This window comes from Balaenoptera musculus, chromosome 21 (genome assembly GCF_009873245.2).
Source record: "Balaenoptera musculus isolate JJ_BM4_2016_0621 chromosome 21, mBalMus1.pri.v3, whole genome shotgun sequence".
Classification (NCBI taxonomy): Eukaryota; Metazoa; Chordata; class Mammalia; order Artiodactyla; family Balaenopteridae; genus Balaenoptera; species Balaenoptera musculus.
This window is the reverse complement of record NC_045805.1, coordinates 24,943,768-25,015,856: the sequence shown is the minus strand read 5'-3', so window position 1 is coordinate 25,015,856 and position 72,089 is coordinate 24,943,768.

Genomic DNA, 72,089 nt, shown 5'->3' with positions numbered 1-72,089 from the left:
ATCTCTTCCTAAAATTCCAACCTGTTCTAACCTCTGCCAGCTACTCTTGTTGCCTGATAAAGAGTTTTGATCTGGAGATTTCCATTTACTATCAAATGAATGGAGCTTGCTCCTCTCCTGAGTTGAATCGCCTGTTTCTTAGATACAATGTCTCTCTTTTTCTTGGTCCACGCCTTTCTTTTAATGGAATACATCCTTCAGCAGCCTCCCAAGAAAGGGAGTAAATGTTTTAAGATGGCCCTTATACTTCACTGGCAATTAATCTGTCCTTACACTTCATTGGCAGTTTGGCCGAGTATAGGTTTCTAGGTTGGAAGTGATTTTCCCCTAGAATGTAGAAGTTACTGCTCCATTGTTCTTTGTCAGCATTCTTTTCCTGAAATCTGCGGCCATTCTAATTCCTGTTCCTTTTTATAAGATTGGTTCCCCGCCCGCACCCGCCAAAGGCTTGTGGGATCTTCTCTTTATCCCCAGTGTTCTGAAATATTATGATGGACCTCGGTGGGGATCAATTTTTAACAACTTTGCAGATTCCTCCCTCTGACCCCTTGATCCTATATGCCTGCTCCCTCTCCCCACAGACATGATCCTGTAGGTTTATTCCTTGGAGAGGGTAATATAGGGGGTCTCTGGATTGGGGGACATCTTGGTAATACCTAGTATATGCCTATTCATCTTTTAATCTCAGCTCAAGGGTCTTCCCCTTTGAGAGCATCCCTGGTTCAACCAGCCTGAGTCAGTCACTCCCTTTTTTGTGCCACTGCTGTGTCTCATATTTACCTCTATTATGGACCTTATAACACTATATTGCATTGTCTGTTTCATTTACAAAAATCAAAGTCAAAGATCATGTTTTATTTCACTATGAAATATTCTTCTGATCCACAAAAGAAAGTACATTGATTTCTTATATTATGCTAAGTGCTTTATATACTCCCATTAAATCCTTAAAATCCAATGAGAAATGCATCATAATTTCTGTTTTACAGCTGAGGAAACCAAACCTTAGAGAGGTTAAATTACTTCTACAGGACACGCAGAGAAGCAGCAGAGCTGGGATTCAACCCCAGGCCGACTTGTTTCCAAAGTTAGCAGCCTTTCTTCTTTGCTCTTAAATGAATCAGCGTGTCCATCCTCCTTGCAGGTTCCTCCCCGTACCTCCTGTAGTGGTTTCTAGGGCTGCTGTAACAAATTACAACACATTTGGCGGCTGAAAACAACAGAAATTCATTCTCTCATAGTTCTGGATGCTAGAAGTCTGAAATCGGTGTCCTGCCATAGGCTCTAGGGACAATCTATCCCTTGCTTCTTCCAGCTTCTGGTGGCTGGCTGTCAGCATTGCTCATGGCTGCACTGCTCCAATCTCTGCTCTACTTTCACATGGCCTTCTCTTCTCCATCAGTATCTCCCTTATGTATCTCGTATAAGGACACTTGTTGTTGGGTTTAGGACCCCTCCAGATAACCCAGGATGATCTCATCTCGAAATTCTTAATTACATCTGCAAAGACCCTTTTTCCAAATAAGGTCACATTCACAGGTTCTATTATTGGGGGAACCGCCATTCACAGGTTCTATTATTGGGGGCACCACCATTCAATCCACCATACCTCCATCCTCTCTTACCCCTTTGAAAAGAAACAGCATTGTTTGGAAGAAAGACCTTGGCTTTGAAACAGATGGACTTGCATTCTAATTCTAGCTCTGCCTCCTACTGGCTGTGTGATGTTTGATCAGTAACTGAAAACCATGAGCCTTTCCCTCTTCTTTAAAATGGAAATATTTGTTTCACAGACTGATTTGAGGATTAAATGAAGTAAATCACCTAACACACAGTGGACAGGAGTAACTGTTCATTCTCTCACTACCTTTATACATAACCCCTCTCAAAGGCCAAATCACAAACTGAGTGATACATACTAGATTTTATTTAAAAATCACTGAAAATAAGTTCAGTTTTTAAACACAGCCATCGTTTGAACTCTGCGCTTTTTGCTCTTAGCTAGTTTCCGTTTTCAATTTCCTTGGATCTGGTTCTGATCTTAATATAGGTAAAAGTTGCATGGCTACGCAGTCAAGATATGAGTTTTAAAAGATTTTTGCATTTTTCTCAAAACTAACAAATATTTAAGGGATATGTATTATGTGCCAGTTTATAAGTCTCAAAAATGTCTTATTTTATGAGATATACCTCATCCTTTTAATCCAAAATAGCATTGTCTAACCAACTCTATTCACCACATTTAATACTAGACTACTTTTGGCTATTTCCAAAACCGGAATTTATCCTCAAGGAATGAATATTTGATACTCCTGAGTACATTTTTTTAAATGTGATAAGCAGCATAGTTGGGTGGAAAGAATAACAAAACATAAATCAGAAGAACTTGCTTCAAAATCCAATGTGTTGGGCTTCCCTGGTGGTGTAATGGTTAAGAACACCTGCCAATGCAGGGGACACGGGTTCGAGCCTTCATCCGGGAAGATCCCACATGCCACAGAGCAATGAAGCCCGTGCGCCACAACTACTGAGCCTGCGCTCTACAGCCCGCGAGCCACAACTGCTGAAGCCCGTGCGCCTAGAGCCCATGCTCCGCAACAAGAGAAGCCACCACAATGAGAAGCCTGCACACCGCAACTAGAGAAAGCCGTGCACAGCAACAAAGATACAACACAGCCAAAAAAAATTAAAAATTAAAATAAAATTTATAAAAAAAAAAAATTCAATGTGTTATTACCAACTATGTGACCTAAGGGAAGTCATGTAATCTCGCTGAACCCATTTTTTCTTCTACAAAGAATGATGCAGATACCTGCCTTGTTAACTTTTAGAGCTGTTGTTAATACATGCTCCACGGAAAAAATATACAAACCCTGGACTGGGCTAGAAATACGAAGTTGAATGTGAGGAACATAGACCCTGACCCTCCCTAGTGGACAGAATCAAAATAAAATTATATCTGTGAAAGCATCTAACAATTTTTTTAAAGTTATATGTGTTACTGGACCCCTCATGTTCCCAGTAATGATGGTCATCCTAGAATCATGGGATAATACAGAACCCAATCTTAAGCCTCTTTATTTATGATTAATCATGGGAGTAGGTAATACAACAGCACCTGCCCAGACTAAAGGGGTAAGCTCCTAAAAGTTAATAAGGGCTAAATCTCACAATCCATTGCAACAGCTTTCAAAATTCTCTTCCAGTTCTGCGGTTCGCTCCCCTATTATGTGCCCTGTATGACTCTTAAAAATTCTTATCATAGTTTGTAAGGGACCGTCTAGAGCATCAGACTGAAGATGTTGCGCTCCTACCAGACCCCAGAGTTATCTGGTGGTCTGGTGGGCCCCTGCAGCATGCAGTGCTGGCCCAAGAGCATGTGAAACCCTCCTCCAGGTCAGACTACAGCCTTGTGTATACTTATTAGCAGAGTGTCCTCTGTATCCTCCTGCATTAATACTATAAATAGATTACACAGTCTTACGTAGCAATTAAAGGAAAGATAAAGGAGTGTAACTATAACCTTTCCATTAGCACAAAGGCAAACTACAACACATGTTAAGAAATGCAGGACACTAAAAGAAAGTGGGATGCACCCAAATAAGACACTGCTCTGGAGTACTGAAAAGAAAGAAATGCAGACCAAACAATGAGGCAGCTTTGAGATTATGCCCTGCTAACCCTAAATATATTTGCTCCATTTTAAGATCTCGTCAATCCCATGAAAATATAAAGCACAGTCAGTGTATCATGAGCAAGACTCACTCAGCACACAGCTGACTCCACTTGCCAGCCTTCCTTGCGGTCAGGAGCAGCCCTTTGATGGGCTTCTGGTCAACGGAATGTGAGCAGAGAGGTAAGTGCCTCACTTCCAGGCCTGGCCCACGGGCATCCTTCTGGCTGGCTGGAGGGAAGACACCCTTGGATGCCTCGTGGGGAAGAAGGTAGAGTCTCCATCAGTCTGTCCGAGTTACCCAATGGAAGAGGGACACTCGACTCATTTGCTTACCCTTCCAGTACCATAGTGGGAACAGGAAAAAAGACTTCTACTACATGTGAGACTTCATAACATTTTGGAAATTAAGACACTCTAAATAATAGATTCCAACAGAAATTCCTTTAAAAAAAAACAGAGCATGTGTTTTGAAAAATATTGTGAGTCACACTACTGTCACTGAAGTTCTTGGGAGGACACAGAGTCGTAGTTACCAGCGTGGGCTCTGCAGTCAGACAGGCCTGACTTTGAGTCCACGTTTACCACTAGGTAGATTCATGGTATTGACTGGGTTACACTAAGCCTCAGTACTTTTTTTAATGTACAATATTTGGGATATTAATGGGGTCTATTTCATAGTACTGCTGTTTGTCACAGTGCCTGGCACATAATAAGTGTTAAGAAAAGTTGTCTCATTATTGACTGTATATCGTTCCAGGTAATTTAAAAAATTAAACCGTTAATAGTCATTAGGGCTGTTATGGAGTCATTCAGGTTCTCCTTCCAGACAAAGGGTAGATTATACTTCCCTTCCCGCCTCTCAGAGTTATATGTATTCATATGATAAATTTTGACCAGTGAAATATGAGTGGAATTGACATATATCACTTCTAGGTAGAAGGTTTTTTTAATACATTTATTTATTTATTTGGCTGCGTTGGGTCTTCATTGCTGCGTGCAGGCTTTCTCTAGTTGCAGCAAGCGGGGGCCACTGCTCGTCACGGTGCGCAGGCTTCTCATTGCGATAGCTTCTCTTGCTGTGGAGCACGGGCTCTAGGTGTGTGGGCCTCAGCAGTTGTGGCACGCGGCCTCACTAGTTGTGGCTCGCGGGCTCTAGAGTGCAGGCTCAGTAGTTGTGGCGCATGGGCTTTGTTGCTCCGCGGCATGTGGGATCTTCCTGGACCAGGGATCGAACCCGTGTCCCCTGCATTGGCAGGTGGATTCTTAACCACTGTGACACCAGGGAAGTCCCAGGTGGAAGCTTTAAGAGAGCATTTAAAATGCTACCTCTCTTTTCTGCCACACCACTGGCAATTACCCAGCTAGTGGCTGCTCTGTCAGCTTGGGTCCTAGAGCCAGCCCGTAATGTAGCATGGCCAAGAAATAAATCCTTGTTATTTTAAGCAACTAGAGTTGCTGGAGTTTTTTTATTACTAGCCCCTTCTGAGCTATATAGGAACAAATGTTCATATGGGTAAGTTAGTTTTAAAAATAGTTACATTGTTTTATAGCAACCTCTGATAATAATATCTGCCAATTGCAGAGTGTTCACAATATTCCAGGAACTTCTATATGCTTTACATGTGTTTACTCATCCATTTCCACAATAACCCAGTGAGATGTCTACACTGTTCTTACCCCCACTTAGTAGGGGCAGAATAAGTGCCTTGCCCAAGGTGACATATCCGGTATAGACTAGAAACCAGTTTCAAGCCAGCCCATCTGACTCTCGATACTCTGCTGTTCACCTTGCGTCCCGTTACCTCCTGCAGTGAATGCTGTGGTGACCTCCCAGGTCCCTGCTTCAGGACCAAGGCTCTGGTTTCATCAGTTGTCAGAAGCACTGACCGCTGGTGGGCTGGCTCCGAACACCCTGGAAATCTCCCTCAGGCAGAGAGCTGCCTCCCCCAAGTGGGCCCCTCCCTGAAGGACCGGCAGAAACTGCTGCCTCGGCATTGAAGTACAACTTCTCCCTTTGCCTTTTTCTACTTCCCTCACTTCTACTGTTCCCCAAAGCATTCCCAAATAAATTTCCTTCACATAAATCTCATCATCTCAGAGTATGTTTCCCAGGAAACCAGAACAACAGTACCTCCCTATTTAGCCCTACATGTGTCCTGAAACATACACAGACTACATTTTAACTCCATGCACAATGAATTGCCAAATGACTGTCACAGACCATGTGAGTTCAGGGAAAATAAAGACAATCAGGCTGTCTGGAGAGAACTGGAATGATGAAACTTCTCACAAGTTAACGGAGACAAAGACTCTTCAACTTTCTCCATTGAACTCAGTACACTGCATTTCTCAGAAATGTCACCTGTAGTTATTAGATCCAGAAAAATGTCAAAAAAAGGAACCACATATTTGTATATAACAAATGATAGTTGGTCTGTATTATGACATTTATTCGTACCTGTAAGCAGAAATGGGAAATTGTCTCAAGGTTACGTAACTCATGAGCTGGTGCTCTTCATCTCTTTCATGAAGACAGATGTCTCAGGAGACTAGAAGTCATGGATCTCTGTCGTACCAGGTATTACATATCGCTGTGGTTTACTTATACATAAGAATACTATTGAAAACTGATGTCTTAAATTGATTTTGATTTCTAAGAAATGATCAGTAGAACCTAAAATTTACTCCATACCCCATCAGTTCTCTCTTGCACATCTTATCTTACTTGACATCTAATTCCAATAAAATTTAAAGACAGACAAAGTATTACTTCTGGTGTATTTTTTTTACCATAATTGAGTATTTCTCACAATTTAAGCTCTATCCCATTATAAACTGTCTACATTTACATGTTGTAAAACTTGAAGTACACATGAAGTTCACAGGTGTAGTAACAAACAGGCCAAATTATAAAACCAAGAGTCTGAATGAATCTATGTAATTTAAGATAAACATTATTACCTATTTTACCTTGGTATAAGCATATCTTGTGCATTGTACATTCTGCTTATATATCTTCACTATATATTAATATAGTTCAACAGCTAATGTTATATAGAGTTCAGGAGAAGTTAGATTATTATATTTCCTTCTTTATGGATTGATTATCTTAGTCTGCTCAGGCTGCTGTAACAAATACCATAGACTGGGTGGCTTAAACAATAGAAATTTATTTCTCACAATTCTGGAGGCTGGAAGTCCAAGATCAGGGTGCCAACATGGTTGGATTCCTGGTTTGCAGACAGCCATCTTCTCCTTGGACCCTTACATGGTGGACAGAGAGAGAAAAAGAAAAAGCAAACTCTTTAGTGTCCCGTCTAAAAAAGTGTTAATCCCATCATGAGGGCTCTACCCGCATGACCTAACTTCTTCCCAAAGGCTCCATCTCCAAATACCATTACGTTGGTATTAGGGCTTCAACATAGGAATTTAGAGGGGGAAACAAATCTTCAATTCCTATTTTTCACCTAACCAAAGAACTATGATTTCAGCAATAAAAACTTAAAATTGAGAAGCTTATATTGCCCATAGAATTTTGAAAGCGTTTAAATCAATGTGGAGCTTGCATTTACAAAACAGGTAACAAAGCACTTTGTTACCATCATTTCGAAATGTAAATAAGAATTATATTCCTTACTGGCTGCTCTAATTTTACTGAATGTACATTAAATTATGTTAATGCTTCAAGGGGAAAAAAATTTTTCATTCTTATTACTACCCATTGAACAATTGCTTCATTTTCATAGAATTACAGATAGGAATACAAAATATGCACCCTGTAAATTAGGGTACTACTTGAGAGTAGCCTCTTGGAGTAACCAAGGAAAGAATAGCCAGAAAGGGTGGAAATGTTAAATTATAGGATATTTTCAGAGAAATACAATCTTTGAAAAAAATTGCAAGTGCCTGAGACCATTCAAACTAATCAAAGAACTACCATCATACTAGTGGTTCTCATGAGATTTGGTTTAATGCCTAGAAAAGAATTATCTAAAATTAGCATATCAATTATTTGCAGGTAAACAGTTGCTTTTTCTCCATCTTGAGGGTGTTCAAAACAATTCGTTTACTGAAATAATTTATAAATCTCCTCCCAGCAATTTTATTTTATAAATTATCTTGGACATATGATAGCAAAGTTTGCTATATACTCCCCTCCCAAGTGCCTTCCAATCAGCTAAGCCACAGTCCCATACATTTGTGGTATCAACTGCTAGCCTTCCACCTCATCTTGGTTATCTGAAAAACATATAGTACGCTTTTTCATTCAGTGAATGCTTCTTCCATCAAAATAAATTTTGGCGTTAAAATACCTAAACATCAATATCAAAATATTTAATTTAAAGCAAGGTCTGAAAAGGCCATGTGTCTAAATATAATAAGATATTTTCCTGACTATACATCTTATGAATAATTCTTTGACCCCATCTTGGCATTGATGGGATAGAGTCATTCAAATGCGGTGTGGACTCCTAAGAGGGAGAACATCTTAAAACTTGTCCTTGACTCTCAACCAGGCACATCCACCAACAACAATCCCTGAGACAGAACCAGTGAAAGAAAGAATAACCATCATGACTATAGAAAGTATTTTTGGTTAAGAGGATATATTAAACAGAAACATAATTTCTATTTTCAAAAGAGTTACAAAATAGTTTCCTCTCCAAATAGTTATTAATAGTATTAAACTTCATTAAATTTCTTTTCAAATGATTACAAATTCTCAATAAAAAATGGGCAAATCTTAAAGATTTTATTGAAGTACGTAGTTTAGAAAACAAGGCAATTATCAGCTAGGTATATATTACTTCATATGAATAAATGACCGAATAATTTTTTTTTCAGCCGCGCTGCGCAGCATGAGAGATCTTAGCTCCCCGACCAGGGATCAAACCCACGCCCCCTGCAGTGGAAGCGCGGAGTCCTAACCACTGGACCGCCAGGGAAGTCCCTACATAATCATTAAAGAGAATGATATGGCATACTGGTTCTGAACTTGGGCTCTGGAGCCAGAGTATCTGAGATCAAATCTTGACTTCAGCACTTCCTAGCTGTGTGACATTGCCATTAGGTAAACGAGCCATTAACCTAACTTCCTGTGCCTCAGTTGCCTCACCTAATAAATGGAGAGGATCATAATTATACCTACCTCATAGAATTATTATGAAGATTAAATGTATTAATACATATAAAGCAGTTAGAACAATGCTTAGCACATGGTAATTTCTCAAAAAGCATTAGCTACCCAGTGTTGCCAGTTAGTTTTTCCAGGCAGAAATTGACTTATAAATTCCCCCAACTTTGTGTCCTAATTTAGATACTCATGTAATCCATTATGTGTACGTATAATGTTTTGAAAGCTTCCTACCATTGAAAAATGTGTATATAACATCTGGACATCAAAAAAAATGAACTGACTTTGTTAAACGCTTGGTATTGTAAAGAATTGTGACCTACTTACTTCTGGTCTGTGAATAGCCCAGCCTTTCATACCTGAAGTTCAGAACATAAGAAACACCACACGGAGCTGCAGCCCCAGCTTTGGCTGCTCATCGTTCTCTCTTTGACAGTGGTACCCAGAAGAAGGCTCCAGGGATAATATGGCTGCCCTCCAATATAACCAAACGAAAGCATTCAGGAACGTACACCAACAACCTTGTATACCTTCCCTGGGACCCATCAAGAATCTGTCATTCCTGGGACTTCCCCGGTGGCACAGTGGTTAAGAATCCTCCTGCCAATGCAGGGGACACGGGTTTGAGCCCTGGTCCAGAAAGATCCCGCATGCCATGGAGCAACTGAGCCCGTGTGCCACAACTACTGAGCCTGCATGCCACAACTACTGAAGCCCATGCGCCTAGAGCCCATGCTCCGCAACAAGACAAGCCACCTCAATGAGAAGCCTGCGCACCGCAACCAAGAGTAGCCCCTGCTCGCCGCAACTAGAGAAAGCCTGTGCGCAGCAACGAAGACCCAACGCAGCCAAAACTAAAATAAATAAATAAATAAATAAAATTAAAAAAAAAAAATCCCCGTCATTCCTTAATTTATGCCAATCCTTCTTACATCATGTGCCATTTTTAATCTATTCCACTCTAGGAGGATGGCAAGCTAAATACATGTCTACTTTCTTTTTTATATTTATCCTGAAAACTACACTTTTAATCCTCACTAAAAGATTTTGTTCTAGAATTCCACAAATAAGTAAATAAATGTTAAAGTGATAAGAAGTGTCATATACCTAGCATATGAGTTGAAAGCCATTCTGGATATTCTGAACTTAATTTCTAGAGAACTTTATTAATCTGATAAAACCTGAGGGGTGTTTTGTTTTTGTTTTCATTTTTCTGAAAACCCAGTTATGCTCATGATTCTCTTTATTCAGATCAATGAATTCTTCACCTGGCCAATGAAAATGCTAAGACAATTGCAGTTCATTATAAGAGAAGCAATGGATCTTTCCTGAGCATAGTTTCTTATTTTATTTGCTATAAATTATCTATTTGTATATCAATATACGATGATTAGTTTTATGTTTCTGCCCTTGTGAGATGTTACATAATTAAGCATATAAAATGACTTCTTAGTTTTACTTCCTTAAGATGTATGATAATTAGATCCATAAACTTTAATTTTAAAGACTTAGTTTCATTTAACATGGGTTCCAGTATTCCTGTAAGTAAATCATGTTGGGAGACATTAAGTGTTCAATACCTAGAGCTGTACTTTATACAGCAATGGAGGAGAGTTGGTAATACATGTCCCTTAAATTTAAAGGTGTGCTTTTCTTTTATATTTGCAATATTCCTTATTATATAAAATAAAATAAGCAACCCATCCTCCACATTTTTTTCTTTAAATGCACAAATCAAATAAATAGAGCTTTAATAAATACTATTTATGAAGAGCATTGTTAGGCCCTAAAATTTTTTTTCAAAATCTTGTCCTGAAGTTAACATGACAAAAGTTATGACCCTGAAATTATACTCCTAGGAATTTACCCAAGATAAATAAAAATATATTTCCACACAAACACTTGCATGTGAATATTCATGGCAGCATTATTTTTATTAAACAGAAAGTAGAAACAATCCAGTCCGTCAACTAGTGAACTGTCAAACAAAATGGGATCTATCCATACAAGAGCATGTTATTCAGCAATGAAGAGGAATGAAGTGCTGATATATGCTACAATGTGGATGAGCCTCAAAAATATTATGCTAAGTGAAAAAAGCCATGTGCAAAAGACCATATATTACATGATTCTATTTACAAGAAATGCACAGAAAAGGGAACTCTATGAGACAGAAAGTAGATTAGTGAGTGGTTGTCTGGAGCAGGAGGTGAGAATGACAAGGGTTGAGTGCTAATGGGAACAAGGGATCTTTACAAAGCGTTGGAAATAATCTGAAAGGGAATTATAATGATGGTTGTTTAAGTCTATACATTTACTAAAAAATCATTAAATTATGCAGTTTAAACAAGTAAATTTATGCTATATAAATTACACCTCAAGAAAGCTGTTTAAAGAAAACAAGATAACATGGAACATCTGAAAATGTAAAAGGGTCTGGCTGACTTTTGTTTCCAACGACATATGCACAGATAGGCTTCAAAACTGCCCCCAAGGGCAGTGCATAGGTTACTTTCAGTTACACGCTTGACTGAGCAGGAAAAAAATGCACATGGACTTCAAGTCCGTGATGTCCCAGTAGTGCTGTGTTCTCTAATACTGTGATAAGAATCACTTATAGAAGTCCAATCTCAGGAAATAGCTCTACCAGTTCTCACCTCTGAATTTATCAAACTGCCCAAATACCAACATACCAATCTCTCAAGTTAGTATAATAAACCAAATTAGTCTGACACAGGTACAAACCAACCTTCCTTCATTCTTTTAATCTTTCCTTCCTTTCTTCCTTCCTATCATTCTTCCTTTCTTCTTTACTTCTGTGAATATATATTGAACACCTCTAGATTTCAGATACTTTCTATACCATGCTCCTCAAAAATTTTCCAGGCTCCACCCACTGCCCAGTTCCAAAGTCACTCTTACATTTTTAGGTATTTGTTGTGGCATCACCCCATTCCTGGTACCAGAATCGGTATTCATCATTTACTTATCTATTACCATAACCTTAGTACCTTAAAAAACCACATTTATTATCTCGCAGTTTCCGTGGGTCAGGAGTCTGAGCACAGCTTAGCTGGGTAGTCTGCGAGGCTACAGCCAGGAGTCAGCCTGGCAGCCTCACCTGGAGTTTGCATGGAGAAGGATCCACTTCCGCGCTCACACGACTGTTAGTGGTATTCAGTACCTTGCGGGTTGCCAGACTGGGGGCCGACGGTTCTTGCCATGTGGACTTCTTACAACATAGCAGCTTGCTCCTTCAAAGTGAGCAGGACGGAGAGCGAGTCTCCTCACAAGACAGGCATCACAATTTTGTGTTGCAAAAGCACATGCACATCATCACATATATTCCATCACCTTTGCCATATTCTATTGGTTAGAAACAAGTCATGGGTTGTGCTCACACTCAAGGGGAGGAGGGTTGGCACACCTGGTGAATGTCAAGAGTTGGAAATCATGGGATGACCCTAGAATGTGTCCTCCATATATAAGAACAAGGCTACCCTATGAACAGATGAAACTTTAACCAGAATCTACTCTCTGTTTTTTCTCAACCCTCAATCCTAGGGGTTTAGCATGTTATTTAAAGTTTCTCAAATCAGTTTCCAGTTTTGTGAGTTAACTCTTCCTCCCATTTTCACCTCACAGATGCCTCAAGGAGGGTGATAAGAGGAGTAGAAAATGCAATAAATTTTAGAGATTAAGAATGACCAAAAAATCACAGACTATAATTCAGGGATTTGAGCCCAATAAAAATGGGGAAGAAATTCACCAGGATGAAGCAGGTATAAAAAAAAAAAAATGGGTTAATGACATGTATAGGCAAAAGTGCCCTATTGGTTTTCCTTATTGTTAAAATGAATTCAACTGAAGAGAAAATTCTTAAGATTGGCAATAAGGATAAATATATTTAATTATCTTAGAAATTTGTTTTTTAAAAAATGCTTAGAATTAGTAAAATTATAAACGATAAAATAGATGCTATGATAATGATGCCTATATACTTATACATTCAGTATTTTATTATTCATGTCTTTTGATACTGCCCGAGGAAAAATGTTTCAATTAAACAATTTCCTACAACAATTGGGATAATGCAGCAACATCAAGTTTAAATCTACATACCACTGCATTAAATAGAGATGACTTTAGCATGATATTTTGCTGTTAACTATTAAGTTAAATTGCTTCTTAGTGTCCTTTCTAATGTCAAAAATATTAAATACCATGGGATAAATTTGCTTGAGTTTGGTTTTAAAACTTATTTGCCAAACTTAAATAATAAGGGTGTCCCATGCACCATTCTAATTGCTCTACATGTATCAGCTCATTTAATTCTCACAAGAACTAGAAAAGGGACATGCTATTTAATTGCCATTTTTCAGATGAGGTTACCACACACTGAGAGATTAAGGAACTTGATCAGTTTCACACAGCTGGTAAGTGATGGAGCTTGGATTCAAACCCAGGCATTCATCTCAAAGTCCATGCTCTTATCCATGACACAGCTGTCTCTTAATGGAGGTATGTAAGGATATATTAATATTTGACTTACATTAGGAAGAGTAAAAGTGCTCTAAATATTCAAAGAGTTTTGTATATCACATCAGTTTTTAATGTATGGGTGGACCAGGGAACAACTGCAGTAATTTACTTAAATAAGCCAGAAAAACAATATAAAGTATTATGTACTTAAGTTGCAGACATTGAGGAAAGGTTGCTTAAATTGAGAAGCATAAATGACAAGTCCTAGAGGAGACTTTATGAAGGAAAAATAATAGCTAAGATGACTTTGCTCTTGGGAAGAGGAGCGAATCCTCCCACACAAAGGAAAGGTAATTATCTAGTTAAAAAATTTTAATACCAGGACTTGACTTAAGGAGGCTAAAAGAAATAGACAACTGAAGCATTACATTTAAAAAATGGACATTTTAAATTACCTCTCTTAAAATGGGGTTGTATTGGGACTTCCCTGGTGGCACAGTGGTTAAGAATCCGCCTGCCAATGCAGGGGACACAGGTTGAATCCCTGGTCTGGGAAGGTCCCACATGCCGCGGAGCAACTAAGCCCGTGTGCCACAACTACTGAGCCTGCACTCTACAGCCTGTGTGCCACAACTAATGAAGCCTGCGTGCTCTAGGGACCGTGCTCCAGAGCCCGTGCTCCACAGCAAGAGAAGCCACCGCAATGGGAAGTCCACGCACCATAACGAAGATTAGCCAGGCTCGCCACAACTAGAGAAAGCCTGCGCGCAGCAACGAGGACCCAATGCAGCCAAAAATAAATAAAATAAATAAATAAATTTATTTAAAAAAACAAAGGGTTGTATTATTTGAATTTAAGAGTAAAATAAAAATTTTCTTTAATCTTGTTATGTTCTCCCCATTTCCATCAATAACTTCAGCAGAAAAAAATTACGTGGAAGCAATGCCAGTGACAGCTTCTGTAACCTATAAAAATATCACAGGTCATTTTACCTCGTACTGTTGTGGCTATGCTCCATATTCTGCTACAACATGTTACTCTCCTTGTGCCTCAATTTCTCAGTCTTCTTATATCCATGAGATTGTTTCAAAAACCTACGACATGCTCAGTGTGAACTTTAAACACCTGGAGAGAAAGCCACTTGCTATGTGTAAGGAATTTGACCCATCTGCACACATAACCCTCCACATATAAAAAAGGAAAAGAAGAAAGAGAGAAAGAAAACCAAGGAAAGGAAACCAAGAAAGCAACCCAGCAGCAGTTTCTCTCTCTCTGTAAGGACACAAGTTGTCAACTTGACAATGTAGTAAGTTATCACTTCAGAGATATTGAGAGTAACTTCAGGAATATTTTTGTGAGGCATCTTATCACTGCCCAAAATGGCAAAACAAGAAAGCCCAGCAAGGATGAAAGTCATTTAAATCAAATGTCCCTGGTTGGGGGGAGGGACAAATTGGGAGTTTGGGATTGACATATACACACTACTATACTTAAAATAGATAACCAACGAGGACCTACTGTAGAGCACAGGGAACTCTGCTCAATATTCTGTAACAACCTAAATGGGAAAAGAATTTGAAAAAGAATAGATACATGTTTATGTATAACTGAGTCACTTTGCCCGCACACCTGAAACTAACACAACATTGTTAATCAACTCTACTCCAATATAAAATAAAAATTAAAAATAAATAAGTGTCCCTAAGTCTTCTAGCCTCCTTCACGGAATCTCCAATTCCTTTAGGTTCAATCCCTATTTCACCCACTATGGTAAGTCCTGTGTCCTACTGTTGCTGAGGATTCTCAGGGCAGAGCAGAATGGAAGCTGGAGGAGAAGTAAAAGCTCTCCTACCTCCCCCTTTAAATTACAGCTGCTGCTTAATTGGGATTCTACTCACCGTCTAACCTTCTGTGGTTGCTACCTCCCCTTTCTTCACTATTTTACCCCACCTGAGACATCACCCCTTCCCTCAATACATGTTAAAACCAACCCAAGGACATTACACGTAAAATTTTACCTGAAGATTTACTGATAAAAAATAATAATTATAGAACAGGGAACAACTTCAAATTTTATGTCAGACTTTACTGTTCCAAACAATTCACTTCCAGTCCTGACCACAGGAATCTCTTCATAACAAATCCATACTCACTTAGACTTTGCTTCCATTCTGCTAAGACCCTCCTCTCATGAGAACTTTATTCTCTTTTTTTCCAGTTCCAGTGACAACCAACCAAAGAGCACACATTTTTAAAATGTGGTTTTCTCTAAGTCATCAAAGGTCAAATTCTTAGGCCTCCAACCCCCATCAATTTTTGCAAATAGAGTATTTGGAGAGTACAAAGTAGTGAGCTCACGCTCACATGAAAATTATTTCCTTTCCTCTTCAAAACAAATGCAGGCTATGTGGATTTTTTTTCTTTATGTTAGGATATAGGTGTTTGTGAATCTTGGAGCAACTCTCCAGACATGCACATGTGTGCACGTGCACACACAAACATACGCACACAATATCCTATAGTGGGAAGAACCTTCCTTCTGGAGAAGTACAGGATTTGGCAAAAGGTAGATCTGGGTTCAAATCCTGACTTTGTCACTTAATAGTTTATATGGCCTTGTTCAAACTCCTAATATCATTGAATCTCAGGTCCAATAACACCTCCTTCACACTGCTGTTCTGAAGATTATAGTAGACAATGTATGACAAGTGACTTACCTAAGAAATTTGAGCAATAAATATTAGTCGTCCCTCCTTTCCGCCTGGAGGAAAATGGGGAGCCCACAGATGTCTGTGATTCCTTACCTAATCTTTCTTCCATGACTATAGTGACGTATAACCTGATGATATCTAAGGAAGCAGCTTTAGCTTTAGGAGAAAAAGTATTAAATGTGTGGCACATTTGTATTATTTTCAAGGTGATCTTCCTTTCTTCTATATTTTTATTTTTTTTCAAAAAGTTTCTTTCATCAATCTTGTTGCGAAATAGTATCAGAAATTTCTTAGTAATCCTAAACCTTGCTTTTGAAAATATTTTGCCTCATTTCACAGGCTAGAATATCAATTCTCAAAAATCCTGAAATTCACAAATGTTTGCAAATATGAATCCAAAATTTTTTGTAATGTAAGATCATCAAACTAGGACCTATTTGTGTTATTCATTTTTGCCAAACTACTAACTCTCACATTCCAAATATGAGTTACAGCGTTCTTCTGAAACATCTACAGAAAGGATGCTGACACCTCATGGCCTCTATTGGCTTGGTTCTGGGCTGTGCTTTGCCAAGAGAAGCTGCTCTAGAGGCTGCTTTTATGGACATTTTAAAGCGTTCACACTTTGTCCTAGCCAAAAATTATGATCTAAGTGTGCCAACTGGAATGGTCCAAAGATTCCAGAAAATTCAGTAAATAAAATACAAACCCAAAAGGGTTCACAGATGTTTAATATCAAATATAAAATAATTATAGCTGATACTAATACTTTTAGTTAAACAAAGAATTCTATTTAAAACTTCAACAGAGCACTGGTTATATAAATTATAATACATGCAAATAAAATAATATTTTGCAGCAATTTAAAAAAGAGTTAGAAATGTAAAAGCTAACAAAGAAATACCTTCAAGATATGCTTATGAAAAAAGAAAGGTCAAAACAGTGGGTATAATACTCTTCTGAAAATTTTCCAGAAGTTAGATAGATATATAAACTGAAAGGGAGAATTTTATATTGTTTGAAATTTAACCTTGTGCCAGTATTTTTAAAGACAATAAAAATTTGTCAGAACTGAACCATTAGAGTTACAGATATTGTAACATCATAAATCAAATGGGATTTCTCATACTGACAACTAAGAGTAATGAGGAATCGGATACTTTGTGAAAATTATTGATTCAGTAATTCTCAGAGTTTTTATAGTTAACATAAGGAAGAATTGCCAAAAAAAGAAAGAAACATCAAGAGTTTAGATTTAAATTATATAATTCTCATAATTATCACCAATCAAACTACACAGGAACAAACTAAAATTTTTCTTATTTAAATATTTAATATTTTCCAGAAAGAAAAGCTTCAATATTTTCATTGATTTTACAATGTAAACAAAATTTTCTTGACACTTCATAAAAAAAGTTTAAAATGTTCTACTTTCTCTTCTGCTAAGGGGAAAGAACCCTTCCCATATCACTAGAAATCATGAACAACGATCAGTAAAAAACTTCCAGATCTCTACAAAAGAGCTGCTGATAATGAACATGGAACAATTATAAATCAAGATAACTTGATAGATGATTACAGAAAGCTTTAAGATTTCCATGTTTATTGTAACCATCCCCTTTTGATCATACCCTTTATTTATTTATTTATTTACTTACTTACTCAATGTTCAACGAAAAGTAAACTAGAGTACCTGACCTCTGGTGAGAGAGAAAATAAACATCTATTTAAACTAAAGCCAGAGACTGAGAAATGAAGTCAAAAAATTAAAAAGGATGCAATATATACAAATATCAAATCATTGTGTTCTACACTTGAAACTAATATGTTACATATCAATTATATCTCAATGAAAAATACCAAACAATGGAAAAGAGTAAGGGAATTGCTTCTACTTCTACTAAGAGGGGACCAGATTTACCCTTCAATCTCCAACTTGAAATAACAACAACAACAAAAGACAAAATACACAGAACAATGGTTTTCAAGATACTAGACATCAGGCAATGACAGACAGTGATCTTAGAGAGATAAGAAGCAAACCAGTAAATCCATCTGATTGTCCCAGATATATTGCCTCGAGGGAACTTCCAGGTCACAGAACAGACAGGAGGAACACAAGCAGAGCCTGGTCAACAGCCTGTGTAGAGACGGAGCTGAGGATCTAAGGATATTAAGATGGCTCGAGTTTGCAGGAAAGAGTACTGGAGAACAAAATGCTGAACAGAGAGAGAGAGCCAGGAGGTCTGCAGAGGGTGCTCCCTGAGTACTGATCAGCATACCTGGAAGGAAACTGCTGAGTCCAGAGAAGGAGCCAACCAAATGGATTAGAGAAAATAGGGCCCACATGCACGACAGTGCTGGCGCTAGTGCTCGCACCCACCAGCCACACTTGAAAACCTCTTAATTCATGGAGCACTGGGTGGAGTTCACAGAAGGATTTTGCCTCATTGGTGAGAAGTAAATAGCCCTAGATTAAATGCTGTGCTGGTCCTGCGTTACAAATTTTCAAAGCAAATTACAAAAAGATCAGACTCTTTCCAAGTAATTTAACTCCACGCCACAACAAAGCTCAAGAATACTGACAAGAATATAAAAATGTCCAGTACCCAACAATATAAAATTACAATGTCTAACATCCAATCAAAGACTACTAGTTATGCAAAGAATCAGGAAAATATGAATCATGATGATAAGAAAATCACTCAAAGTCAACCCAGAACTGTCCCAGATGTTAGAATTAGCAGACAAGAATATTAAAATTGGTACTGTAACTATATTTCACACATATCAAAAGTAGAGACAAAGAGGATATAAAAATAACCCAAATCAAACTTCTAAATGAAAAATAGTGTCTAAGATGAAATAAACACTAGATGGGATTCATAGCATATTAGACATTGCAGAAGAAAAGATTAGTGAACTTAAATATATCACAGTAGAAACTATCCAAAATGGAAAATACAGAGAAAAAAATAATTTTAAAAAAAAGTTGCAAGACAACTTAAGTGGCCTAATATGACTGAATTGTCTAAAGGTGTGAAGAGAATGCACAGGACACAAAAAATAATGACTGAAAATTTTTTGAAGTTAATGAAAATCATAATCCTACAAATTCAAGAGCCTCAATGAACCATAAGTGCAAGAAACATGAAGAAAACACACAAAAGCACATCGTAATCAAATTCCTCAAAATCAGTGATAAAGACAAAATCTTAAAGCAGCAGGAAGAACACATTATATTACTAGGAACAATAATAATGCTGATAGCAGATCTCCTTTAGTAAACAATGCAAGTGAGCATACAATGGAATAACCAGTAAAGTACTGAAAGACAAAAATCAGATTGTCAACTTAGAAATCTATACCCAGAAAAAACACATTTTAATAACGATGACAAAATAAAGACATTTATAGACATACAAAAGCAGAAAGAATGCATCACCAGGAGATCCACAGTGTAAGATGTGTTAAAGGAAGTGCTTCAGGAAGAAGGAAGATAATGCCTGATGGAAATGAGAGTCTACACAAAGGAAGGAATACTGGAAATGGTAACATATAGTGTGTGAGACATTCTTCTTATTCTTTACCTCTCTTTAAAAGATAAATATATTTAAACCAAAATAATAACAATGTATTATGGTATTTATAACACATGTAAAATAAAATATAATAAAATTAATACTATTATACAATACATTAAATGGTATAATATCACTTAGACTGTGATAACTTAAAAATGCATAAAATATACCCTAAAGTAGCCATTAAAAAATAAAACATAAGAGTTATAGCTAATAAGCTAAGAAAGACTACAAAATGACACCATAAGAGCTGTTCAATAAATCCAAGAAAAAGGCAGAAGATGTACAAAAGGGGAATAAAGAACAGACAGAACCAGAAGACAAATGTAAAAAGACTAATACCTAACAATATAAATAATCACATTAAATGTAAGGTCTCTAAACATCCCAATTAAAAGGTAGAGATTGTCAAATTGGATTAAAAAAGATGACCCAGCTATATTCTACCCACAAGAAACATACTTTAAATATACAGATACAAGCAGATTAAAAGTAAAAGGAGGATAATAAAAAAATACTGGAGTGTCTATATGAAAATAAGACAAAGTATATTTTAGAGAAAAGAATATTACTGAGGATAAAGAGGTCATTTCATGATGTTAAAGAGTTCAATATTGCAGGAAGTCATAATAATCCTAAAAGTTTTTGCATGTCATAACAGCTTATAAATACATGAGGAAAAACTGATAGAACTGTAAAGAGAAATAAATTCACAATTATAGTTGGATACCATTCTCTTTTAAATTGATAGAAAAATAGCCAAAAAAAAAAGACTTCAATGACATTATCAATCAACTTGACCTAACTGAAATTGATAAAACACTCCACTCAACAGAGGCGGAATATACATTTTTCTCAAGTGCACATGGAATATTTTACCAAAATATACAAGTCTGGGTGATAAAACAAATCCCAGTAAATTTGAAAAGATTCAAATTATACAATGTTCTCTGACAAAAATAGAATTAAATTAAAAATAAATAATGGAAAGATGTTTGCGAAATCCTCAAATATTTGGAGAGTAAATAACATACTTCTAAATAGCCCATGACTTAAAGAAGAATTTTTTTCATTAGAAAATGTTTTAACTGAATAAAAATCAAACACAACATATCAAAATTTGTGGGATGTCACTAAAGCAATAATTAGGGGGGAAATTATAGCTTTATAGCTCTAAGCACCTATATTAGAAAAAAAGAAAGGGCCCAAATCAATCTCAGTTCCCACCTTCAGAAACTGGAAAAAGAGGAGGAATTTAAATGAAAAACAAAGAGAGGAGAAAAAATAATACAAATAAGAGCAGAAATCAGTGAAATAAAAAACATAAAAGTAATAAAGAAAATGGATAAAACTAAAAGATAATCCTTGAGGAAAATCAATAAAATCAATAAAACAAGAAGAAAATATTAATTGCCAATATCAGAGATGAGAGATGTGATCTTACTACAGATTCTCCATGTAGTAAAAGAAGACTAAGGGAATATTATGGGTAACTATATGCCAAGAAATCTGACATTGTGATGAAATGGACAAATTCCATGAGAGGCACCAAATACAAAACTCACTCAAGAAAAATAAATAACCGGAATAGTCCTAAATTGATGTGAAGACTCAATAATGTGAAGACATCCTCCCAAAACTGATCTATACATTCACTGTACTCCTAAGAAAAAATTCCAGAAGTTTTTTCCTAAGAAATTGACAAACTGTCTCTAAAATGCATATAGAAATACAAAAAACCTAGAATATCCAAAACAACTGAAAATGAAGAAGAAAGTTGACATATTAACCCTACCTGATTTTGATTTCAAAACATATTAAAATGCTACAATCAGGGCCGGTTTCACATAGTTGCACAAGGCACCACTTTTAGGAAAGCTCTGTGCTTGGTGTAATGCTCTGCTGTCACTGCCTTGAAGTTTTAATTTTGAACAAAAGGACCCATATTTTCATTTTATACTCAACCCCACAAATTAGGTAGCTAGTCCTGGCTACAGGAATCAAGACTGTGGTATTGGTGTAACATAGAGAAATAGATCATTAGATAAGTATAGAGTCCAGAAATAAATCCACAAACACAACTGATTTTTGACAAAGGTGCAAAAGCAATGTAGCAGGGAAAGGTTAGTCTTTTTACCAAAGGATGCTATAAAAACTGAATATTCATGTGCAAAAAATACTTTGATCTAACTTCACACCATATACAAAATTAACACAAATAATCATATGCCTAATGTAAAACCTAAAACTATAAAACTTCTAGAAGAAAACTTTAGAGAAAATCTGCATGACCTTAAGTCAGGCAAAGATTTCTTAGCAACAACACAAAAAGTATGATCCATAAAAGAAAAAAAATTGATAAAGAAGACCATCTAAACTAAAAACTTCTGCTCATTGAAAAAAAAATGAAGAAGAAGACAAGCCACAGACTGGAAGAAAATATTTACAAAACATAAATCTCATAAAGGATTTGTATCTTTATATATAAAGAGCTCCCCAAGCTCAATGATAAGAAAACACAACCCAATTAAAAACTGACAAAATATTTGAATGAAAACTTTTCAAAAGAAGAGCTTTGGAGGTCTAGTAAAATCATAAAGATAGTCAGTATCATTACTCATTAAATGTAAATTAAAACCACTACAAATGACTAAAATTAAAAAGACCAACTATACCAAGTGTTAGTGAAGTGTGGAAGATTTGGAACTTCCATAACCTATTGGTGGTAATGTAAGGTGGTACAACCAGTTTGGAAAATACTGCAGCAGTTTCTTAAAAAGTTACATATTCTATACGTAATATATATATATATATATGTCATATATATATAATATATATATATATATTTTTTATTCTAGCCATTCCATTCCCAGTATTTACCCAAGAGAAAAGGAAAAGCATATGTCCGTACAAAGACTTGCACAAGAATCTTTGTTGCAGCTTTATTCATAACATCCCCAAACTGAAAGGAACCCAAATGTTCATCAAGTTGTGAATATAAACCAAATTGAGATATAACCATATAATAGAATACCACTCTGTAATAAAAAGGAATAAACTACTAATACAGGCGACATGGAGGAATCTTAAAAGAATTATGAGAAGTAAAAAATGTTAGCCACAAAAGACTAATATAAAATTCTAGAAAAGGCAAAAGTAGAGTCATAGAAGACAGATCAATGATTGCCAGGGTCCAGGATGTGATGTGATGATGTTAATTGAAAGGGGGCATGAAGGAACTTTTTTGGGGGGTGATAAAAATGTTCTACAGGGAATATAGCCAATATAATAACCATAAATGGAGTATAACCTTTAAAAAATTGTGTGAACCACTATGTTGTACATCTGAAACTCATATAATATTATGCATCAACTGTACATCAATTTTTAAAAAAGCAGATGGGAGAGAAAAAAAGGCCAAAAAAATGTTGTACATCATGATTTTGGTGGTGGTTATATGACTATATATATTTCATCAAATTGTACATTTCAAATTGGCTGGTTTCATTTTAAGTAAATTATATCTCAATGAGGCTGATAATTCTTAAAAATTACTCATTAGAAGCTTCCCCAAAGAGATGATGCTATACGTTCACTAGAAAAATACAAATACATTTCTCTTTAACTATGTACCTGAAAAGGCTGTCTTCACAGACTTACCTGATATATGGTTGGAAGAGTAAATACACCAGGCAAGAGGTAGCACACCAGCTCCAGAATTTCACTTGGCAGTCTCACCTGGTTTTCTGATTGCAATTTTAAACTGTTTTACACACACAAAAACAGTATCAGTACTCTTTAATTACCATCCTTCCACAAAGAGTTCCAGGTTTTAGGCATGTAGAAAATATCTCTGCAAATCTTTATTAATGACAAGGCTACTGTCCTCGCTTGAAAGAGTCCTTTAGATTCAGGTGATGGTCTGTTACCTTAGAATCTGGCCATTTAGGACCTTCTCAGAGAAAGGAGTTCTGTTAATGAACGTTGTGTAACTATAATTTCAAACCTGTAAATCTAGGAAGTGGGGGGAATCATGTTCCTTAATGTTATCTTATAGCACCTCCTTGTGTTTAGATAACTGAAGGCTTAAATCTTGGATGGCCAGTCTATTTTTCCCTAAAACCAGAGAAATTAGAATGATTCTTAATGGTGAACAGTGAGACTATAAATAGATTTATTCATTTATACATTATTTACAAAGAAATGAATTGAGGGATTCTTAGTTTGGAACTGCCACTTGTTTTTGAAAATAAATAAAAATAATGGCTACTTACAGGATAGTCCAAACTTAAAAAAAAATAGGAGATTCATTGGAATTTTTTTTTTTAAGAGTTTCTTTTTAGCCAGCCAGCCATCCCTAACCCCACGTAGAATGATCTTCATTTGAAGAACTTCTGCAGCAGCTGGACCCTTTGTCTTAGTCAGGTTCTGAGCAGCTTTTAGGCACGGAGAAGGGTCAGGACAAGTCTCATCAGTAGGTAGGTTAGAACTTGTTGAGGCTGAAGAAAAATGCTTTGCAAGGAAAAGAGCATAGCAAATTCAGCCAAGCTTACTTAATGATGAGAAGCTAAACTCAGTGTCTCTTCCCTCATGCCTGCACAATGACCATTCCATTTTTCCTGGACTTCTGTTAAGGTAATCAGCCAAAGTAGGAGATGGAAAAAACCACACTCAGCACATTTTCCTGCATCTCAGTGATTCTGAAATAATTTGGAGGTATGGGGAGGTTGGAGAGATAAAAGCTAAAATGTCCCAAGATTAACTGTGGATATCATTTAAGCATGCTACCCTCACTCCAATTCCATAGGTAATCAAGAGAGTCACCTAGAGTTCATGTCTCCCATATGGATATTGAACAAGCCAGATCAAAGGGGGAAGGGAAGCATTTATCATTAAGGTATACAAAAAAACACAACAATGTAGCTAATTTCTCACTAACATCATCCATCTGTAACTACTGGGTAGCAAGTCTTGGTATAAATGCAATGATAAGCTTGAAGTTTGAAAATTAATAAATTGGTTAGTTAATTGATCCTTTACTTAAGTCTTTTCTTCTTCAGTTTCTGCTGTTTGTGTATTATTAAAATACTTTTTTACTCTACTAGAGAAAATCAGCAGGTGCTTTTTAATTATTCAAACTCCTCTGGAAACCAAATTACTTAATGTAATTACATCTGGGATAAAAAAAATTATTAATAAAAACCATTAACAGTTCTTAGGGAACTTGACATATATACTTACCATTTTGGAAAGAGACAGATTGATTTTTCTTTTTTATTTATTTTAATTTTGTTTCTCATAAGAATTACATGGCAACAATCAGGAAAAGATGGTAATATTTATCTTAGTGATAAAATGCACTGTGTTCAACTATGTAAATTTTATCCATGAAAATCCATGTTGTTTTGCTGTATTTTCACCCGCTTGCATAGATAACGAGGGTTCCCCGTGTCATCTCTGGTATTATGAATAATGTTTTTACTGGAGTAAAAGAACATCTTAGACCTGAAACAAAACAAATGTAGATACCAAACATAGACAACCAAGCAGGGCATGAACGAATGTACAACTACACTATGAAAGAAAGAAAAGTCAACGACAAACAAAATAATTTGCATGTTTTTAAACAACTTTATTTTCTTTTAAAAAGCCAGAATCTTATGAAACTACTTTTCCAATTATCCCCTGATTCTGAATAAATGGGGAGGTGTTTTGGATGGAAAATTTAAGTGCAGCTGTTTTGATATGAAAACCTCCACAATTTCATCCTTGAGCCAACCAATAAAGTACGTGTCAACCTTTTACAACTTCAGAAAAAGCCTCGAGGTAGCATTTCTGCCCACCTCGATATGTAAAGGCTGCACTTGGCTGGGATTTGACTCTGGGGAAATTATTCTGAAAGGAGCAAGTTAGGAAGGTATAAGCACACAGACTTGTAACACAACAGAAACATTTGCTTTTCTGGTGCAATGAAAGTACAACTGCACATTTCTCACAGCCCTCAATTATGATCTATACATACCAACAACACTACAAATTCTGCTTTTTATATTAGTGTTCCTACAACAGGCAACTAAACCTTGTGTCAAGCAACTAAAACAAGGCAGAAAGTCAAGCTCTCATGATCCCAACAGCTCACACAGAGGTGACTATGAAGATACACTGTCCTTCCAAACACATGCCTGTTTGAAAACAATTTGTTTTTAGTCTAAAGCTTCTAGGGCTTATCATAAATTGAGCCATTCTTTTAAAAGTTAACCCCTTTTCTTCTCATTGAGAATTGCTGTTTCTAATTAAACAATTCAGCTGATTTGCTATCGTCTTTATGTCTCATTTAAGATTGAAATTTGCTCATCTCCATCACTGCTTTTACAAAGCACTGGTATTTTATTCTCTGCCAGTTTCTCCCCATAATTATATTTATTTCTCTGTCTGTTTTGATGTTGGCCAATTAGAGGCTCTTTCGGCTCCCTCTAAGTTATCTTTATGAAATGATATACACGATTCTCATCATACTTCACTTAGGGTATGAGAGAATGTTCTGGTTACATTGCTTAAAAGTATCAGGCACAGACATCAGACACTGGTCCTCAAGCTAATGCCAGCACATGACAAAATTGACACTGCTCTCTTGCAAAATGAAAAAAAACAAATGAAAACAAAAACCAAGATGGGAAAACACAGGTTTTTATAATGCTGTCCCATTTGAGGGACTGTCCTTGATTCTGAAAGCATGTGTTTCCATTTTTTCTTATGGTTAAAATTCTCCTTCTTTTTTGAAATGAAGGCGATTGCAAATGGTAATTGCTTTTAAGGCCCTACTTGGCACAATAAAAATGCTACATAGATTTCCAGATTCTGTGAGCTTCTGCCAGTATATGAAATTTAAAAATCTGAACTAATCTAAGACAAGCAGTCCCTTGACTCACTGGAATGGCAGTATTAAGTAACAACTAAGAAATGGTGTCAAATGTTTGCTATGGCCAAGTAGGGAAGGTTTCCCATTAGCCTTTAGATAGGAATGGCTTGAATTGACAGCAGTCAGTTCAATACTATATGCTAATTAGTTTTCCTATCTTAAAACTTAGTCAAGTAACTCAGAATAATCACCCATTATTTTTGTCTCCAAAATCTTGTGTTTACTATAACTTTGCTCATTAAATTTTGATAATAAATAACAAATATTGCAAAGATAAATTTCATCTTTAGTACACCCAAACCAATCTGTGGAGTTAGAAGAAATGAGTTCACTGGGCCTGGCCAAGCTTGGTTCAGGCAGAGAGGCCTCAATTTCCTCAGGGAATCACTGGTCCTCATCATAGTCCTCCACTTATTACTGGGTGACATTGGCATCTCACTACTGTCCTACAGCTTGGATTCCACTTCCTTTAGATGGAGGCTACAAGAATAATCCTGACCCACCTAAGAGGCTGCAAACTGAGCTTTACCTTATAAAATTGCAGCAACTGTTTTGGTAGTATTTTAATTCTAAGTTTTAGGTCAACATGTGTGACTTAAATGCTAAAAAGGTAAACAGCTACTCTGGGGATGACTTTCCCAGGTGGAAGCCAGCTTAGTATTTTGATGATTATTGGTAGCAGGATCAGGAGGGAATATAGAAACTATTGAACGGTGACAAATAACATTGGTTTCTTCATAATCTACCCTTTAATAAAGCTGATATAATTGATGTACTTCTATATAAACCCACACTGTATCTGCGAAGCCAAAAACACAACAGGAAAAACTTACGTCATCAGTATTTTATTACATCTGTGGACATTTCTCTTTGTTTGCTTTTGCCTCATGAGATAGCATTTTGCCTTTTGGATCCAAGTGTTACACATTCACTAGCTGGATTTCCTATGTTTTGCAATTCTCTGAGTAATCTCCATTAATCTAGATTCCTCAAGGGGGTCTAAGACCATTAGACCCTTTAAATGGAGAGTTGTTCTCTTATGAGCTTCACAGAGACAACACATTGAATTTCTATCCACAGACTGGAGAAACTGGAGAAAGATGTTGATTTAAAACAGGTGTAAACGTAGGTTATTTGGGTTTCTTTGATATGCTGGTGTGATGATTAGTTTATCCCTAAAGAGAAGCATCTAGATTTTTTTTTTTCTTTCCAAAACTGCCTACTTAAGAGCCACAGCCTCATTCTGTATTACTAGGAAAGGGTAGATGCTTTAGAAAACATACAGCCATGGATATAGTAAGGTAGATATACCTAACATGATCTGTAACGAAATGTCCATTTTTCAAGTACTTGAATGCAAACTAGTTAAAATAGAATTTTTTTTAAGTTTTGATTTTTTACATTCTGTACAATCATTCTAAAGATTAAAATAAGAATGCCAAAATATTCTAAAACAGGTTTCAAGAATAACTAAAGTCTTAATCAGTAGGGAAGCCAAGAGGTGTCTCACAGAGGTTTTTGATACTCCCTCTCTCCCTCCCCAAATCCAAGTAAAAATCATATCTTGCTATGCAAATACAACTTCAAAACAAGTACCAGTGGGATTGCTGGATTATATGATAGTTTTATTTTTAATTTTTTGAGAAGCCTCCATATTGTTTTCCAAAGTGGCTGCAACAATTTACATTCCCATCAACAGTGTACAAGGGTTCCCTTTTCTCCACATCCTATCAACACTGTTGTCCTTTGTTTTCTTGGTAATCACCTTCCTAACAGCTGTGAGGTGATATCTCATTGTGGTTTTGATTTGCATTTTCCTGATGATTAGTGATGTTGATCAATAAATGGTGTTCGGAAAACTAGATATCAACATGCAGAAGAATGAAATTGGATCTTAATCTTATACAATGCACAATAATCAACTCAAAATGGATTAAAGATGTAAAACCTTAACCTGTAAATCTCTTAGAAAAAACAAAGAGAAAAAGCTTCTTAACACTGGCCTTGTCAAAGATTTCTTGATATGACACCAAAAGCAAAAACAACAGAAGCAAAAATAGAAAAATAAGATCAGTCAAAGTAAACAGCTTCTGAACAGAAAAAAAAGCAATCAGCAAAGTGAAAAAACAACCTAGAGAATGGGAGAAAATATTTATAATCCATATAGTTGATAAAGGGTTAATATTCAAAATACATACATAAGGAACTCCTACAACTCAATAGCAAAAACTAAAATCGAAAAGCAAAAGCCACAAATAATCCAATTAAAAAAGACCTGAACAGACATTTCTCCAAAGAAGACATACAAATGGCCAACAGGTGTATGAAAAACACTCTTGTGAAGGGAAAATACAAATTGAAATGACAGAATTTCTAAAAAATAATGATAATAAAGAGATACATTGAAATTAATGTTTAGAGGAAAATTCACAGAACTCCATTTTTGCAAGTCAAAAAAATGAAAGAATGAAAATGAATAAATTAAATACCAGCTCAAAACCCTATAAAAAAGAATAAGAAAGTAATAAGAAAGCACAAAGAAGGAAAAAAATAAAAAGTAGAAATTAATGAGGGAGGAAATAGAAAAATAGTATACTTAACAAAGAAAATTACTGTAGGTTTACTTCAAAGAAATTAATGAAATAAGGGAGAAATCGCAAATATGAAAAATAAGAAATAATAAGGGGAAACAACCACTGAAACAAAAAAATTAAAAACATCCTAAGACATTATTATGCAGACCTCTATTCAAATAACTTTGAAGACCTACATGAAATGTATAATTTCCTGGGGTAATACAGGCTAACAGTGTTTGACTCCATTATCAATAAATAGTATTTTTCACAGAAGATAAAAATAAAGAAACTATGCCACTTAAAAAAAAAACCACTTTGCCCAGATAATTTCAGAAGAAAATTCTGTCAAACTTTCAGAGTCAGTATTTCAAATGCTTTATGAATTGTTCTAAAACATGGAAGATAAAGGGATAATTTTTAATGAAGATAATTTTTAATGAAGTATTACACTGATAACTAAATCTGAATTTTTTAAGTAAAAGAACAACACCTATAGAGTTATATACTTATACTGATGTAAAAATACTACATAAAATGCTAGTAAACAGAATCTTATATAACATTAAGAAATAAATACAACATAACCAATAGCATTTATTCCAGAAATGCAAGGTTGGTTCAATATAAAATAATCCATTAATATCATACTCCATATTAATAAATTAAAGGAAAAATCATATGACTATCTCCATAGATACTGAAAATTCCCTTGACAAAATTCAACAACTATTCCTGGTACAACACTCAAGAAAATAGGAACTGATAATTACTTTCTTAGCATAATAAAATATATATAACATATAATATATATTAAATATTATAATTTTATAATTATTTTATAATAAGTATATAACCATAATACTTATCATATGATAATTATATAATTACATATGATGTTATATATTATATATTTTATATACAGATAACATGTATTATAATCTATATATATAATGTGTATATATACTTTATATATGTGTCCTAAATATATATATATCTATATATGAAAATATTAGAATCATTTCCAGTAAAATCACAAACAAGGCAAGGAGTCCACTATCCTCATGACTATTCAACTTTGTACTACAGGTATTAGCCAGTGCAATTAGAGAAGAGAAATCAATTAGAGGTATAAGAATTGTTTAAAGAAGGAGTAAAATTACCTCTACTTGCAGATATTATAACCTCAGAGAATGAATGATAAAAGAAACTTAACCAACAAAAGAATTCAGTAAAGTAGCAAGATATAAAAATAACATGAAGAAATCAATGGCCTTCATTTAAATAAGCAAATAAGCTAACACTTGTAATGACAGAGAAAATCTTATCTACGATACCAACAAAGAAGAATAAATATGCAGGAATAAACTTAAGTCATGGGCCAAACTTGTATGAAGGACACTTTAAAACATTACAAAAACTTCCAAGTTCAGCCCTGAAATAAAAAGAACTTGGGGGTTTCCCTGGTGGCACAGGGGTTAAGAATCCACCTGCCAATGCAGGGGACACGGGTTTGAGCCCTGGTCAGGGAAGATCCCATATGCCGCAGAGCAACTAAGCCCGTGCGCCACAACTACTGAGCCTGCACTCTAGAGCCCGCGAGCCACAGCTACTGAGCCCACGTGCCACAGCTACTGAAGCCCGCGCGCCTAGAGCCCGTGCTCCGCAACAAGAGAAGCCACCACAATGAGAAGCCCGCGCACCGCAACGAAGAGTAGTCCCCACTCTCCTCAACTAGAGAAAGCCCGCGCACAGCAACGAAGACCCAACGCAGCCAAAAATAAATTAATTAATTAAAAAATAATAATAACTTGGAAGGCATCACTCCTAAATGAACAATAAGAAAAAGTTGAACAATCTGAGAATCAATGACTTTTCTCAGACCCATAAGAGAACTGAGGTTGCAGGTAAATGAACACCTGAAAATCTGGAGAGAAGCATGTTCAGAGTCACAGCTGAGATCTCCTCATGGCTTTGGCAGGGAGAGGGTCAAGGGTGATCATTGCAAATAATCCCAGCACCTTCTCCACAGTAAAGGCCTATATCAGAAAAGGCAATTTTGAGTCTTATCTCAGATGGGGGAAGGTCATTCCTCAAATTCTAGACCCCCCCCCGCCAGGCTTTCTGTCTCATCTTAGAGGGAAAAAAAAATAGTTAACAGGGGTCAGGGCTTCAAAAAATAAACTGGGAACATTGCAGCCAAGGAAGGAAGTAGGGAGCAGGGAGAAAAAAATTAAAAGCTATACCACTAGAAAAACAATTGTGAAGGTCACAGCCAAGAGACACAGACCCACTAAAAGACTGAGTTTTAATCTTAAGATTATAGACTGTTCCCCCTCCCCCACCTTTTACCACGACCCTACCAGAGCCCCAGTATAATAATAACAGGCTACAGATGAAAGAATTGCAAGCCACAGACTTTCACTACAGAGGAATACATAGGAAGCCCAAAGTCAAGAGGGGAGACAGAAACGAGGACAATGGAGGGATCTGAAGTCTCTGGCACCATAGCTACAGCAAACATTAAACCCAGATTTACATAACTTTTCTTACTGAAAGCCCATTTATTAGTCTCTAGTACCCAACACAAGTTCAGCTCCCCACAAAGTCTTATGAGGAATGCCAAAAATCAAGAAAAGCAAAGGTCTAAAGAGACAAAGCAGTCATCAGAATCAGACTCAGAAGGAATTATCAGACAGGAATTTAAAATAGCTATGATTACTATGTAAAGGGCTCTAATGGAAAAAATAGACAACATACAAGAACAAATATATAATGTAAAGAGACAGATGGAAACTTTAAGAAAAAACACAAAAGGAGATGCTGGAAGTCAAAAAGGTAGTAAAGAATGCCTTTGGTGAGCTCATCAGTAGGCTTGACATAGCCAAGGAAAGAATGAGAATCTGTGAGCTTGAGGATATGTCAATAGAAACTTCCCAAACTGAAATACAAAGAGAAAAAAAGAATGGGGAAAAAAAAAAAACCAAAACAGAATATCCAAGAACTCCAGGACAATTTCAAAAGGTGTAATATATGCATAATTCAAATACGAGTAGGACAAGAAAGAGAGAATGGAAAAGAAGAAATGTTTTATGTAATAGAGAATTTTACTAAATTAATCACAGAAAGCAAAGCACAGATCCAGGAGGGGCAGAGAACACTAACTAGGATAAATACCAAAATAAAACAAGAAAAACTCCCACACCTAGGCATATCATATTCAAATTGAAGACAACCAAAGACAAAAAGAAACTTTAAAAGAACTCAGAGGAAAAAAACACCTTCCCTATAGGGGAACAAAAATAAGAATTACAATAGACTTCTCATCAGAAACCATGCAAGCAAGAAAAGAGTGGAATTTGAAAAATATCCATGCAGATGAATTCCAAATAATTTATACAGACATTCTCAAGGAGGAAAGGCATAACTTTCCACTCCTCAAGTACTGGTTTTCCATGGTAACTCTTTCCAAAGAGTGTAGTATGAAAAGTAAGAGGAGGAATTTAACAGTGGAGAAACCTGACCAACACTATCTCAGCTGGGTGATCAAAGTCAACATCAGTAGTGATGTCATGTGATAGCATATACCCTTGGTATATGTGATCTTCCTCCCAAAACCCATAATCCCAATCTAATCATGAGAAAAACATCACACAAACCCAACAGAGGCACATTCTACAAAACATCTGACTGTCCAAGTTATCAAACACAAGGAAAGTCAAGAAACTGCCATAGCCAAGAAAGGCCTAAGGAGACATAACTACCTGTAATGTATTTTCCTGAATGGGATCCAAGAACAGAAAAAAATGACGTTAGGTAAAAACTAAGGGAATCTAAGTAAATTACGGAGTTTAGTTAATAGTAGTGTATAAATATTGGTTAATTATTTATAACAAATATATCATACTAATGTAAGATGTTACTAATAGGGAAAACTGAGTATATCGGAGCCCAGTGCCATGGGGTGGAATAGGTAACCCCTCCTAGGGTGGAAAGGCACTGTGAAAAGTTTAGTGACAAAAGACATGAATACAAAGCTGAGGGATTATAATCTCTTTTCAATATGATTTGTGCCTTAATTTACAGGTTTCCCTCCCATCTCTTTTATTTTGTCCTTAAAATTTACTTGATTAATGCTATTTTTCCTATAAAGACTCTCAGTGTATGGATTTTGCAGATTGAATCCACATGGCGTAGTTTAACATATCATCTAGCTGCTGGATTACCTGTAAATTCGATGCTGGATCCAGAAGCTAGATCGGATGTAGCTTCCTGCTTTTGATATGACTCTAGGAAGTGGTGTATTCTTTCAGCAGAAGACACAGTGTTCAATTGTCTCTCTTCGGGAAATGTTAGCAACCACTGCCGCTCAATGCCTAGATCTGAAGGAGTTGCACAAAAGGTGGCATTCTTTGTTTTAGTTGAACTTTAAAACTTTCTAAAATCAACTTTATGGAGTTATAATTTACACACAATAAAAATCACAAGTTTTAAATTGCAGGGGGGAAAAAAAACCCTATCTACTAAAATAAAAATGCATGATTATAACAGTTCCCTGGATTTCTGCTATTCTATATGCATATGAAAGCATTGTATATACTCTCATTCTTTCTCCTTTATCTACAAAGAACAAAATAATGACCATAAGTTTTCAAGGAATCAACAAAACCGGGGTAAAATGTATCTCTTTTCCTGTTCATTGACGTCGCTGGGAATCCTTACCTACATGAGACTGAACTTAACCTTCAGACTGAAATATATATTTCTTGATCTCTTTGACATGTACAGCTTATCATGGTTTGCAAAACCTTTTTTACATTTGTTTTCTCATTTGGTACAAACAGCTACATCATAAGAAGGTACAGTAGATATTATCAATGCCATGAGCTGTATTTGATCTACACAAGGAACCTGGGGAAGGAAGAAGATAGGAAATAGCCATGGAAATAAAATATACATGCATGTGTATGACAGGGAAGAGATGAAAGAGACATTCTGGCACAATTGATAATCTCAGCTAGAAGTTATCTATATCAGTTTGGGGAAAAAAAAGTTCCTTTTTTAGGCCTTGAAAAGAATCACATAGCCAGGGCCAATAAAAATATGTGGAAACCTCACAAACAACAAATTCTCTCCATGAAAATCAGATGGAGAACTAGGAAAAGAAAATGATCTAAATTCATTTTCCCAAATCATACTTTTACATATTTTCATAGATTTATCTGCATTGGCAGAGAATAGAAAGAACACAGTCTCTTGAGGAAGAAAGACCTGGCTTTAAGTCCCAATTACACCATGTACCTATGTGACCATGGGTGATTTGCAAGCCTCTGTGCTCCAATTATCTCATTTGAATAATGAGGAAATAATGTCTATTTCCTAAGACTGTAGAAGAGATGAAATGATACATAGAATATTCTGGGACAAATATGATTTCTAATGAAAGCTCAGCACCTATAATACTGCGTGGGGTCATGAGGGTCTAATCGTTAAGGTCCTTGGGAACATTTTCGCTCAATAGTTCAGAAACTGCTCCTGTGCAGAGAAAAAACTTACAGTTTTATTCAACTTCAATAACTTCTTCAGCAAAGGCACATTGGCAAATGGGTTATGCAACCCATATATTGTTATGAAAATTGACATCGGATACAATTCAGAAAAACTTATCCAAATTAAAATAGAAAAAATATTCATCATTTAAAAAAGAGGTTCCTCCTTTCTGTCAATGTTTCCTTAGTTTTTGCTCCAAACAGGACTTCAATGATCATTTTGATAGAAAGTTCATAATGCCTTTGATTATCGAACGTTACACAACAGGGATTCTTATGCATTATATTGTTATATAATTATATATTTTCTATAAATAAATACCAATAGCAATAAGTCATAATTTTTACTTCAAGGACTCAAAACCCCTCCTCTCAAAAATATAAAGCAGAGGGCTTCCCTGGTGGCGCAGTGGTTGAGAGTCTGCCTGCCAATGCAGGGGACACGGGTTCGAGCCCTGGTCTGGGAAGATCCCACATGCCGCGGAGCAACTAGGCCCGTGAGCCACAACTACTGAGCCTGCGCGTCTGGAGCCTGTGCTCCGCAACAAGAGAGGCCACGATAGTGAGAGGCCTGCGCACCGTGATGAATAGTGGCCCCCGCTTGCCACAACTGGAGAAAGCCCTCGCACAGAAACGAAGACCCAACACAGCCATAAATAAATAAATAAAAAATTTTAAAAAAATATATATATATATATAAAGCAGAAAAGAAAATTGCAGAATGATATAAGAAAGGATGATGCTATTTACATAAATTTTTAAAATGTTTTGAAAATACTATTTAGTGTTTTACCTTCACAGAATAAAATATAGATGACAAACACCAACCTCCTCTGACGTAGGAAGAGGCTTCCAATGTATCTGTAATAACACTGTTTCTTAACAAATATCTGAAGCATAGATGTTAAAATATTCAGATTTGATAAATCTAGGTATTAGGAACAGAGGTGTTGATTATATTGCTACTTTTCTATATTCTGTAATAATGTTTTAAATTATTGTAATTAAAATGATGTATGTACATGAAATAAAAACCTTTAAAGAATAATAAAGGGTGTAATATGAAAATTTAGAGCTTTCCAATCTAGCTCTACCATTCCAGGCCCACTTACTGAAAGTATCACTTTTGATCAAGTACATTTTAGTTCTTTTATCATTACCTCAATAAATCTCAAACATATATCACTAGTCCTAATTTTATTAAAGTAAAATCTGTTAACATCTTTCTATAAAAGACAAAGAATTAGCTCCCTGATACTACCCTTTCTCATCTCCCTCCTCCCCTCAAATTTGTTGGTCATCATTCAGTTACACTGTGAAACTTTTGCAAGATATTTATCAATTTCATGGCCCAGTATCCCTACACCTCACCCTAGTTCTTGGCATTTTAAATCATTTTTGTACTTTTTTTTTCAATAAAACTGCTTTGCGAGGGAAGGAACATAAGTGAACTGGAGGCTAACAGTCATCTTTTTATTATTATGACGTTTAAATTGTGGTAAAATGCACATAAAATTTACCATCTTAACCATTTTAAGGGTATAGTTTAGCAGTATTAAATACATTCACACTGTTGTGCAACCATCACTACCATCCATCTCCAGAACTCTTCATCTTGTAAAACTGAAACTCTGTAACCAAAAACAGTAACTTCCATTTTCTCTCCCACTCCCAACCCCTGGTAACCACCATTCTACTTCCTGTCTCTATGAATTTGACTACTCTAGGTACCTCATATAAGTGGAATCACACAGTATTTGTCTTTTTGTGACTGGCTTATCTTACTTACCATAATGACCTCAAAGTTCATCCATGGTGTAGCATGTGTCAGAATTTCCTTCATTTCTAAAGCTGAAAAAACATTCCATTGTATGTAAGTACCAAATTTTGTTTATCCATTCATCTGTCAATGGACACTTGGGTTGCTTCCACCTTTTGGCTACTGTGAATAATGCAGCTACGAACATAGGTGTACACATACGTCTTCAAGACCCTCATTTCAATTCTTTTGCACATATGCCCAGAAATGAAATTGCTGAATCATACAGAAACTGTACTTTTAATTTCTCTAGCAGCTGCACTATTTTCTACTCCCACCAATAGTGCACAAGCATCCCGATTTCTCCACATTCTCACCAACACTAGTTATTTTCTCTTTTTGTTGACAGTAGCCATCTTAATGGATGCAAGGTGGTATCTCATTGTGGTCTTGATTTGCATTTCCCTAATAATTAGTTATCTTGAGGCTCTTTTTATGTGCTTATTGGCCATTTGTATGTATTCTTTGGAGAAATGTCTATTCAAGTCCTTTAGTCATTTTTTAATCAGGTTGATTTTTTTCTTGTTGACTTGTAGGACTTCTTTATATATTCTAGATATTAACCCCTTATCAAATGTATGATTTGCAAATATTCTCTCCCATTCTATGGGTTGCCTTTTCACTCTATTGTTTCTTTTGATGCACAGAAATTTTTACATTTGATGTAATCCAATTTATCTATTTTTTTCTTTTGTTATCTATGTTATTGGTGTCATATCCAAGAAATCATTGCCAAATACGTCATGAAGCTTTTCCCGTTTTCTCCTAAAAGTTTTATAGTTTTAGCTCTTACTTTTAGGTCTTTGATCAATTTTGAGTTATGAATTTTAAAGATTTTTTAAAATTTATTTATTTTATTATTTATTTCTGGCTGTGTTGGGTCTTCGTTGCTGCACGCAGGCTTTCTCTAGTTGCGGCGAGGGGGGCTACTCTTCGTTGCAGTGCGTGGGCTTCTCATTGCAGTGGCTCCTCTTGTTGCAGAGCACAGGCTATAGGCGCACAGGCTTCAGTAGTTGTGGCACATAGGCTCAGTAGTTGTGGCACACAGGCTCAGTAGTTGTGGCACACGGGCTTAGCTGCTCCGCAGCATGTGGGATCTTCCCAGGCTAGGGCTCGAACCCGTGTCCCCTTCATCGGCAGGCGGATTCTCAACCACTGCGCCACCAGGGAAGCCCCAGAGTAATGAATTTTATATATGGTTTAAGGTAAGAGTCTACTTTCACTCTTTTGTATGTGCATATCCAGTTTTACACAACAACTTTTGCTGAAAAGACTGTCCTTTTCCCACTAAATGGTCTTGGCAACATTGTTGAAATATTTGATTTCTGTATATGTAAGAAGTACTTCTGGGTTTTGTATTCTATTTCATTGGTCTATATGTCTATTTTTAGTCCAGTTCCACACTATTTTGGTTCCTGTAGCTTTGTAATAAGTTTTGAAATCAAGAAGTGTGAGACCTCATACTTTGTTCTTTTTCAAGATTATTTTGACCATTCAGGGTCCCATATATTCCACGTGAATTTTAGGATGGGTTTTTCTATTTCTGCAAAAACACCACTGGGGTTTTCATATGGACTGCATTGAATCTATAGATTGCTTTGGGTAGTATCAACAGCATAAAAGTCTTTCAATCCATGGACACAGATGCCCTTCCATTTATTTGTGTCTTTAATTTTTTTTCAGCAAAACTTATAGTTTTGGGTGTATAAGTCTTTCACCTCCTTGAATAACTATTTAGTAAGTATTTTATTCTTCTTGATGCTATTTTTAATGAAACTGTTTTCTTAATTTCCTTTTCAGATTGTTCATTGTTAATGTATAGAAACCCAACTGGTCTTTGTGTATTGATTTTATATCCTGCCATTTTGCTAAATCTGTTTTAGTTCTAACAAGGTTTTTTTGTGTGGAACTTTTAGGGTTTTCTACATATAAGATCATATTGTCTGCCAACAGAGATAATTTTACTTTTTGTTTCCAATTTAGATGTCTTTTCTTTCTTTCTTTTTTTTCCTGATGTTCTGGCTAGGACTTCTAGTATGATGTTGAATAGCAATGGTGACAGTGTGCATCCTTGTTTTTTCCTAATCGTATAGGAAAATATTTCAGTCTTTCACCACTGAGTATGATTTTAATTATTATGTAGAGATACTTTTCTTCTATTCCTAGTTTTTTGAGAGTTTTTATCATAAGAAGTGTGTTGAATTTCTTCAAATGTTTTTTCTGCATCAATTGTGATGATTATGTGGATTTTTCCTTCATTCTATTAATGTGGTGTATTACATTAATCAATTTTTGTTTGTTAAACATATGTTTCACATATCCTTGCATTCCAGAAATAAATCTCACTAGGTCATGGTGTATAATCCTTTTAATGTGCTGTTTGCTTGTATTTTGTTAAGAATTTTTGCATCAATATTCATCAGGGTTATTGGTCTGTAGTTTTCTTTTGTTGTAAGTCTTTGTCTGGTTTTGGTATCAGGGTAATGCTGACCTTATAGAATGAGTTTGGAAGTGTTCCTTCCTCTTCAGTTTTCTGGAAGAATTTGAGGGGGATTTTTAAAAATTTAGAAAGAATTTAGAGAAATTGTTCTTTAAGTGTTTGGTAGAATTACCAATGAAGCCATACGGTTCTGGAAGGTTTTTGATTACTAATTCAATCTCCTTACTCGTTACAGATCTGTTCAAGTTTTCTATTTCTTCATGATTCAATCATGGTAGATTGTATGTTTCTAGGAATTTATCCATTTCAGCTTTTGTACTTTGCATCTCTCCCCACTTTATGTTATTGATGTCACAAATTATACATTTACATATTGTGTAAATATTAACTTTTTTTTTTTTTCCCACACCACACAGCATGTGGGATCTTAGTTCCCTGACCAGAGATTGAACCTGTGCCCCCTGCAGTGGAAGCATGGAGTTTTAACCACTGGACTGCCAGAGAAGTCCCAATATTAACTTATTTTTATAATTATTTTTATGTTTTTGTCTTTTAAATCCTATAAAGCAATAAATGTGGAGTTTGAACCAAAATGACAATAATAAGTTTTACATTTGTCCATGTATTCACCTTTACTGGAGAACTTTATATTTCATATGGTTTTGAGTTACTCTCTAGAATCCTTTCATTTCAACTTGAAGGATTCCCTTTAGCATTTCTAGTAGGACAAGTCTAGTGGTAGTAACTCCTTCAGCTTTTCTTTATCTGTGAATGTCTTAATTTCTCCCTCATTTTTGAAGGACAGTTTTGCCAGTTATAGAACTCTTGGTTGATGGGTTTTTTCTTTCAGCACTTTAAATATATATTCTGTGGCCTTTTTGTCTGTGGGGTTTCTGCTGAGAAATATGTTGATAATCCTATTGAGGATCCCTTGTATGTGATGAGTTGTTTTTCTCTTACTGCTTTCAAGATTCTCTGTTTTTGACTTTCCACAGTTTAATTATATTATGTCTCAGTGTGGGTATAGTCTACTTGGAGTTCATTGAGCTTATAGTATTGTATGTCCATGTCTTTCCTCAAATTGGGGAATTTTTCAGCCACAAGTATTTCTTCAAATAAGCTTTCTGCCCCTTACTCCTTTCTTTCCTTGTTCTCCTCCTGGGATGCCTATAGTGCATATGTTGGTCCAAATAATGGTGTCTCAGAAGTCCTTAGGCTCTGCTGACTTTTCCTCATTCTTTTCTCTTTTTGGTCCTCAGATTTGATAATTTCAAATGCCATGTCTTCAAGCTCACTGATTCTTTCTTCTGCCTGTTGAAGTACAAAACCTCTAGTAAAAATTTCAATTTAATTATTGTATTTGTCAGCTCAAGAGCTTCTGTTTGGCTATTCTTTATAATTTGTACCTTTCATTTTGTTCTTATAACATTTTCCTAATTTCTTTTAGATCTGTGTTCTCCTTTCATCTTACTGAACATATTTAAGACAGTTGTTTTAATATCTTTGTCAAGTAAGCCTGAAGCCTGTGTTTCTTTAGGGTTTTTGGAGATTTGCCACTTTGAATGAGCCATATTTCACTATTCCTTTGTATGCCTTATGACCTTTTGTTGAAAATTGGGCATTTTAAAAAACAGCCATCCCACCCAGTCTTTGGAGACTGTCTCTTTATGGGGAAAGACCTTCACTAAAAAGCCTGGTGTGAAGATTTAAGATTTTCTCAGTCCTTTTCTGTGCATTAATCTTCTCTGGGCCAGTGTGTGTGCTTTCATCCTGTTACCATATATTCACGACTGCTTTTAAATGTCTTAATTTCCCTAAGAGTCTCATCCCTATTCTTTCTCAGGACCTTAGGTATTCTATTGTATTCCCTTGCCTGTAATCTTTTGCCCCAAGTCATCTATGAGTCTGAGGTCCTCTTGAAGCTCTCTCACATCATGGTGGCTGCCAGTTGTTTTAGCAACCTCCAACCTGATAGCCAAACTATGCCATCATTCCCCTCAGTGCTCCAAGTCAGGTGAGACAGAAACCAGTCCCTTGGGCAGCCAGAATGTTGCAAACAAGTCCTACTTTCTTTCCAGCCTAAAAAAGGAACCAGGAATTGGTTGGTTTCCTTCCATTCCACACTAAGTAGGGTGTGGGGCAAAGGTCAGCAAGCATGCCCCAAAATTTCCTATCATTTTGAGTGTGGCTTTTCCTTGGTTGGGAATTGATTAAGTTGCTGCAGATCCTTAATTGGTTTCTAGAGTTTCCACAAAGCTACTTTGGTCAGTGTGTTGTTGTTTACTTGATGCTTTTATGGGCAAAGAATGGAGCTTCCTAGTTTGCCATCTCCCTTGGTCATCTTTTTTTAAAAACGTAATTTGGTTATATCTCTCCCATAAATTGGATTAAATTATTTGATGTCTATTAAAATAAAATCCGAAGTCCTTGGCCTTCAAGTGTTGCACAATTTGTCCCAAGTCTTTGCTTTCCTTTCCAACTTTAATTTGCTCCATTCTTCCCATTTCTCACTAAACTCTAACCACAATAATCTTCTTTTAGCTCCAGGAATGCTCAAGTCCTTCCTGCCTTGAGACCTTTTCACATGTTCTCACTTTTATCTAGAACATGTTTCCTTCCCACTCTGTATTGCTAATGCCTTTTTTTCCCTCAAGTGTTATCTTCTGGGACCTCTCCTCAAGAAAGTTGTTCCTTACCTTTCAGATTAGGTTAATCTCATTGTTATATGCATTACAACACCAGGAATTTTTCCTTCATATTGCTCTTTCAACTGTAAAGGTATAGTTTTTTGGTTATATTTATTCAATATCAATCTCCCCTACAAGCTGGTAAACTCTTCAGCATAGTGAAAATGTTGCTGTTTACTACTACATCCACAGTACCTATGACAGTTCTTAGGACACAGTAGGCACCCCAAAATATTTTTTGTTTATTTGTTTCTTTGATGAATAAATGAAGCTTTTCATTTGTATGTTTGCCTTGTTTCACTTTCTCTCCTCTTTAATCCTATAGCAATACTGCTGCATATGGATTTCCTTTCTGGTTTTAATATTTACACACTTGAATAGACAGTCTCAATGTCTTTGCATTTTACCGCCAGGCTCACCTAGGGCAACATTACAAAGTGCAAAACATTCCTCTTTCAGTGTTCTTTGCCCACCTTAATCATTTTTTTTCCCTTCAGGTAGCCGGTGCTCTCATCCTGTGAAGAAGTAATTGCTTCTAAAAAAGACCTTGAGTTCTTACTAAATTCTGGACTTACTTCATCAAGAGGCTCTCTTAGCAGCAGACAGTGCATAAACACAGTGGAATTGCCCACACCTTTGACAGGCATAGAAGAAAGCTAGTTTTGGAGGGAGCTTCTCCACAACTCTTAAGTAACGATGCAGAGTTCCTCTTATTGTCTCATTCCTTTTCTCATTCCTTCATTCACTGTGATATTTTGAGTACATACTACATGAACAGTAATATACAGGAGCTAGTAGTCCAAAGATGAATATGATTCGATCCCCATCTTTAAAATCAGTCTAGCAAAAGAGATGGATACCTGAATGAATTATAATACATTACCAATTATTAATTCATTCAACAGATTTATTGAGACCTTACTCTATGTCAGGCTGGTGGGGAAACAAGAATGAAAAGAAATATGATTACTCTCAAACAGATTACAGTATAAAGGCAAACATATTTGCAAGCAATTATTGTTAAAACACATGGCCCAGGTCTCATAGATGGGGGAAGTAATTGCCTCATATAATTCTTTCAGCAACTCAGCCCATAAAGGCAATTTCCATTCTCAAGAATATTTTGCTATTGGTACCTTTAACAAATGGCAAGGAGACAGGCCACTTTTTTTCCAGAAGGAAACATAGTAAAATATAAAGGGAAAATTATGATGAAGGAAGACAAATGGACCTATAAAATACAGGGAAAGAAATGTCAAGAGGATAAAAGGTTAGAGTAAAAACACACTTAAACTTTTAATAAGGTCGAATGGGAACCAATTAAAAACAATAATACTTTCTCAATTCAGTTCCACAGCGAAAGGGCTGGTGGGACCTGCCAAGTCACTTGGTTCAATTCCCTGCCTCTAGGCTATGCTTAATTTCAACTATCCTGGGTAGTAACTGTGATGTTCCCACCTGTATCCCCTGGCTTCTATGCAATAGCTTTATTTTCACCCATTAAACAAATTCATTTTTTTCACCATGGCAGAAGGAATCAACAGAACCAGCATTTATTTGTAATTCATCGCTTCTTCTAGCACTTGTCACAGGCAGTATCTGACACAGAATTCAGTAACACATTTGCAGTGAGATATGGAGTATCCAAAACGTATCCCTTCAATCGTCATCAAAAAATTGTTGGGAAGGATAGAGTGCGAGGCCTGATACATAGGGAATTATCTTAGCCAATTTTTTGGTACCATGGTGAGGTGACACTTAGCAAGTGTTTGAATTTGTTTGTGCTAAGGATCTAAATTATAAAGTGTGTAATATTCAAGGTCCCTCTCAGGGTTGATAATCTATGAATCTACATATTCTGACATTTTATTTGACCTTACAAGGGAAACCCAAAATATCATAGTGGATATGGTGATGCTCTGTCCAGATCCCACCTCAGGTCCAACTGATCCATTCCTCAACTTTTCAACAGCAAGGGTCTTTTGTGCTTGCATTATATTCACTCCTTGTTACGTTTATTGAATGTTCAATTTATTAAATCATTGCCAACAAGATGTATAAATTAAGTTTCCTTAAATATTTCAACCTTTATTATAAACTTAACTAAATCTCCTTAAACAATTTAAAATAGACTTTAAAATTTAGACTGGCTGATTCTTTTGAAACCTCAAACACCTTAATCAGTAAACAAAAAATACAGAAATACAATGTCTTCAAAATGTATTCCTATACTTAGACCTAACATTGTTCTAAATATTAACAACATGTGCTTGATTTCTTTCTTTATTATTTCTAGACAACCTTACATATTGCTAATGTTATGGACATACTAACTTTGATACTATCCCAGGTTACAGTATTCTTATTAAATCAACGGATAAAGAACACAGTCTCAGAAATCTAAGGTTATAGAATCTGGGTTACCAACCAACTGATCCTTAGTTGGGAAATGAGACCTGACTGTTTCTCTCAAGATGACTTTAAAAGATTATGCAGTCTTTTATGGCTGTAATTGCTTACTAAACTAATAAGAATTTTTATATTTTTATAAACTATAAGAATTTTTATAACCAGGATTTCAACTGGATTTTAGCTCTTCATAACTCCCCAAATGATGTACCCTTAAGATCCACTTGGACGATGTCCAATGACACATGTCCCATTACAGCAATATTAAAATGCACGTATGTGCAATGATAGCCCAGTAGCAATGAGCACACCTAGCACCTAAATCTTGGTCTCAAGATACCATTACCCAATAAAAGAACTAGGGCTGCTTGGAGAAATGGCTGATTCCAGGGGTGGGGGAAAGAAAGTACAAGATGAGCCTGGAATATCTTATTGTGCCAGAGAGTAAGAAACTGCTCAAAAAATGATGGGGGAAATGCCAACCAATAAATGTGGATGGAATAAAAGAGAAATTAGAAAAAATTTCAACCCTATATATTTAGAATGTGTCACAATATCCTACTTAGAAGTTTTTTACTACACTGATTAGATACATTACTCGACAGACCTTACTTCTGACAATATGTCAGCATTGTCATCCCTTCTTTCGGGCATGTCCTTCCTCCACTTCTCAGTCTCAGCTGAATTAGAACCTCCTCTATGAGCCTATCCCGTCCCGCTGAACACCCTGGATCTCCTCCTCTGCTCTCACTAAGCTTCAAATGATGTTCTGACGTTGCCATTTTTCTTCCTGCCTTATGGTTACCTGTTTGTACATGGTGTTTCGGAACTACCCTCAAACATTCCCTCCCATTTCCCCACCCACAATTTTGAAAGGGAAGTATGATATTTATTTTCCTTCCTATTACATCTCCTTCCTCTCTATTCTCTCACTTCACTACTGCCTCAGAATCGCATAGTCTTTAAGATCACAGGCTTGGGTGTAAGTCTCACCCCAGTTCAAATGCTGGTTCTACCACCAGCTAGATGTATGGCTTCGGATATTTACTTCTCTTCACCTCAGTTTTCTCATCAGAATAATGGTAAACTGTTCTTGACAGAGCCGTAGTGAGCATCGTGTAAGTTAATGAATGCCGAACACTTAGCACTGTGACCCGCAAAAGCTGCTCAGTGAGTATCACCTGCTATCATCCTCATCAACATCATCATCATCATCATCATCATCATCAGTGCTACAGTAGCATCATTACTAGCTGTCAAGAGCCACAAACTCAGAACAACTGATGAAATCTGAATGTCTGAGTGCTGAAATTAAAGAGTGTTTAATGAGGTTTTAACCGTAGTTAACTTTCTGACCACTTCAGAGACTCTCACAGAGGAAAAGTTAAGCCATTTTAGCCCTGAATTCAACAAAAGCAACCATTAATTCTTAACCTAATTAATGACCTTAACAAATATGTGTTCCAAAAGCAGAGAAATCTATTAACCAGATAGAGTCTGACTCATATATTCATTGGTCCATCCTTTAGCCAATATTTATTGAGCATCTACCATGTGTCAAGTACTCTTCTACGTGTTAGTGATGTTGCAATAAACAGAGGAGACCAATTCCCCACTTCCTTAAAACTCACGTTCCAAACGGAGGTGGAAAATCCAGTCATTCCACCCCAAAATAAATGTTGTACATTATAAATCACATAGTGATGAGTACAAAGACAAAAAGGGTAAGGAGACATAGAATAATGAGCAAGTTGCTTCTTAAATGGGGAAGTCAGAGAAGACCTCTCAGATGAGTGTTCACTTTTGAAATTCCTGATTAAATTCACCTTCCCATATTTTGAATAATATAAGACATTAAGTCTAACAATATATATCAAACTCATATCCTTAATTATATCAAGTCTTGCCCAAGATCACTGTGTCCAAATATGTAAATAGAAGAACATAATTACTGGTTATGGATTAATTCCAATCCATAGTATGCCTACAGCTCTTGAACATGGATGCCAACTGCAATTAGTTCCATAACGTGAAGGGAAACAGGGAAGCCAGCCTGGGGTAACTAGTTTACGCTAGCCTGAGCTGCATTTAGGCAACTTATGGGAAGTAGTTTATTCCAGACTCATTCATCAGTCTACAAATACCATCTTCATGTCATCCCAGAGAACTTAACCTGTGAAACCACTGATGGTGTCATATTAAGTAAATTCATGCTCTGGACCAGAGATCAAAAGGCTGGTTCTAGTCACATGTTTGCTTCTAATGTGTCCCTTGACCTCAATCAAGTCAGTAAACCATCTGATCATTATTTTCCTCATCACTATTACTGAGAAGGAAAAGAAAGTGCTGTGGTCCTTAGTCCTAGACTAAGAACCAGAATTTAAGTTCCTGAGTGGCTGTTTCATTGGTTTTGTGACCTTGAGAATATCACTCCAAGCCTCTGGTCCCATCTCTAAAATGAGAGGCAGACTAAATGATCTTCAGTGTCCTTTACGGCTCTAACAGCCTGTGGATCTAAATATAAAAATCCCACAATCATTAGTTCTGTAACACAGCATTTAAGATGGCATTTTCAATTTTATCAATAACTTTGTTGCCAAGGAAAAAAAACTTTTAAGTCCTTATGAAAAACACTTATACGGTCTTTGCCAAAAATAATTTTTTAAGTCCTATTACTTCATTCTTTCTCATCCATTTGTTCCTTCCTTATTGACCCTTTTTATCCTTTTTTTGGCGTGTACCTTCTTCTCCCATCCCTAGGAGACTTTGAGCAAATGATAGGGGAGCAAAAATGAGTATTCAGTGCTGGCATACAATCATTTTAACGCTTAGTTTCAAATACTTCGAATGTTCTCCTCTCGTTTCCCTTTCTTTACAGCCTCTGTTGCATCCTATGGGCTTTCTATCTTGTTTTTCTTATTCAGTATTCATAAAGTGTTTATGCTAAAACAGAAATGTTTTCAGGTTTCACCAAATGCTTTTCTCTCCCTGATACTGTTTCTCTAGCACCTTCCTGCTCCATGACATTCAAATTGTACCCCTTTCTGGTCACGACCATAAAGGTTGCTTAAAACTACCCCTTTCTCTTTCCTCTCCCTGCTCTCATCTAACTGGCTCCACACATTCTCACGAAGCAGAAAAGAGATGTCAACACATTGCAACAGGAGCAATTAGAAACAGCATTGGCTGGCTTGTGCCCTTCTGGACCTCTGAAGAGGAACTAAAAATAGAAATGAGCTGAATCTGTTCAGGGCTTAGCACTGCCAGAGGAGTTTCCTCAGTTAGTTCTCCAAGGCTATATTTTCTGAGTCATCTTTCACAGCTCAGAGGCCAGAACTCATAACTCATATGCTGTGCTCTCCATCAAGACACAGTTACTGTCAGAAAGTGGTTCCTCTCTAAAGGGAGATCTTTACTCATGTCCTGACTGGCAGCCCACAGAGTTCATCAAAGGAAGGGCAAATTGCTCGCTTGTCTCAAAGCTGCAGTGAAAGCCCACTAAATCATATAATAAAAGTATATCTCCTCTTCTCATTCTGACCTCTCTAAACCAATAACGTATTCTAGAATGAGCCATATTAAAAATAAATATCCACTGGCACAGTCCGCAGATTCCAGGCTATGTGAAACAGAGACGTCATTGGTGGGGAGGTGGAGGGGAGAGTGAAACAGTGGGGGTCCCCCTATGTTAACGTCTCCCAGATGCTCCTTGTGGCTTACTACCTTCTGAAAGCTTGTCTATTCTTTATTGTTCAATGAATGTCAGAGAGAGTTTTTGGTTTGTTTTCTCAAATCCTGCTATTAAATTGCACTGAAGCAGTAAGAGGATAAAGCCCAACTCCTTTAAACTAAAATATTATGATTTTGAGCATTCTTCTTGCTATGAACCTTTCTAAAAACCAAAGTTGCCCTAGTTACCCTAGTCTCCATGCCTGGTTCTTAGATAGTTTTCAGGTAAAAGCATTGGCCTCTTCTTATCTCATAAGGTCAATAAACAAATCCAGAATGGTTTTCTTCCTTCCTTCCTCCCTTCTTTCCTTCTTTGCTTCCTCTCTCCCTCCCTCCCTCCATCTTTCTTTCTCTTTCGCTCTCTTTCTGTTTTAAAGAGTGGCTTGTAATTGCAAAGGCTGTTATGACGTCACCAAAGATTGACACTGATCAGAGACTTTTAATAAAGCAAGGGTGGGGCTGAGGAGCTTACTGACACTCATCACAACTTACTCTTCCTACTGGGTTGTGTGACACAGTTCAGGATACTAATGTCAAGTTGAGAGGCAGCACTCATGCCACGGTAGGTGCTAGCAAAGAAGTAAGAATCCAGCTATGAAGTTTCTTGAGGAGAAAGAAATGTTTGCTGGTCTGCCTCAAAGCCTTCTTGTTCTTTAAATGCTGCTCCCCCAGCCTGCTTACCTTGCCCAGTAAGAGACGGAAGGTTGGAGATGCTGTGTCTCATAATCAAGGCTCTCGGAACAGCTCCCAATGGGGACATCAGCGCCACCAAGGGACGTTGGGAGCAGTCACTAATAAAAATCAGTATAAAATGCTTTGCACATGGAGGATGCTGGGTTAATCGCCATCACCTAAAGTTTAAAATATATTGGCTGTCATGCTGATTTAAGTGACAGGAGAGGTGTTGCATTACAACCATCTCTTTGCAATTCACACTCAACTTCTTCCACATATTTTGGCCATGGTAAAAAGTATTAGGTGCTAGAAAAGTTTACATTTGTTATTTATTGAAAAGTTCGATGTCTCAGTCATAGTGAAAATATAATGGCTGCAAGGACAAAGATGACGGATAGACCACTATGTTCCTTAACTCTACAAGCCGTAACATGTTCTCAGTTGTGCAAGGGGAAACGAAGCAGTTCCTTCAACTACTGAGAAGAAACTATTTTCATGGGGGCACCATCACGGATGCACCAAAAGATGCTAATGCCCCCTCCACCCCACCATCCACCCTAACTGTGGAAATTCACTTGCTATTAACCATGTGAGAACCGTGTTTAACAGGAAATTGACAACGGCACATCATTTCCTGGAAAATTGAGAGCTATAATATTTCCAAGCACCATGTGCCCCGCTAGACATCGCCACAGGGTTCCATTTCTTACATTACTGAGGCTTCATGCCTTACCCAACAATGACATAGCACTTTTTAGTTCACAGACAAGAGTTTTCTTTTAAAAATTTGTCAACTACCTAGCATTCTATAACATCCATAATTGTAATTCATGGCATTTGTGTATTTGTATAATGCTTTAGACTTTTCAAATTGTCTGCAGATATATTCTTACTTAATTAAATTCATTCAATATTTTTTAAGATCTTACAATGAGCCAGGAACATAATCCTCACACATAAACACACAACAATAACAACACACTGGGTATTATTATCTCCAGCCTGCAAATGAAGAAAAGTAAGGCGGGGATGTAAAGTAATATCCCAAGGTCACAAGATGACAGATTAGAGAAAAGGTTGGTAAGCAACAACAGAGAGAAAGATTTGTCAGGACAGTCAAGGTCAGTTACTAGATAACTCTCAATTATCAATGTAATGAATGTATAAAAAGAAAAGGAAAACTCAGAAGCGTCAATGCAGTTAAATGCTTCAAACTTAATATTTGAAATTGAGCCTCTAAATTTAAATTCTTTCCATTTTTCCCCCTCTTTGTTTTCTGCTGGAACTATGAACAAATAAAGAAATTACCAAATCTGATAACCATCGACAGGGATTCTTTACCTTTTTAGTGTCACTGAACCCTTCGGCTAGCTGGTAAAATCTATGGACCACTTCTCAGACTAATGTTTTGAATGTACAAAAGAAAATATAGAGGATTACAAAATGATTAAATTAAAATACAATTATAAAAACATCAAAAGAAAGAAATTGCAATTTAATGATATACATGCTTCTGTATTAACGCATTAAATAATGAACTCTAGCTGCCAGTAACTGACTTAAAAATAGTAATAAAGAATAAATGGCATTTCCAGAGATCTGCAACAACTGTAATATGATATGAAAATATCTGTAAGCTCTACTGATGATAACGTCACAGACACTCTTAATACTACTGTGGTTTGTGCCTACGTATGTAATTGAAGGAACTGTTAAATTTTAATGATTACTAATTTAAAAGATGGAATTTTTACAGACCATTTGAATTCTATCCAAGGGCTTCTGTGGGCCTATGGACCCTATATTTAAAATAAAACAAATGGATATAACAAAACAGAAACAGACTCACAGGTACAGAGAACTAGTGGTTACCAGCGGAGAGAGGGGTTGGGGGAGGGGCATGATATGGGTAGGGGATGAAGAGGTATAAACTAGTAGGTATAAAAATAAACAAGTTACAAGGATGTAATGTACAGCTCAGGGAATATAGCCAATATTTTATAATAAATTTATATGGAGGATAATCTATAAAAACGTCGAATCACTGTGTTGTACACCTGAAACTAATATACTGCTGTAAGTCAACTACACTTCAATTTAAAAAAAAAAAAAAAAAAAAAAAAAAATCCTCCGTAGGAGAAAGGAAAGGGTAAGCACATTTGGAATGTACATAAATTATTCAGAGTAGCCTGAATTAGCACGAGGTTTCATCAGCCTAGGTAAGAACACTGTTTTGTGCTTTTCTTACAGATCCTAGAACAATGTTTGATAAATAGTAGTCAGGTGTTCAGGAGCGTTTGTTAACTGACTCCTGGATGGTCAGACCTCTTGGTTGAGTCCCAGGGCAGGATCCTCCCTTCTGAGTTACTTCCATTCTTCTTGCTGGAGACAGGTGGACCCTCCTTGACAAAATGAACATGTGGCCTTAGTGAGCCAAAGGAAGAAGAATTAAACAGTCCCTTATCTCCACTGGCAGGTGGGAAAATTACAATAGCAAAATGGAATAAAACAAATTAAAAACATATCAGAGAGAATGTTTCACTTAATATAGTTCTACTTGACAAACTGTTTCTCCTTCTAGAGGAACACGTTATTTTATGTGACACTAAATGGCAAGAATAAATCAAAAGCATTGTTTAGTTGGGGTAAGGAGAGAAATAAACTTGAATGAATTTAAACTGTAAGTCAAAATGGTACAGATACCCTGATAAATGACCCCGATTTACTCTCAATGGTTTCATTATGCAAATTATGTTATTTGTTTTCTAGCTTTACTCAGAACAAACAGTGACGCCACAATAAAAGCAAATCATTTTCTTATCAAGTGTCTCATCAATGTGACTTAAAATATTACAAAATTACTCTGTCCTGGCCTTCTTTATATTATCCATTGATCATTTAATTTCAAATGTCAATGTGACGCGGTAATATCATCACCAAAGCTTTTTCTTAATAAATACTCTGTGCATAGAGAGGTATCATGGAGGATTAGAGCTTATAGTAAGAAGAGCAAAATGAATGTGATTGTTCTAGTCTTTCTATCATTTAAATAAGTTATATCTTGTTTTGTACCAGTAAGTTTTTATTTCCTATTTTGCCTCCATAGCAACAGTAAAAAGCCAAGTATTCCTGAGTTAATGAAACAGCAAAAGGAAGTGTATTAAAATAAATTGTTCTCTGGAGCCAGATTTCCTTGTGTGGTAACTTGCTTCTTCAGTTCAGAAGTCCCTGTTTACCATCCATCCCTTTCCTTCTTGGATTGCCCACCATTTCTCCTCAGTTTTGTTCCCTCTCTCCTCTGCTTAAACTCCTCTCAATTTCGGTACCATGATACTTTTCCTTCCATGTCTCCCTTGCTTCTACTCATAGTTTATTCTGAGAGTAATCACACAGAAAGCAGGATGAAATAGTAATGAATTTAAATAATGAAAAGTGTGATTTTGTCATAAATTGGGAATCACAGTTTACTTTAATCCTCATATAGACAAGTAAGCATCAAAAGGATATGACAGATATATGAAAGAAACATTTCAAATTCAGCAAAATCAATCATTAACTTTTTTCCTCTAAGGATTGGGAAAAGCCTTGGGATTTAACAGTAGGATAGCTCACATTTCAACTATTTAGTAGTGGTTTTACAAGTAAAATCTTCCCTCCCACTGATCTCCACACCCTGACCCACCAAAATGATAAAAGGAGAAGAGGCAGAAGGACTTTGGGTCATTGCTGGAAGAAAAAGCATTAACATTAAACCAACAAAACATTAAACCCTTATTTGCTTGACTAGGCACCTGAATGTCGACCTCTCCCTTCCCTGACCTGCTTTTTAGAAAAACGGGTCCTGTTTTCAGAAAACCTAGCTGCTGTCCAATGTCTTGATCCAAACTGAAAAGACCACCCAAAACCAGTACTGGTCAGAAATTGAATTTCTAGAATTATTACTGCCAGCGACTCCTGTTGGCATGGGTCTCAGTGACACGCTGCCTCCTTCCTGACACTGACCTACACCAAGTGTGAGTTCATCCCATTGTGTTGGACTCTGATTTTTGATGACTAGCTGATCAGCTTCACAACTCTGGGCAAGGATCACCCCAGGCAATCCTCCTTCCTCACTGACCACTGCCACTGAGTGTCTACCATGCTTCAACACCTATAGCACTTGTGATAATAATACTTACCATTATTTAGTGCTAACTATGTGCCAGGTACCATGCTAAGTGCTTAATGGGCATTATCTAATTCCATCCTCTCAACAATTTTATTAATCCTTTTATTTCCAGATGAGCACATTGTTGCTTAAAGAAATTAAGAAACGTGCCCACATTCACATTTCATAAGTGATAGAGCTAGAATTTGAACTTAGGTTTATCTGACTCCAGGACCATTACCTATGATCATACAAATTAGAATAGACCTGATAGATGCACTTATATCCCAATGAAACCAGGCCTCCTGGAGCAAAAAGATTGTGGCTTACAGTTCCAAATCAATGACACATAATAGTTCCCCCCTATACCAGCCATTGGGCCATATAAGCATAAAACAAACAGCCTTGTGCTAAAAGACTCTTTCATCTAGCTACGGCGATCAGACAAACAGCTTTGAAAATGCAATGAACTGTACAAAATAGCATATGATTAAGGGTCAAATGACTAGTACAGATTAGAAATGCTGTTAGGAGGTAAGAGGAAGAAGAGATTCAATCAAGCTGGGAGGATCAGAAAAGGCTTCCAAGGAAAGACCTGAGCTAAACCTTGAAAAATGGCTCCAATTTTAACAGGAAGAGAAGAGGGAGGAGGATATGAAACCCATCAGCAGATATGAAATTGGGACTGAAATGTCATGATAGCAAATGCAGGAAATGAGCAGGTCACTGCCGTCCGATCCGGGCAGAACCAGTTTTTCTCAGCCTGGAAACGTCCACCACCAGACTGGGGAAGTTATCCTTCTCAAGCTCCATTAAAGACTTGTAGCCTGATGATGGTTTCATTTTCTTCAGAGTTAATAAAAAGCTTTCATTTGGTGAGATACTGCTTTGTCCTACCATTCACCAAACCCCAGTTCAAGTTATTTCAGGATGTTGATTTCTATTTCCTGATGACTCATGCAGTGGCAGCTTGAAGGAATAGGCTTAAACCTCTAATTGAGACAGCAAAGAAATTGTAAATTAAAACTTTTGTATCTGTATTGGTGCCAAAATTTTATGGGAGAATGAAATACATATATTCATGTTTACATACGTTATGAGCCAGATCAGCTCATTAAATTTTCAAAGCTGAAGAAAACTAAAACTTTAAAAAATTTTTAACTGATTCATTCATCAAAACTTCCAGTTTGATAAATGAGCAGAGGATTTCAGAAAATTGTCTTATGAATGAAAATCTCTCTCTTTAGAGGGAGGCATTATTATACTCCTGGTTATTATAAATAAGAGTAATAACTATTGTATTTATTTAAGAAATGGTGATTAAATAATGAGGTGGTATCTTTGTTCCAGCTTTTGTTTTTCCAACTGAGTAAAAATGAGACACAGGAAAATATTTGACTGTGCTTGATAGTAGAGGATTCTGAAGCAATGCAGGGAATGATCATGTTTGATATTTACAAGATGCTCATGTCCTCAATCATCCTCTAAATATCATGCTTGGCATTGCTGATTAAAGTAAATGACTGCAACTAGTAACATCCAGTACTACCTTTGGTCCTGTATACACCTTGGAATGTACAGCTCTGGGTTTTTAGAGAGCGTAATTTTTGACTGTCTGGAAATCTCAACACATGAAGAGATCCAGCACTCCTCATTTGCATATAATGTCACAATCAGCTCTACTCCATTTTCTGTCAAATGTCCTGTCATTTCTGTCATTTTCTGTCAAATGTTAATTCAGGCATCAAATATTTATGTGTTTAAATATAGTGAGCAAATATTTGTGCCTGGAAAATAATGAGCTGGATTTTAGTTAATTTGAAAAAATAATGACAAAACAAAAAGGCTATATGAAGTAGAAGTTGTTCTAATTTCAAGGCATTGAGAAGATTACATTTTTGCTTTTCATCTATATTCATTTCAATGTCCCTCATTGTATGATTCTATGAGGCTTCAGTAAATGACTGTTGCATTGTTTTGCAAATGGAAACCAAACTAGCTGGCTGTAGTCAATCGAAGCATTGCTGTGTAGCCAGGTCTCCAACTGAGGCCAGATTTGTTTATCACTGGTTTGTAGGTGGCCCTTGCAGGTATATGCATAAAGGTTTTAGTGTTTTGACTAAGGAAGAAAATGTTTGACTTTACTGTTGTTGTTGTTTACTTGTTTGTGGTATGACTGGTCGGAGAAGATGAGAGAAGTGGCAAAGACGGCCAAGAGCAGAGCAAGAAATTTTCCACTCTCCCCCTGGTGTGACCCCTGCGGAGGGAAAGGACCCGACTTCAGGAAAGACTATGGAAACTCTGACCATGACCACTGATGCTTCAGGGCATAAATGACAAGGCCCTTCACAGAGTCAGGCATCTAAAGAATGTCTCTCAGGAACACCAGCGGACCGTATGCACAGCAGAAACATTGACATTTTCAGGGAAAGCAGTACCAGCAGAAACAAGTGAGATCTAAATGAGAAGGCAGACATAGTACAATGGGAACAACCTTGTTCCTAGACACAGCTGAGAAACCATCCTCAAATATTCCAGAACTGGCTGAGGGAGATTTTAAGAGGAAGCTGAATTCCTATATAAAGAAGGGCTGGGTTGGGAGGAAGTGGTGGAGAAATGAGTCCATGAGAATGCTCATGCTCTGTTCTTGCAGCAGCGGCTGGCGTTTAGATATTATATAAATATGACATGTGTTTATAAATTTAATGTTAAAATGTCAACATCCCCTCCAAAGAAAGCCAGGCAAAAAGATTTATCCCAGACAAGTTTGTTTGAAGATTAATCTAAGCATGAACTTCTCTCAGCATGAACATCAGCGAACGTAAGTGATGAATATCTGATAGAGTTACTTAATTTTCCTCTACATGATTATTTTTGCAGGACATTATGATTCTTCCATATGCTAAAGAATTGGTTATTCCATTGTCACTTTGGAAAAGTTTCTAAAGGATGTGAAACGTGCTCTCTAACAAAGCTAGGAAGGAGGCAATTATTCACAACCTGTCCCAACTATTGCTGTATCCAGTATTGATGCAGTTAAAGTGACTATAAGCAATTGTCTCTTAATACGTATTTTTCATGTTGCTACCCTAGAATTTTCATTCACCTACTATAATTTACTAACATCTTACTTAATGAAAGACTAAATGTTGTTCAACCAAATTGGGAACAAGGGAAGGATGTCTGTTCCCAGCACTTCTGTTCCAATCTACTGCAGCTCTAAGCCATTGCAATATGGCAACAAAGGGAAATAAAAGGCATGCTGATTGGAAACAAAGAAGTAAAACTTTTGTATTCATGGACAATATGATCATGAACATAGAAAATTCTAAGGAATTTACTGAGAAAACCCACTATGACTAATTAGTGAGTTTATTAGCAAAGGGTCAGAATACAAGGCCAATCTACAAAATCAATAACTGTACTTCTATATACTAGCAATAAATATTCTAAATAAGAACTTAAGTATACCATTTAAAAGAGCATCAAAAATGCATCAAATACTTACGGACAAATGTGTTCAAATGTGTTTAGGGCTTGTACACTGAAAACTACAAAATATTGCTAACTGAAATTAAAGAAGACCTAAATAAATAGAGATGTATAACATATCTAATGGATTAGAGGATTCAGGATTGTTAATATATCCATTCTCCCTAAATTTATCTATAGATACAACAAAATCCCAGTCAAAGACAGTAGGGATCTTTTTTAGTAGAAGTTCATAAGAAAATGTTAAAATTTATCATTCGTGGTGGATGCTATGAAGTACCACCCACACTCCCTTTCAGAAATAAAGGAATTCTGCTCTTTAGCCACTGGTAGTGCCAACTGTAAACAGTCCTCAGAGGCCAGTCCCATTTGGGATTGGCTAAGCAAAAGAAAACTGTTCCAGCAAGGCCACAGCCCCTTCCCAGGACTGCCTGTATTCAGCAACTGATAGACATAGAGGTTTAAGGGCCTGGCCTTCTTATTCCAACTCAAGACCACTTGAAAGTGATTCCATCTTCTAAATTCCTTGCAACCTCAGTTAAAACATTCCATTGTAACTGCATGGCAGGTTACTTCTCTCTCTGACAAACCCTGTTTCTTTCTCTTCCTTTCCGTAAGTGTTGAACCCCAAAGCACTCCTTAATAAACCTCCTGCATGCTCATTTCTATCTTAGAGTCTGCTTTCTGGGGCATCCCACCTGTGACAGAGTCAAGGTATAGGAGTCACATGAACCCCGGGTCCAATTCATCCCAAGCAATGACTGCCTAAATTAGAGTGGTCCAAAAATAGAATACTCTGCTCTGAAAAAAGCAGTCATTTTCTTAGCATGGAAAGATCTCAAAATGATTGGAAGACATGTTGTAGAGAACTTCTGATTTAGTAAAAGATTTAAATATATAACTAAAAAGCCTCTTCCGATTTAAAAAGCCTTCAGTTCATTATATCTCAACTAGTTTTTTGACCTGGGACAAATCATTTGTTCACTTGAAGCTGTTTCCTTTTTGGAAAAATAAGGGTGTTAGATGAACACTGAAGTCGCTGGTAGCCTCCCGTGATTTTACAATTCATAATGTCTTTTTATAACAAGTTTTTAAGAAAGGGAGGGCTAGTATGATCCCAGTTTCACGGAAAATGAAGAGCAGGCATGAAAGATTTAGACCCATGGCTACTATAGCATAAAGAGAATGCAGACCACTCTCTGCTAAATTGCTGATTTTCTTTGAGAAGTTCCAAGTTCCTTCAAAAAGTGTGTTTGCTTATCATAATTGATTCTAGTTTAATTACTTCCTTAAAGTCACCAAACTTACTCATAACTTATTCTCTTTAAATTTCATGCCAACACCTTATCCTCAAGCCAACTGATAAATGAAACCATCAATTTGTTTGCTGAGAAGTTTTCTGGTGCTCAGCTAGAAAGTTCAGGAAGTCTTTTATTTCCTGATATTGAGAAGAACCATATACTTACCAAAAGAGAAAGGAAGACACACACACACACACACACACACACACACACTTTCTCATTACTTTTTAATCCAAAGTCCTTAAAGTCAATGATGCTGGTAACAGGATATTACACTAATGATAATATTAGCATTAGATAATATTAATATTTTTGAAAAGTGCTTTATATTTCATAAATAACTTTCATGTGCATTCCTATATTTACAAGTAGAGAAGTAATGCCCAAAAAGTAGTAGTAATAATTATTATTATGGCCACTAAGGAAAGAATAGAAGAATTAAATTACCCTATAGCATAAAATATTCAGATGAGGCAATGGAAATAGTGACGGTCACATGGAATATTATCTAATACCTTTCTCTGAAGGATTTTTTAAATTGGAAGAGAAAAGAGTCACGTGTGACAATGAGGATCTGAGGAGGGTATCTATGGAGGCAAACACCCACTGAACAAGTTTCCTAGAATAGAATCACACACCCACCAACACTTCACAGATTATTTAAATGTTGATATGTCAGAGGATCAGCCCAGAAAAGGTTTTGTGAATTTTTCTTACTAGACCATCGAATACAGTAAGAATCCCCTATTAAATTCCAGGGATGTTTTGTAAAGTACACCAAAAAAGTAGCCAATATTGCAGCTTTCTTTAACCAGCCTTCCATATCATCACATGGCATCTTTGTATTTGAGCCTCATCAGCAAAGTTCCTTTGGGATCATTAGTAAACATCTCGCATCAATTTCAATTACTTAGGGATATATTCAGAAGACAATAAAATACAAACAAATCACATCTCATACTTTAAAAACACTGCTTGGATATGTCTACCTTCTCTGCAAAAATATTTTTATTGTTTTGCATCTTCATTTGGTTGAATGACAGAAAACATTCCAATTGGCGAATGAATGAGAAAATTGTCCAACACCTATTCTCCATTTCAATATTCTCTGAGACTAAAAATACACAGCTACAGCCCTAGATTTATTTTTCTAGAATGTGAAAACATAGGGTGAAAATACAGAATGCCTAAGCGTAACTAAAAACGATAGCCCAAAGTAGCTGCTAGCTGATTAATGTTAATTCTGGCTACCACCCTTAACGCTTTGTGAGTTGTGGTTTAGAAACAGAAGCAAAGCCCCAAACAAAACAATACATGTAGGATGTTAAAGAGGCTACTGAATTTTGCTATTTTTGTTTAAGGAAAACTATCTTAGGGAGTGAAGGGTAATCCGAGCTCAGGATGGTGGGCTGAGAGCAGCGCGCTGCCTCCACTCCTGGCACAAATCCCTTTACAAGCCAGAAAACAAAATAAATGAATTCATCTCAACAGTAGAAAACAAAGGAGACACTACAAGGACTCCAGAAAGTAGAGGACTGGATTGAAGAAGAAGACCACAGCCTAAGATGCAACTAAGAGAGGGAAGCTGCAAAGAACAGGGGAAGCACGGTTGCCCCCATGTCTGAGGATGGCAGACACTAGGAGCAGGAGAGGGTCCAGAACACACACACTTCCTACTCTGCCCTGCTCTCCTGAACCTGCCCAAGGGCCAGGCAAGAGAAACAAGAAACTCCTCCTTCAGGTAAGTGAGAGTCGGTGGAGAGACAGGATGGTGTTCCAGGCAACTCTCAACACCCAGGAGAATAGTGAGCCCTAGACAGAGTTCTATCTACTTATGAACTCACTCAAAAACGGGTCCTCACTCTGCTGTACAGCAAGAGACTAACACAACATTGTAAAGCAACTATACTCCGATAAAAATTAATTAAAAAAAACAAAAAACTGGTCCTGCTTCTCCCATCAAGCACGCTGCAAAAACAGATACAGCATTCTCTGAGTTTAAGAGAGAATTTCAGTTACAAAGATGTGCAAGACTCATCAAATATTTAAAGAAAGCCAACACCATGAAAGTGCAATAGAAAATTCAAAAAAGAGAAGAAATTTACATGCAAAGAAGGAAAATTGATAGTGTGAGCAGGCCAGGACTTTTGACCATTATAGATAATATTCCAACAAAAGATTCAAGAGAATATTTCATCCTAAAATAAAATCAACAAGAGGTGGAGGAGATTGAAATTTTGCCTACAGAAATAAAAACTAACCAGATGAATAAATACGGGATATCCAACTTATAGAAGTTACAGGAGAAGAGAAAAAGATTGACATTATTTACTGCTTGCAAATGCTGTCTGAAATAATTACTAGAGGATGCAAAGAGTGGGAGATGGGGAGAGAGGGGAAAGAAAGAAAAGGAAAAGGAACGATTAAAAATACATGAAGAAAGAGTGGAATTCAAAGAGTAATGATGAACAATAACAACAACAAAAGAACATTTAGAGTTGTCTAAATGTGTTGATAGAACAATAAAACCACAGCAACTATCAAACTAAAATTCCAAACTATATAAAAATGACAAATGCATAGAGGTACCTGTCTAAATAATGGGGAAGATTGCAACTCTGAATAATTAAATACATGTTTGTACAAGAGAAATATAGACATAATTACTCAGAATTATCTTCCAAACAGTTAGAGTGAGGAAAAAAAAAATCAAAGTAACAAAAGGCTGGAAAGGAGGTAAAAAGAGAAATATATAGCAAGTGAGGTAAATAGAAAACAAAATAAAATTTCCAGAAAAAGTTAAATGAATTGTTAGTTATAATACATATGCCAGGGTTAAAGTCATCTATTAAAAGATAGCAACTCACAGATTAGGTTAAAAAAAAACGAAAAAACTTTCTTTATAAACTGTCTATAGAGACATCCTTAAATGTCCTTAAAATGAAAGCACACAGGAAAATCTAAAATAACAATGTGGAAAAATACACATTAGGCAAATTACAGAAGAATATAAGACAAAGGAAAATTTAATGTGAAAATATTAAATGATTCCTTAAAAAAAGGAGGACTCCAGTAAGAAGCCACAATAGTTATAAATCTATAAATAGTTAATAAAATAGCTTTGAAATTTATATAATGAAAAACTGTATAAATACAAAGAGATATGAACAATAAAAAATCTTAAAGGAAGATGCTAACAAAGCTGTCTCAAAATCTGACAAAACAAGGAGTCAAAACAAAATTAATTAGAACAAATAAAATATTGCACATGAAATTCAAAGTCTATACACTTTTTTTCAAACACACATTGACAAAGTTTACCATGTATTATTAAGCCACAAAGGAAATTTCAACAAATTCTCAAAAGTGGAAATCATAGCAATCACCAAGGATAATGCAAAAAAGAAAAAAAAGAAATTAATAACCTTAACAAAAAACGTTAGCACAGCCCTCCCACTGAAAAAATTATTAAATAACTGGAATTGTTAATCACATTCAAAATTATTCTTAGGTCAAGGGGGAAACAAAATGAAAATTATAAACTGTACAGAAGTATTGAAGAGTGTGAGAATGAGAACATGAGGCTACACCCACAGTGTTACATCAAAGCAGTATTTTAAAAAAGAGAGACTGCAAATTGTTGAACTAAGCTTTCAACTAGATTTTAAAACACTCAGAAAATTAGGGCAGGAATAATTGAGGTTAAAAAAGAGATTAATGGGATTAGAAAATAAGAAAATTTAGCAATAAAACCAAAAGGTGATTTTTGGAAAGATCAACTATTTTTAAAACTTTGGGATGTATAATTTCAAAAAAGAGATAAAATATAAATTAACAATGTTGTGAACAAAAAGTAGAAATACAGGGAATGACTTTAAACTTTTATAAAAAATACTATATTACTTATCTAGATGAAAATAGACACTTTTAAGAAAATTTAAATTTTCAAAATTGGCTCTACAAAAAATAGAAAATAAATATAGATTTAGAATAAATTGAAACGTCAGCTGAAGAACTATCTTAAAAATTGTACAAGATCCAGATGGATTTACAGATAAATTTAATAAACTTTCAAGAAATAAATAATTCCAATTTACACCAATTATTTCAAAACATATAATAAGTGAAAGAAGCCAATCTGAAAAGGCTACATACTGTGTGATTCCAACTAAATGACCTTCTCGAAAAGGCAAAACTATGGAGACAGTAAAAATCAGTGGTTGCCAGGGGTTAAGGCATGGAGCAGGAATAAAGAGGCAGAACATAGAAGATTTTAAGGACAATAAAAATACTTTGTGTGATACCGTAATGATGGATACATGTCATTATACATTTGTCCAAACCCATGGAATATACAACACCAAGAAGGAACCCTAAGGTACACTATGGACTTTGGGTAATTATGATGTGTCAATGTAGGTTCATCAATGATAACAAATGTACAGTTCTGGTGGGGATGTTGATAACAGGGGAGTCTATGCATATGTGGGTGTGGGAGTATATAGGAAATCTCTGTACCTTCCCCTCAATTTTGCTATGAACTTTAAACTGCTCTAAAAAATAATGTCAATAAAATTTAATTAATTTAAAAGTACATAATATGCTTCCTAGCTCATTCCTCAAAGATCACATAACACTAATATCAAAACCAGTAAAAGATAGTATCAGAAAAGGCAACTATGGGTCATTTTCACTGACAAACATATAAACAAAATTTGTAACTTAGCTTACTCAATACTGAAGTATATTAAAATAATAATGTATTATAAAATATACATATATATAATAATTTTACATAAACTATATCTCACTATGCTCCACGAACCTGAATGACTATAGAGTCATTCAGTGAGGGTCCACTTAAGATACAGAATAGAAACCGCAACAGTCATTTTTACAGATATGATTTAATACAAAGAACTGTTAACCAGCCAGATATTGAAGAACTGAAAAGACAAAAAGGAATACTAAAGTATCATGGGATAGGAAGCTGTAGGAATCAGCTACCACCCTTAGGGCAGAGAGAACAGACACGAGGTTAGAATTATTATAATTTAGAAGCTGAGTGACTTCTCAGAGCTGGGGCCCAGATCTCTCAGGATGGGTGCTTGCCAGCTAGTGCTGGTATTGAAGTACGGTAAAACTAGTTCTAGGAACGTTGTCAGAACTACAAACTGGACCCAACTGTTGCTATTGAAACACGCTATCATTGCTGGGATGGAAAATAAATGCTGAGATGTCACTGAAAGGAGCAGGAAGCAAACAGGAGAAACTGTGTTCGTTCTCCCTCCTTCAGCCTTCTAGTCTGCCTCTAGCATCTCCTAATTAGGAGAGCTTAACAGGTAGTTGGCTGGCACAAGAGAAATGTGATTTACAGAGTCCTGGGCCTGGCATCACAGACAGAGGACACAAGGGTGGGACTGAAAGTAAGGCAATAGTTTAATGCCAGCCTATGTACATCTGTACATACACTGACAGTCCCACTGTATTTCCCATAGCCTGGATTTCCCCTGTACGTCCAAATCAAAGAGGTTTTATTTGTTTTATTGCTCTTTATCATTATACACTAAAACATTAAGGAATAAGAACAATAGCCCAATTGAGATAACTTTGATAGTTAGTCTATATAAATATTTTTATAAAACTCAGAATGTGAACTGTAGTTTTCTTCACTTATACTGCATACCTTGATTTGATTACATTTATTTTAATTTCACCCTTCATTGGTTCAGTTATTCAAATAATTCATGCAAGAGTTTCTTAAAAAACTCATTTTTAATAAGGTCTTTTTGTGTGTTTAAATCAGGCAAGTGGTTTAGTTCAAACTGTATTTACATTAACATACTCTTGAGGGGCTTTTTGAGAATTGTGTGACTTTTTTAACTAGTTGGTGTGTTTTTCCTTTTTCTCCTGTTTAGCTAGTTCCTTGGAATGTGGAGGAGTAAGGTCCCTGGATAGAGAGGAAAGCAAAGAGTGACTGGAGATTCTGATTCACAATGGAGTTAAGTCTGCTTATCCAGTGGCCTCTGAGCTTTCCTTCTGCACCTACAGGGACCTATTTCTAACACTTGGCCAGACAAGGTAACTCTCTATCATTCAGTCACTCTCCATTTTGCAATAAACTCAATCTCATCCCACTTTCATCCTCCCCATTACTAGTCCTCACTTTGCCTCCCTCTTTCTGTGCCCACTGAGATGGTGGCCATAAACTACAATTATCACTGTAGCATTAAAAAAAAAAGAATGCTGAACCAAAATATTTGTAGTCTTTCTTCAACTCTCATCTCCTTTGAATTATCTCCTTCCTCTGCTGCCATTTACAGCAAAGTTTATCTACAGAACTATCTACATAAACTTTTCAATCTTTCTCCTCATATTTATTCTGTTTGTCTTAAAATTTGTATTATTACGAAATAGTTTGTATTTGAAAAGAATGCATGTTTCACTGAGGAAAATATACAAATGGCCAATAAACCCATGAGAAGATGCTCAACATCCTTAGCAAGCAGAGAAATGCAAATCAAAACCACGGTGTGATACCACTTCACATCTACAAGGATGGCCATAATCAAAACTACAGATAATAACAAGTGTCCGTGAGGATGTGGAGAAATTGAAATCCTGCTGGTGGGAATATAAAATGGTGTAGCCACTTTTAAAAAAATAGTCTAGCAGTTCCTCGGATTAAACGTAGAATTACCAAATGTTCTAGTAATTCTAGTCCTAGGTATAGACACAACAGAAATGAAAGTATATGTCCACACATTGACGTACAAAACTTGTACATCAATGTATATAGCAGCCAAATTAACAGCCAAAAAATGGAAACAATCAAATGTCGATCAAGTGATGAATGGAAGAAGATGGCGGAGTAGAAGGACATGCTCTCACTCCCTCTTGCGAGAGCACCAGAATCACAACTAACTGCTGAACAATCATCAACAGGAAGACACTGGAACTCACCAAAAAAGATACCCCACATCCAAAGACAAAGGAGAAGCCACAATGAGACAGTAGGAGGGGTGCAATCACAATAAAATCAAATCCCATAACTGCTGGGTGGGTGACTCACAGACTGGAGAACGCTTATACCACAGAAGTCCACCCAGTGGAGTGGAGGTTATGAGCCCCACGTCAGGCTTCCCAACCTGGGGGTCCAACAACGGGAGGAGGAATGCCCAGAGAATCACACTTTGAAGGCTAGCGGGATTTGATTGCAGGACTTCAACAGGACTGAGGAACAGAGACTCCACTCTTGGGGAGCACACACAAAGTAGTGTGTGCATGGGACCCAAGGGGAAGGAGCAGTGACCCGATAGGAGACTGAACCAGACCTACCTGCTGGTGTTGGAGGGTCTCCTGCAGAGGCGGGGGGTGGCTGTGGCTCACTGAGGGGACAAGGACACTGGCAGCAGAGGTTCTGGGAAGTGCTCCTTGGCATGAGCCAACCCAGAGTCTGCCATCAGCCCCACTAAAGAGCCTGTACACTCCAGTGCTGGGTTGCCTCAGGCCAAACAACCAACAGGGAGAGAACTCAGCCCCACTCATCAGCAGACAAGCAGATTAAAGTTTTACTGAGCTTTGCCCACCAGAGCAACACCCAGCTCTACCCACCACCAGTCCCTCCCATCAGGAAGCTTGCAGACAGTAGAAGCAAGAAGAACTACAATCCTGCAGCCTGTGTAACAAAAACCACATTCACAGAAAGATATACAAAATGAAAAGGGAGAGGGCTATGTACCAGATGAAGGAACAAGATAAAACCCCAGAAAAACAACTAAATGAAGTGGAGATAGGCAACCTTCCAGAAAAAGAATTCAGAATGATAGTGAAGATAATCCAGGACCTCGGAAAAAGAATGGAGGCAAAGATTGAGAAGATGCAAGAAATGTTTAACAAAGACCTAGAAGAATTAAAGAACAAACAAACAGAGATGAACAATACAATAAGTGAAATGAAAAATACACTAGAAGGAATCAATACCAGAATAACTGAGACAGAAGAACGGATAAGTGACCTGGAAAACAGAATGGGGGAATTCACTACCATGGAACAGAATAAAGAAAAAAGAATGAAAAGAAATGAAGACAGCCTAAGAGACCTCTGGGACAACAGTAAATGCAACAACATTTGCACTATAGGGGTCCCAGAGGAGAAGACAGAGAGAAAGGACCCGAGAAAATATTTGAAGAGATTATAGTTGAAAACTTCCCTAATATAGGAAAGGAAATAGCCACCCAAGTCCAGGAAGTGCAGAGAGTCCCAGGCAGGATAAACCCAAGGAGAAACACACCAAAACACACAGTAATCAAACTGACAAAAATTAAAGACAAAGAAAAATGATTAAAAGAAACAAGGGGAAAATGACAAATAACATACAAGAGAACTCCCATAAGGTTAACAGCTGATTTCTCAGCAGAAACTCTATTAGCCAGAAGGGAGTGGCATGATATATTTAAAGTGATGAAAGGGAAGAACCTACAATCAAGATTATTCTACCCAACAAGGATCTCATTCAGATTCAATGGAGAAATCAAAAGCTTTTCAGACAAGCAAAAGCTAAGAATTCAGCACCACCAAACCAGCTCTACAACAAATGCTAAAGGAACTTCTCTAAGTGGGAAACACAGAGAAGAAAAGGACCCTCAAAAACACAAAACAATTAAGAAAATGGTCATAGGAACATACATATCGATAATTACTTTAAATGTGAATGGATTAAATGCTCCACTCAAAAGACACAGGCTTGCTGAATGGACACAAAAACAAGACCCGTATATATGCTGTCTACAAGAGACCCACTTCAGACCTAGGGACACATACAGACTGAAAGTAAGGGGATGGAAAAAGATATTCCATGCAAATGGAAATCAAAAGAAAGCTGGAGTAGCAATACTCATATCAAATAAAATAGACTTTAAAATAAAGAATGTTACAAGAGACAAGGAAGGACACTACATAATGATCAAGGGATCAGTCCAAGAAGATATAACAATTATAAATATATATGCACCCAACATAGGAGCACCTCAATACATAAGGCAAATGCTACCAGCTATAAAAGAGGAAATCGACAGTAACACAATAATAGTGGGGGACTTTAACACCTCCCTTACACCAATGGACAGATCATCCAGACAGAAAATTAATAAGGAAACACAAGCTTTAAATGACACAACAGACCAGATAGATTTAACTGATATTTATAGGACATTCCATCCGAAAACAGATGATACTTTCTTCTCAAGTGCACACGGAACATTCTCCAGGATAGATCACATCTTGGGTCACAAATCAAGCCTCAGTAAATTTAAGAAAACTGAAATCATATCAAGCATCTTTTCCAACCACAATGCTATGAGATTAGAAATCAATTACAGGGAAAAAAACATAAAAAACACAAATACATGGAGGCTAAACAAAACGTTACTAAATAACCAAGAGATCACTGAAGAAATCAAAAACTACCTAGAGACAAATGAGAATGAAAACACAACGATCCAAAACCTATGGGATGCAGCAAAAGCAGTTCTAAGAGGGAAGTTTATAGCAATACAATCCTACCTCAAGAAACAAGAAAAATCTCAAGTAAACAATCTAATCTTATACCTAAAGGAACTAGAGAAAGAAGAACAAACAAAACCCAAAGTCAGTAGAAGGAAAGAAATCATAAAGATCAGAGCAGAAATAAATGAAATAGAAACAAAGAAAACAATAGCAAAGATCAATAAAACTAAAAGCTGGTTCTTTGAGAAGATAACCAAAATTGATAAACCTTCAGCCAGACTGATAAAGAAAAAGAGGGAGAGGACTCAAATCAATAACATTAGAAATGAAAGAGAAGAAGTTATAATGGACACTGCAGAAATACAAAGCATCATAAGAGACTACTACAAGCAACTCTATGCCAATAAAATGGGCAACGTGGAAGAAATGGACAAATTCTTAGAAAACTATAACCTTCCAAGACTGAACCAGGAAGAAATAGAAAACATGAACAAACCAATCACAAGTAATGAAATTGAAACTGTGATTAAAAATCTTCCAACAAAAAAAAAAAAAAAAAAAAAAAAAAAAAAAAAAAAAAAAAATCTTCCAACAAACAAAAGTCCAGGACCAGATGGCTTCACAGGTGAATTCTATCAAACATTTAGAGAAGAGCTAACACCCATCCTTCTCAAACTCTTCCAAAAAATTGCAGAGGAAGGAACACTCCCAAACTCATTCTATGAGGCCACCATCACCCTGATACCAAAACCAGACAAAGATGCTACAAAGAAAGAAAATTACAGACCAACATCACTGATGAATATAGATGCAAATATCCTCAACAAAATAGTAGCAAACAGAATCCAACAACACATTAAAAGGATCATACACCATGATCAAGTGGGATTTATCCCAGGGATGCAAGGATTCTTCAACATATGCAAATCAATCAATATGATACACCATATTAACAAACTGAAGAATAAAAACCATATGATCATCTCAATAGATGCAGAAAAAACTTTTGACAAAATTCAACACCCATTTATGATAAAAACTCTCCAGAAAGTAGGCATAGGGGGAACCTACCTCAACATAATAAAGCCCATATATGACAAATCCACAGCAAACATCATTCTCAATGGTGAAAAACTGAAAGCATTTCCTCTAAGATCAGGAAAAAGACAAGGATGTCCACTCTCACTGCTATTATTCAACATAGTTTTAGAAGTCCTAGCCACGGCAATCAGAGAAGAAAAAGAAATGAAAGGAATAAAAATTGGAAAAGAAGTAAAACTGTCACTGTTTGCAGATGACATGATTCTATATGTAGAGAATCCTAAAGATGCCACCAGAAAACTACTAGAGTTAATCAATGAATGTGGTAAAGTTGCAGGATACAAAATTAATGCACAGAAATCTCTTGCATTCCTATACACTAACAATGAAAGATCAGAAAGAGAAAGTAAGGAAACAATCGCATTCACCACTGCAACAAAAAGAATAAAATACCAAGGAATAAACCTACCTAAGGAGGTAAAAGACCTGTACTCAGCAAACTATAAAACACTGATGAAAGAAATCAAAGATGACACAAAAAGTTGAAGAGATATACCATGTTCTTGGATTGGAAGAATCAATATTGTGAAAATGACTATACTACCCAAAGCAATCTACAGATTCAGTGCAATCCCTATCACATTATCAATGGCATTTTTTACAGAACTAGAACAAAAATCTTAAAATTTATATGGAGACACAAAAGACCCCGAATAGCCAAAGCAATCTTGAGGGAAAAAAACGGAGCTACAGGAATCAGACTCCCTGACTTCAGATTATACTACAAAGCTACAGTAATCAAGACAGTATGGTACTGGCACAAAAACAGAAATATAGATCAATGGTACAGGATAGAAAGCCCAGAGATACACCCATGCACCTATGGTCAACTAATCTGTGACAAAGGAGGCAAGGATATACAATGGAGAAAAGACAGTCTCTTCAATAAGTGGTGCTGGGAAAACTGGATAGCTACATGTAAAAGAATGAAATTAGAATGCTCCCTAACACCACACACAAAAATAAACTCAAAATGGATTAAAGACGTAAATGTAAGAAAGACCGGACACTATAAAACTTGTAGAGGGAAACACAGGAAGAACACTCTTTGACATAAATCACAGCAAGATCTTTTTTGACCCACCCCCTAGAGTAATGGAAATAAAAACAAAAATAAACAAATGGGACCTAATGAAACTTAAAAGCTTTTGCACAGCAAAGGAACTCATAAACAAGACGAAAAGACAGCTCTCAGAATGGGAGAAAATATTTGCAAATGAATCAACAGACAAAGGATTAATCTCCAAAATATATAAGAAGCTCATGCAGCTCAATATTAAAAAAACAAACAACTCAATCCAAAAATGGGCAGAAGTCCTAAATAGACATTTCTCCAAAGAAGACATACAGATGGCCAAGAGGCACGTGAAAAGCTGTTCAACATCACTAATTATTAGAGAAATGCAAATGAAAGCTACAATGAGGTATCACCTCACACCAGTTAGAATGGCCATCATCAAAAAATCTATAAACAACCAATGCTGGAGAGGGTGTGGAGAAAAGGGAACCCTCTTGCACTGTTGGTGGGAATGTAAATTGATACAGCCACTATGGAGAACAGTATGGAGGTTCCTTAAAAAACTAAAAATAGAATTACCGTATGACCCAGCAATCCCACTACTGGGCACATACCCAGAGAAAACCATCATTCAAAAAGAGTCATGTACCACAATGTTCATTGCAGCTCTATTTACAATAGCCAGGTCATGGAAGCAACCTAAATGCCCATTGACAGACGAATGGATAAAGAAGATGTGGTACATATAAACAATGGAATATTACTCAGCCATAAAAGGAACAAAATTGGGTCACTTACAGAGATGTGGATGGACCTAGAGACTGTCATACAGAGTGAAGTAAGTCAGAAAGAAAAAATCAGATATCGTATATTAACGCATATATGTGGAATCTAGAAAAATGGTACAGATGAACTGGTTTGCAAGGCAGAAATAGAGACACAGATGTAGAGAACAAATGTATGGACACCGTGGGGGGAAAGCGGGGGTAAGCGGGTGGTGGGATGAATTGGGACATTGGGATTGACGTGTATACACTAATATGTATAAAATAGGTAACTAATAAGAACCTGCTGTATTAAAAAAATAAATGAAATAAAATTCAAATAAAAAACAAGAATTAAATACTGATACGTATTACAACATGAGTGAAACTTGAAAATATTATACTAAATGAAAAGAACCAGACACAAAGACCACATATTATATGGTTCTATTTATACGAAATGTCCCAAACAGGCAAATCTAGAGAGACAGAAAGTAAACTAGTGGTCACATAGGGTTGGGGGCATTGGAAATAGGAATGGCTGCCAATGAGTATCAGGTTTCTTTTGGGGGTGATAAAAATGCTCTAAAATACATTGTGGTGATGGTTACACAATTGTGAATAAACTAAAAACCATTGAGTTGTACACTTTAAATGGGTGGACTGCATGGTATGTGAATTATATCTCTACAAAGCAGTTTTTTAAAAAGGAATGGGGGCTTCCCTGGTGGCGCAGTCATTGAGAATCTGCCTGCCAAAGCAGGAGACATGGGTTCGAGCTCTAGTCTGGGAAGATCCCACATGCCGTGGAGCAACTGGGCCTGTGAGCCACAACTACTGAGCCTGCGCGTCTGGAGCCTGTGCTCTGCAACAAGAGAGGCCGCAATAGTGAGAGGCCCGCGCATCGCAATGAAGAGTGGCCCCCGCTCGCCACAACTAGAGAAAGTCCTCGCACAGAAATGAAGACCCAACACAGCTAAAAATAAATAAGTTAATTAAAAAAAAAAATAAAAAGGAATGGAAAAGAATGTATATATGGTCCAAAGATTACCTAGTTTAAGAGATCTACTATTTCTGCCACGTCCTCTGCATGTCCCTTATTTGTCTTTTTCCATTGAAATGTAGCAGTTATTTATATAATCTATTTTGTTAATGAAAAGTGTTGCAAATTTCTTCTTCCAGTTTGCTGCTCATGTTTTATACATTATTTAAGGTCTCTTTGGATGAACCTAAGGTCTCAATTTTATTGAGTCCAATTTGCCAATCTTTTCATTTTGAGATTATGCTATATGTGATTTCTTAAGAAATTCTCTCCTGCCCTGTAAAATATTCTTAGATATTTATTCTCTAAAAATTTTAAAGTTTTATTTTTCACATTTAAGTTCTAAATAAGCCTAGAATTGAATTTCATATATGGCATGAGGTAGAGATTCAATTATCTATTTTGCATATATGTAATCAACATAATAAAAGGCAACATAATAAAACAGTTAATTTCTCACTGATCCGCAATGCCACTCCTCCCAAATGGTTCATTTCCCTAAATGAATAGGTCAATTTCTAAACTTTCTGTTCTGTTCCATTGATCTATATATACATCCATTTTTAATTATCATAATGTTATAAGCTCTGTGATTTTGTTTCTTCAGGTGTGTTTTGACTATTCTTGGCCCTTTGTTCTTCCATAAACATTTTAGAACAAGCTTGTAAAATTGCACAAAAATTAGTGTTTGGGATTGTTATGGAATTGCACTGAAATACATTATATATATATATAAAATTGAGACCTTCATGTTATTAGCTCCTCCTATCCGTAAACATGATCTATCTCTTCATTTAGTTAGGTCTACTTTATAATCTTCTAATTAAGTTTTCTAGATTTTCTTCATTGAGGTCTTGTATATCTTTACTTGCTATATTATTAGGTCCTTAATTTTTTTTATTGCTCTTGTAAATGGTATCTTTTTTCATATATTTTCTATTTTTCCTTGTGTATAGATACACAGTTGGGTTTATATGTTGTCCTTATATCCAATATTGTTGCTAAACCTTCTTGTTAATCTAATAATTTCTCTGTATTTTATTGGGGATTTTCTGCATGGTTAATTATATCATGTATAAATATTTACAAATATGTCTTCCTTTCATATTCCAATAATTTTTGTTTTCTTGTTCTCCTGAAAAGTCTGAGACCTCCAATACAATACTGAAAAAGGAAAGAGAGGGAGACAGAAAGAGAGAAAATGCATGTGGTGAGTATCTGTGTCTTGTTTTGATCTGAAAAGAAGTGTTTCCACTCTTTAATCTGTAAGCATAACATTTGCTTTAGGTTTTTAATAAAAAGTCTTTTTGGGGTTCAGAAATTATCCTT